The 72089-nt window shown below is 43.4% G+C and overlaps 1 protein-coding gene across 1 annotated transcript; it reads left to right on the forward strand.

The window, feature by feature from the left end:
- The first annotated feature begins 21398 nt into the window (after positions 1-21398).
- Positions 21399-44418, forward strand: LOC135708953 (ejaculatory bulb-specific protein 3-like). Its single transcript, XM_065231148.1, has 3 exons — positions 21399-22250; positions 35933-36212; positions 44005-44418. The coding sequence occupies exons 1-3, from the start codon at positions 22233-22235 to the stop codon at positions 44142-44144; spliced, it is 438 nt and encodes a 145-aa protein (XP_065087220.1). The 5' UTR covers positions 21399-22232; the 3' UTR covers positions 44145-44418.
- Positions 44419-72089: the final 27671 nt, after the last annotated feature.

Here is a 72089-nt window from a genome sequence, read left to right on the forward strand (position 1 = left end):
CTGGATCGGGGGGAAATCGAAAACCGGAAGCCGCTGAGACGACAAAGAGAGTTGCCGGTAGTTTCAAGCGAAACCCTAACCTCTCTCTCCGAGATGCCGCAAATAAGCTGGGTGTATCGTCTACAACCGTGCATCGAGCCAAAAAACGAGCCAAACTATCGACTTACAAGAAGGTAGTGACTCCAAATCGCGATGATAAACAAAATACGACGGCCAAAGCGCGATCCCGGAGGCTGTACACGACGATGCTGACGAAGTTTGACTGCGTGGTAATGGACGACGAAACCTACGTCAAAGCCGACTACAAGCAGCTTCCGGGACAGGAGTTTTATACGGCAAAAGGAAGGGGAAAGGTAGCAGATGTTTTCAAGCACATGAAACTGTCAAAGTTCGCAAAGAAATATCTGGTTTGGCAAGCCATCTGTACCTGTGGCTTGAAAAGCAGCATTTTCATAGCTTCCGGGACTGTCAACCAAGAAATTTACGTGAAAGAGTGTTTGAATAAACGTCTGCTGCCTTTCCTGAAGAAACACGGTTGTTCCGTACTGTTTTGGCCGGATTTGGCATCTTGCCATTACGGTAAAAAGGCCATGGAGTGGTACGCCGCCAACAACGTGCAGGTGGTTCCCAAGGACAAGAACCCTCCCAACACGCCAGAGCTCCGCCCAATTGAGAAATACTGGGCTATTGTCAAGCGGAACCTAAAGAAGACCAAAAAAAAAACTGCTAAGGGCGAGCAGCAGTTCAAGGCAAACTGGCTTTCTGCGGCGAAGAAGGTGGACAAGGTGGCTGTACAAAATCTGATGGCAGGGGTCAAGCGTAAGGCCCGGCAATTCGGATTTGGAAAAGCGGAAGCCTAACTGAATATTTTTCCTGAATTTTATACTAATGGAACTTGAAAAAGAAATTTAATTTGATTTTTTAAATAAACGATTTCACCGATTTACACGCGTTTTCCCTTGACCAAATTTTGACCGTATCACCCTTTAGCAAGACCTAAAATGTTAAAGATATATATCCATGCACAATTCTTAACATTCTGAATGTTAAAATTAAACAAGTTTTGATGAAAAATAGATACCTCTGATACAGATTGTAAGCATAAATTATTCGAATACAAATATTAATCAAAGTAAACGAAATAAGATCCATTGTCATACTTCTAAGATTTAGTTAAAATTCAACTCCTTTCTAGAGAGTCATTTCATAAAAAAATCTAGTATATGAATGTTAAAAACAAATGAAATAAGAGTTTCATTAATTATTATATGTTAAACCAAATCTAAAGTTTCATAAAAACTCCACAAAATAATTATGTCTAAAAAAGATCGACGAAATTTAGTTCAAATAAATTTTAGAGATTTGATTTCATAGGCTTAAACCAGCTTTGAATCTCCTGGACTTAATTCAAGATCTTATGAAACATACCTAGATTGTGAGACTTACGGCATTTTTCGAGAGGAAAATTCTTCGAGATAAGAAAGTAAGAAAAAATAGATTTAAATGTTTTGAAAATTATCATGAATCAGGTTATGATTTAATTTTATCAGGTTTAAAGATATCGGACTTCTAATATCATTAGCTGGAAAACTTTTGAATACTTCCAGAACAACCTACAGTCTTAAAACAAATATTTGAATGTTTTGACAGTTTGAGATGCTCAGAACTTGATCAACCTTGGAAAAATATCCAGAGAACTTAACAAACATCTTCGTCCATCTTCGAGATCTTTTGAATATTTCCAGCTGTCTAGGAAGGATATCCTGTAACTAATGCAACGATTCCTGAACATCCACACAACTCCCTCAAGTTTTACAAAATTTCCTCAATTTCTGCGAAGTTCCCTGAATTTATTCCGAATTCAATATTTTTTACATCTATCGTAATTCTACGAAGATCTCTGAACATCTTTGCATATCATCTGTAAATATTTTCAAATATCTGGAAAATTCATTGAAATTAAACGAATGTCCTAAAACCCCCTAAAAGTCGAGGGGGACGACTCTATCTACGATGCAAAAAAGATTGTATTTTGCTGTGGCTAGCTGCGCGCACGCTAAGTAGATAGAAAGAAGATTGATGGCGATTCTGAAGATTTCCTGCAAAAAGATGAAGAGCGATGCAAGTAGATGTGACAAATGAAAAAAGATTTTTCGAAGATTGATTCGCTAGTATGAGATTTGTTGAGCATCTAAACTTGAGATTTAGATGTGTCGCCCCCCTCGCTAAAAGTTCATGGAGCTTTGTTGAAGTAAGATCTCTGACAAACAGCAACGAAGTTCCCTAAACTGAAGTGTACTTCTTAGAAGTCCTTGAAGTTTTACAAAGTTCCCAGAAGTTGAAGAAAAATCCCTGGGTTCATGGCTAATTTGTAGAGACTGAAGACGTCTTATTATGCCATCGATTAATATAATTTCTCAAAATTGTTTCTTCTAGTCATACATAAGAAGAGTAGTCACCCTAAAGAACTTTGAAAAAATCGTTGTTTGTGGTTCAATGTTACTAATCGCTGCTAAATAGTAACATCGAACTTGACAAGCTTGACAAAATACCGGCAAGTCAAAAGAGCATGAGCATGAGCATGATTGACCGCCCACGGTTGCTACTCTGTTATTGCCAGACCAGCTGTAATTACACAGATAACCAGTAGACGATGTTTGGGACTAGTAATCATCCTCAATGTGTAAAAACTGATGATCTCAAACTAGGCAATACCAACGCCAGCCACACCCGAAAGCAGGTCAAGAAAGGAATGGGTACAAATGTGTTGACGTAACACTCGCTTTGATGGAAGCCGATAACACCTCTGCACTTCCACGAGGAATCACTGGGATATTGGGTAATAGGGATGGGTTTTCAGCAGGGTTCGTTTTGGTAAACGATAAGCTGAATTGATGTCCTAACGATCATATAACGCAAAGGAGCTTGGGATTAAACCCACGGTCTTCTGCTCAGTAAAAAAAAAAAGTTTGCCACTAGGCAGACGAGCTCCTATTTAATCATCGAGTTGCTGTTATTACCATGTAGTCATGTTAACAAATAAAACTATGGACGAATCTTGAGATTAGGCGCATGATGTTCTGCTCAGTAAGCAAAAACGGTTGCTCTTAGGCCACCGAGCCCCTCATATCACATTATACCGTTACTCAAGTTGTTATAGCTATTCAAACCCGACGCCGACGACAACGAAAAGTTTTACAAAATGCACGATACACAAGCGATCTTACCATACACTTTTAATTTGAAAGGATCAGGTATCGCGTTTTTCTGCTCAGTAAGCAATTATCTCTTAAATCCAAAAACTTAAAGCTATGAAAGAGTACTTAGGCCTTCATTAAGTTCCACTTTCACGTGACGTTCAATGTTTCGATTTGCTCTTTACGCATGGTTCAGGCAATCTTAACAAGCTATGACCGACGTGACCATTGTTTAAGTCTTGGTTAAACAAGTTATTGAAATGAAATTACGTTTTCAAATTTCACTTATATGTTGTGTAATGAACAACATAAACACGCGATAATTCATATAGTTTCAGCGGCTGATGGTTAATTTTAAATATACTAACCTACGACGACGACAACAGCGAATTTGTAACCAACCATTTGTCTAGGATATAAAACCTTTGCCCAGCATCTCCACTTGAGCCTCATGTCTGCTATCTGTCACTGTTTGCAAAAAATATCTAATAGCAATTACCTTTGTTGTAATACTTCCCATAACGAAAACAAATTTTCTTGCAGTGCCATGGTCATTGCAAATTTGCGTCTAGTGCTTTCCCTAGGAACCGTTCACGGCCACCAGTTACCGCCCATCCAGTCTTGGGCGTATCTAGCGAGGCATCCTTCGGCTTGCTCACAATCTCCGACACTGGCGACAAACCAGCAGACGAGCACTTTTGCAAGCCGTAAACTCGCTGATTAACGGCAACGTCACCCACCTAATCACCACTAAAACGCACGGCGAATACATTATCAGCACTTTCCCTGGCTAATTTACAACCGGACCGTGTTCAAACTCGCACTCGGTGACGAGACTATCGATAGAACTACACGCCGAAAGCGTGACATCCGAACACGGCGAACCGGCCTCCCGGTAGGAATGAAAATCACAAGCAAACTTACAAAAAAAACACCCGTGCAAAAAAACGGATCCAATAAACGTCACTCTCGCGAAAGCAAATAAAAGGGAACTAGTCTTCGAACGGCTAATAAAAGGAATTCGGTGAGCAATTTTGTGATACGGAATTTCCACTGAAAATCAACGGGGAATGCACGAATTTCAACACACCCAACTTCGAAACACGTTCAGAAGCACTTTTGATACACTTTCTGTATCAATTTCTTATCTAATCTAATCTAATCTAACACCAACACAGCCAGTTCTTGAAAGCATCCTAAAAAAATGATACATATACCTACATCATTTTTCTTGTCTATTTGATATATGTTTCACATCGAAGATGCGTCACACATATCAAAACGGCCAGGCCTACTGTGCAGCATTTAAGGGCCAAGATGATTCAGAAAACATCGATGCTTCAGAATCCAATAAATGGATGAAACGTGGACATCTCGTACCTTACGTTCCGATTTTGGAATTATATGATTGGTTGGTCGTTGGAAGCATCAAAGTTAGAGAGGTTAAGTGATGTTCCATGTGCATGAGCACTAACTCTTGTCCTAGCCTTTTATGGCTTATGGCTATAGCGCCATTACTCGCTTTCTGAAAAGAGAAGAGGGAAAGGAAAAGGAGAAGGACAAAGGGAAAAGGATTATGTGAAATCTATGAACGTAAACAATATTTTTGATTTGAAATATACAATATAGAAATGCATAACGGCGGTGGTCACTACCCGAGTCTTGTCACTATTATCAAGTCATAAAAAGTAACAAGGTCTAAAATGTGAACCTTTGATTACTGGAAAATCCTGATTCCCTAGACTGAAGTTGTCACGACTAGGGTTCGGTGGTAGATCTTATACGCACCACAAAAAGGTGATCTCCCTACGTTACTGGTTTGAAAAGATAAAAATTTACCAAATGGAACGAAGTCACCAAGTTTAGCCAATTGAACCTGAAGGCAGCTTGACATGTGTTGATATAGAAGTCCAAATGGTAGACGAAGCTTGACGAAGTTCAACATGAACTAGTCCGGTTTATGGTAGTTGCGCGGAATGTCTTCCTTCGATTTGAGATAAACAAATGTTCAGATGCATGTTAACGATTTTTGATGTGCATTGGCAAGCCTTTTCGTGGCCAATAGTCAGGTTCAACGCTGCGACTCAACGAATGATGGAACTAATGATGGGACGAATGATGGGACGAATGATGGGACGCCTCGTGGAGGTTCTAATGGCTTCGGAACAGAAAATAATAGGGACCTAGAATGAGGAACTAGAAATTGTCTCCTGGGGCTGGTTATGGCCAGATCAGCAACCGATTATAGATTTAAAAAAACTCCACCGAAAATAACGAAGCAACATCTACACCAACCGTGCCAAGCTCATTCACGCACCTTACAGTGCGTAAATAAACTGAATTTAAAAATCAACACTCAAATGTCTGGTCCGGGAGAAAAAATCAAATAACGCAGATAGCGACATCTCTTCTGATGCTTGCAAACATGATGAATCCTGATTACGTTCTCGATTCTAAAACTTCCCGAAAAGCGAGAAAACCACCAATCACACACGTATAACCGTCCGGGAGGCAGAGTGCCAGCGCTAATCAGGCATATACAGCCGAAAACTATGAAAGCAAACGCACGCACAAAAGAGAGATCAAACTTAAAACACAACCGTATTCGAAGGGGTTCGAAGCTGCACTCAAAATACCGGCAAGTCAAAAGAAAACACCGAAAATTTGGAGGGGGCCTGGCCCCCTTGGTACCCCCATTAGCTACGCCAATGGTGATATCTCGATTTTTCTGCAGATTCCCAATAAACGCCCACTAAAAGAAGGAGAACTCCAACACGCGGGCAAGACAACGTAAGCATTCCATAAGGAACACCTATGAATTTTAGCTATAATAAATGAGTGTGAATTTGATTTGCATTATGAAAAATAATGTTGATAAAAATTTTAAAAATCGGAGCGGACTGGAACCGGAAAATGGACGTCGACAACTCGTCTTTCAACGCCTGGGAAAATGAAATGGTTAAAGGCGTAAAAGAGCTACCTCATGTTACCCGAAAATCATTCATAAGTCACGCTTATCAAATTCATATATGTTGTTCATAAGTCGAGCCTTATGAAATTATTAGATCTATTTGCCTCAGTGCATAGTTTAATGCGAAATTTCCAATAACCATGCTTGGTCAGGAGCAATAAATCGTTGAAAATGATAAATAGACTAGTGGAAAGTAGCATTAACACAATTCCAAACGAAACTGCCACCCCTGACCTCAACTTTGAATCTTCAATGGATTGCTTAATCCAATAAGCAAACCCAAACGAAGGACCTCTTCAAAGTGTAATTTTGAGTCTCACACCCACCCCTCTCCCCAAAAATGACATATGCCCCTTTGTTTGAATATGTTTATAACTTTGTACGGGAAAGCTAACAAGATAACAATTACAAATTCGAGCCTATTTACCATTTGCCTTAAGGAGGAAGGGTGACTGTTTCACCATTGATCACAAAGCTTGCCCTTGCCTCTCTAATCTGGGTTGCTTCATTCGCCGGAAGTAAGCCCTCTTGGTCTTCGAAAGGAAAAGATAATATTTGCACTGTTCTATAGGGACCAGAGAAAGGCTGGAGAGAAATTGCTGACCGTGTAAGATGTGCCTTCTTAGAAGCTTGGTCTTCGCCCTCGGAGACAGACATCTTCCGCATGATGAGTTCTTTATCTCTAGCCGACGGCAACACGACGACGACGACGACGACCAAAGCAGCACCATCCCTGCGGCAGGCCAAACCACCAGAGGCGTAATGTGTAAGGTGTTGGCAAATGTTATTGCTCATGGGCGACCCAGAGTCGGATCTTGGGATTGGGATTTTGCATTATGGGTCATTTGTTAGTACAGCTTTAATCGGTTTTCCATGGACGACGATCGAAGACGACGACGAGGGCCAGATGTTGAATGCAATTAATCTCAAGTAGCAATTTAATTTGAAATGTACTTCGATAAATTTGTGCTTCCCCTGGTGTGGGCTTGCAGCTGGAATCCGGAGTGGAGCGGTGCGGATGGATCGTCTCTCGTTCGAAACCAGTGACAAAGTACCGTTTTTGTGTCTTTGTCACGCAGATGAGCTTGCTAAATGGTTTTCCATTTAATTACAATTTGATGGACTGGGTTGATCGCTTTTGAAGAGAGAGAGATGCTTTCGTTTGAAAAGGGATTGCGAATTTTAAGGATTCTGCTTCCCTTGTTTGGCATTCCAGTGATACATGTGGTTCTAGTTCTCTGCCGTGACAACTCGACAATACGATAATTATAAACTGCGCTTCCTTCTGCAACGCTGGGCAATAAATCTTAAACCACAGTTTGGTTTGATTGGACAATCCCTTTCGGCCATCGACGATAAATCATCACCCAACAAAACACGAAGGCAATTTCACGCTCGTCTGTCTCAATTGTATGATAAATGTCGATCAAATTGTTATACAATGTTCAGCCCATTTTGGGCTCATTGAAGCCGTTGCATGCGTATGTAGCGGGAAATTCCTCCATCCATTGTTGTCGCCGTTTTCCCTCGACGGTGACGACGGCTACGAGCATCATCTGCAGAGTCCCGAGGAGGACTGCACTGTCGACTGTCGTCATCTGCAGCAGGGTCGTATTATGATTATTTATGATATCAACAAAATCAAGTATCATTTTGCAGGCATTGTCCCCTTTCTCGTCTCCATGTATTGTGCATGTCCTAGCCCGTGACCATAGAATTATCACCCCGTTTTCTTTTGTTCGATTCCCGTCCCCGGTGCATACTTGGGATCCGTCATATGGTCCCATTCACGCTCCATCGTTTCGGGCTCGACTCGGGGGATAGCATCGAATCGGTGAGCAGGTGCAGTGGCCTATTCACATCTATGCGCCCCATAAAGCATACACTGACATCGGAGCGTAATTTATGATGCCTATGGCTCTCCAGTGCAAAAAGTTCCCAAAGGAGAATTTAAACTCTTCTTGAAGGTGTGTGGGAAATTGTGGAATGGTGCCATTAGTCTGAGTTTCAGTAGGGACTAAAGGGCAACGCATAATGCATCCGAATTCGGTAAGCTGCGGGAACATACATTGTCTAACCACCAGGGTTTCCTCAATGTATGAAATCCGGATTCTTCTCTCAAGTTACCTTGAAACTATCCATAATTTCACACAGAACTGCAAAGAGGAACTTGCTAGAAGTTGCGACTAAACATCCCAGTAGTGAAATCTGAAGATTCCTCTCTAGTTAGTTTTGTTCAGCTCCAGATAAAACGTAAGAAGAATTTGAGCATAAATCCAAGGGAATTCTGAGTACGATTCAAAAGAAATATTCAACAGAATTCTGAGCAGATGTGAAGTGACTTTGATACTTACTCGATGTTCCTTAAAAACTTCTAAAAAGGTGCTTTTGAATCTTCCAAGAAATTCCCTTTGAACATTTACAAATGTTCTCTCGAAACTTCCCATAACTTTCCTCGAATATTCCCATGAGTTTCATTGGAATTTCCCTGAAGTTCCTTCAAAAACTCCCCCAAGTAACCTTTAAACTGCCTACAATTTCCCTCGGATCTGCCCAGAAGTTTCTTTGGAGTTTATTCTACAGTGACTTTGAAACTTATCAGTGAACATCATTTCAAGTTCTCTTGAATCTCCCTAGAAATGTTCTCGTAATTTGCCAGAAGTTCTCACAAAACTTAGCAAATGTCCTCTCAAAACGTGTTTACTGTTCCTTTGGTACTTCCCAGAAGAACCCTCTTTAATTGAAATTTCCCAGAAATTCCACCAAACCTTCCCTCAAGCTACCTTTGAACTGCCCACCCAACAAACAATTTGAGTTGATTAACAGCCGAATAAGCCATTTTTTAGCTAAAGAAGCTTATTTTTGCCTGAATAAGCTCTTATTAACCATTCAATGTTCGTTGGGCAGTCCTTAATTCCCTTGTAAATTAATATAAGTTACTTCTACACATCTTAACTTACCAGGTGTTCCTTCAAACCTTCTAAAAAGTTGTCAAGAATGTTCCTAGAAATTCTGATGTATCATTAAATGTAAAAGGGCTTGATTGAACCCACAATCTTTTGAATGTTCCGTCAGCAAGCAAACACGGTCACTCTAAGGCCACCGATCCCCTTACATCACGAAAAATCCCGTTCAAGCCTCGAAACATGGAGATATGCTGAGCTGGAACGACCCATATTTGCCTTTCTTATGATCTCTTGAGTTACAGTTTAGAATATAAATTTGCCCGAACACGACACATTTCTTAGGTACCGTTCCCTTTATGAGACTGTACAGCTCTACAGGTGTGTATGTATGCTTGCAAAATACAGGTACTCCGTGTTCTGAAAGACACCACCAGCACAGCAAAAAAACTAAATTTTAATATTACTTCCAAGAGGATGCACTTGTGTTGCTAGATCCGAGTTATCCGCATCCCTCAGGGCCCGAGGAAAACAACCTATGAGACATCTTGGCGAGCCGAGATCTCGAATATTTTAATTTAATTTAAGTGTTTTTAAAAAGGGTCGATCTGAGGATTTAGTAGTTAGTGTCATCTTGTGTTCCCCCAAGTTGTTAGCTGCCCATCGGTGTACCCCCATGTTTGTCTTTTTCATCAGTTGGTCCCTTAGTTCGAGATAAAAAGCACATTGCTCTCCAAACCTTGTGTTCTCAATCCCTACCCTGCTATCCATTTGTTACAATTTGTTACCCCTAACCTCGAGATAGCCGCGAGTAATCGGCCCCGCTTTACTAACGTTAGTTTTAAGAAATTTTGTAATCTAAACAATGAATATCGGCTCCGCAAAGCTACGGCAAATAAGCCTAGAAAAATAAAAGCATTATAAAAAAAAATAAATAAACAAATGCAGCAAAAGTAACGTAATGTTAGTTTATGCACTGTATTAATGATAATTTTGACCTTTTTGGCAAGTAATATTAAACCATATGTTGCAACACCGCAGAGGTGAATCTGGCAACACTGCATAACGGTACTGCAGATTGAGTGCTGCCGTTAAATGTTGACAAATAGGAATGGAGATAAGTAAACAAGATGATAGTATGTAGTAGTAGTGGTAGTAGTAGTAATATAGATAATAGTGAGTGGTAAACATAATTCGCCATCGCAAATATAATCTCGATGTATTATTAGAATATAAACAATTCAGTTTCCGCGGTTAAAGTTTATTATTCGAAAATCTTATATGAATAGTGCTAGATTGGTCGCAGGAGGTACAAAAAACGTTCCTTATTTATCGCTAAATCCTGTAAGTAAACGAAAAGGAATAAAATTTAGTTAAGTTAGTGTATGAATGTAAATATTTACCCTCGTTTACTTACCTGCAGCGACGGTCGATCGTGGTGGATACCTGTAAAGGATACATTCACCCAAAAAGTATCTACCATTCCTCGTTGGATTTAGATTGTAAGTAAAATAAAGTATGATACACATATTCTTAGTAACTAGAATGTTTTTGATAGCACCTGCAAATAGGTCGAGCATATAGCACAACAACGTTAGGGTAGTTGGACCGAAGTTCGGATCAAGCGCAAATTATACAGCAAATCGTAAGTTTCGTAGCGTTAGTGATGAGTGATCGTTAATTAAAATTAATTAATTTAATAGGATCAACAGAGAGAGTGTAGGAGGAAGAAAAGGAAGCTTTATACAGTGGGAAAGGAAACCACTTTATTGTAAGTAAAATCTAATATTAATAAAAATTGTAAGCTAATGATAATAAATGTTTACAGTTTGAGCGTTGCTGAAAACTAGTCAGCTGCTGTTGAAAATTTGGTTTCCCTACGGGAACACCATATTTTCGACACTATTGAAGCATAGAGGTCCCGAAGAAACGTGCTCAACTTTTTGGCTCAGCTCTGATACTCTCTTCGGTCCCAAGCTAATCGATGCACCCCTCAAAACATAGGAAAATCCACGAACCCCTCATTGTATCTGTCAAACTTTCATAGCGAATCAAAACAAACATAGTGTAGTACTAGAATTTCAATTAGAATGGGGTACGTTAACCGATTTGCTTGGGATCAAGTAGTGAGCCAATTTAAAATCGTTAGTTTCCACCGGTTGATTGAAGTGCATCCACTTTGATGCTTGATGCTTTTTTGTTGCTTAAGTATAAGAAGTATTCCCGGAATGCGAGGTACAAATTCAATAAAGCGTTTTCAAATGTTCTAGACAAATGTTGCATGTGTCATTTTCTAAAAATGTGCTGGCACAGCAATAATGCCACATGCAAACAGGGGTGATATTTGTACCTACGGGTACGAATGTAGAATTTGTTCCTCGCTGACCGTTGATAACAGCAGATGAATTCGTACCTGTTCGGGAACGTGGAACGTTTGCTCCCTGTCGCTTAGAACGAGATTGTAGGATCGCTTTGCGAGTCTAGCATTCCCAAAAATTAGATTTGTGGTTTTCACCACAATTTGAACATTTAAATTTCTAAGGATCTTTCTTCATAGGACAATCGTCCTTTGCGTGAGAGGAATCACCAAAATTCATGCATGTTGCTGGCATGTAGCAATTTTTAGTTCCGTGACCCCATCCCTGGCACTTACGGCACTGGGTGAGGTTTTGGAAATTTCCTCTAGTTTTCCTGAAGTGTTCCCACTTCACTCGCACATGGAGCATAAGGCTAACTTTTTCTAAGGCCTTAAGGTTGCTTAGTTCACTAGACTTGTAGTCAATTTGATTATTTGGACTGGCACAACTCCAAGTAATTTTGCCAGTCATCTTTGATCTGATCCAGGGATTCACCAATGGGCAGTCCATTCATGACAACCTTGAACACACGTTCAGTTTTGGTGTTGTAAGTAAAAAAAATTGTACTGCTTCTCAGTAAGATACTTGAGAAGACATTTAAATCCGTTCAAGGTTTCAGCCAATACACGACGACATTCACTTTAATTTCATGAAGTTCAAAAGTTCCGTGCGAAGAGCATGGAAATTGGAAGTGGTTATCACAATGTGGGGGGGGGGGGGTTTCTTTCCTTCTTGGCATAGCCGGGAAGGTTAACTAGAATTTTTCCTGGATGATGGATCATTATCATAATCCGTGAGCAAATCAAATTGATTGCTCAAATTAATTTCATCAGAAGGGGGATCAAGATATTGCCCTTTTCTTTTGCGCTTAGGCGCCATGGTGGTAGTAATTTTTTTAATCAAATCGACTTCCTAGCAGATTACTATAAGAATCTGAAGGATGGAAGAGGAATTTTCCAAATCGATACCCAAGAAGGATTACCTCGGGTAGGGTCCAAACAAGGATCGAAAAGGAATAAGAGTCATACAAGGTAGAAAATTTGCAGGAAGATTGTGAACTGAAAAGTGCTGTTTAAATTTGTTGTAGCTTGATGAGATGAGGTGCCGTAATTAAAACTCATTATAACTAAACGAACGGGTGAAAATAGGATATAGCATGATGAAAGAAACTTGGGCTATTTTCAGCCTCCGGGCTAATACTTAACCATACCTCTATATTAACCTCATTGAGTGGAACCCACCAAGGTGAAAAGCCGAAACGAGTCCAGTTCTTTCTCTTCCCGTTTTCTTGAGTGGCGTGCTCTAAGAACAGAGGCAGAGTGTGTATTGGTGTTAGGGTGAGTTTATTTCTTGCTTCGTGACGCGAATGGAAAAGAGGGGAAGCTCGTAGATATGGAGTGGATTCGTGTAAGTGACATCTACCAGTATAAGATTATGGATTTGACTATATGCTTGAGAACTGAATTAACTGTGTGAGTGTGTTGAGATAGAAATTGGACGTGACGAGGGGATTGACTAGCAACGAACGGGATTGATTCGACGACTCTTGCTGCGAACGGACGCATGTGGATTACGATGGAGAGTTACCACAATGGCAACCAGCGATGAAGTGGAGTGAGGGAGGAGAGGATGTAAAATATGTGAAGATCGAACTAATTGGACCACAATTTGTTTAACAAAAAGAGTTATTGGACTGTTTCCTTCTTGGGTCCCGTTATAATACGAAACGCGACAAATGTATTTTTTTTTTGTAAAACAATTAGATTAACATCTGAGGTCCATCCTTTTTTACATATTCTGCACAAAATATATTTTCTGCTCGGCCCCATTCATAAAAAAAATGGTGGGAAATCCTGTCAGGGGCGGGGTTTGGAAAGTATTTTTTGTACAGAATATGTCAAAGGGAAGGGACTTCGGATGTTGATCTAAATGCATATATAGTGCAAAATAGAGAAATAACTCTATCTACTACTTGCAATTCACGCATTATTTCTCAGAAGTGCATGTTTGATAACGAAAAACTTCTTGGAAGTAAAATAAGCAATTATTGAGAAATTGTGGAACAGCGAATCACTGCTAGGTCTTGAGTGCAAAATACGTGCGTAATTAATCATTTTGTCAAGCTTCTGCATTCATGTTCCATCAGATGTCACTGCTGTTGTTTGCGGTGACATCTATCGGAAACTACACACAATCTGTTTTCCTATAATTGTTCACATAGGACACTGCAGTGCAAAACATGTCTGGTACCTCTATATATGCATTTAGATTATTATTCGAAGTCCCTCCTTTTTTACACCTTCTGCACACAACATAGCTCACCCTTCACAGAATTTCCCGCCGAATTTTATGTATGGGGCGGGGCATAAAGTATCTTTTGCGCAGAATGTGTAAAAAAGGAGGGACTTTAAATGTTAAAGCAAATGCATATATAGAGGTACCAGACATGTTTTGTAGTGTCAGGTACTCTATTTTGTAATTTGTGAAAGCGAAATCACAAATCAAGTGTTAACAAAATACATGGCATGTTGAGAGATTGAGTTCGTGAGAGAGAATTTCTTTCTCAAATTTGATTTTTTTTTTGGTTCTCTGGGGACTGTGGTAAAGCAGGTAAAATTGCATGGGGAAATATCATTTTTAAGAGTTGGTTGGATATGCTAACATGAAGCTTTAGTGTGATGATTTATTAGCTAGAGAATGATCTTTTAGAAGAGGGTAGGTGGATAGTTCCGTTAGAGTACGGCAGTATGAAAATTGAATAGAAGTTGAAAATGAGCGAAGGGCCATTAAAGCGACAGTTTTACAAGATAGACGCACATTTTTGCCTGTGGACTTGGAGACATACTTCAAGTCCCCGCGTACATCGTACGGGCTAGGCAAAAATGTGCGTCTAAAGGGTGATACGGTCAAAATTTGGTCAATATCAACTTGACGTATTTCTTTCAATTTTGCATTTAAAAAACCTGAACACCCCTCATTTTGAAGGTGTGTGTGTGTGTAGAATGTTGCTCCTATTTCGATTTTGGAATTCACTCTTCAGTTGTCAAAATGCCGTCCAAGCAAGAAGAGCAGCGTATCAAAATTTTACTCCCGCATCGCGAAAATCCGAGCTACTCGCACGCAAAGTTGGCAAAATCGCTAAAAGTTGCCAAATCAACCGTTACAAATGTAATTAAAGTGTTTGGGGAACGTTTGTCGACAGCCAGGAAGCCTGGATCGGGGGGAAATCGAAAACCGGAAGCCGCTGAGACGACAAAGAGAGTTGCCGGTAGTTTCAAGCGAAACCCTAACCTCTCTCTCCGAGATGCCGCAAATAAGCTGGGTGTATCGTCTACAACCGTGCATCGAGCCAAAAAACGAGCCGGACTATCGACTTACAAGAAGGTAGTGACTCCAAATCGCGATGATAAACAAAATACGACGGCCAAAGCGCGATCCCGGAGGCTGTACACGACGATGCTGACGAAGTTTGACTGCGTGGTAATGGACGACGAAACCTACATCAAAGCCGACTACAAGCAGCTTCCGGGACAGGAGTTTTATACGGCAAAAGGAAGGGGAAAGGTAGCAGATGTTTTCAAGCACATGAAACTGTCAAAGTTCGCAAAGAAATATCTGGTTTGGCAAGCCATCTGTATCTGTGGCTTGAAAAGCAGCATTTTCATAGCTTCCGGGACTGTCAACCAAGAAATTTACGTGAAAGAGTGTTTTAATAAACGTCTGCTGCCTTTCCTGAAGAAACACGGTTGTTCCGTACTGTTTTGGCCGGATTTGGCATCTTGCCATTACGGTAAAAAGGCCATGGAGTGGTACGCCGCCAACAACGTGCAGGTGGTTCCCAAGGACAAGAACCCTCCCAACACGCCAGAGCTCCGCCCAATTGAGAAATACTGGGCTATTGTCAAGCGGAACCTAAAGAAGACCAAAAAAACTGCTAAGGGCGAGCAGCAGTTCAAGGCAAACTGGCTTTCTGCGGCGAAGAAGGTGGACAAGGTGGCTGTACAAAATCTGATGGCAGGGGTCAAGCGTAAGGCCCGGCAATTCGGATTTGGAAAAGCGGAAGCCTAACTGAATATTTTTCCTGAATTTTATACTAATTGAACTTGAAAAAGAAATTTAATTTGATTTTTTAAATAAACGATTTCACCGATTTACACGCGTTTTCCCTTGACCAAATTTTGACCGTATCACCCTTTATCTTGTAAAACTGTCGCTTTAATGGCCCTTCGCTCATTTTCAACTTCTATTCAATTTTCATACTGCCGTACTCTAACGGAACTATCCACCTACCCTCTTCTAAAAGATCATTCTCTAGCTAATAAATCATCACACTAAAGCTTCATGTTAGCATTTCCAACCAACTCTGAAAATCGTTAACTTCGCGTATGAAGTAACATAAAAAAAAAAACACTTTGAATCATTTTTAATTAATTATAGCTTGTTTAACAATAATTTCCGGGAAAAAACTGAACGACAGTGTCCTTGATTAATTTCTTTAGGTCGTCGTTCACTTTTTTTTCACCTGAATATGCACCGAAAGCGAATTATTCCCACTTCACTCAATTTCTATATGGGGGTTTTTATCACTTCCTACCAGTGGAACAGCGCCATCTCTGTGGAAAATTGTCGAACAAAATGATTAATTACCGGAAGCGCGTGAAGGATCGTCAGGCAGACGTTTCTCCGGAACGAACCAAGACCACTGTATACCGTATTCGTGGTAGAGGTTTGGTTAAGAGATCCGCGGCCATCTCTTCCGTAGGGCAGTACTCATACTTGATAACACCTTTCGTCTTCAGGTCCTTGGAGTAGTGAAATTTTGTTGAAATGTGTTCGGTACGGTTACTGAACTTTTCGGAGTCAAGCATCTTCAAACAGCTTTGGTTGTCTTCGAATAATATTGCTTCTGTTTTCTCCCCTAGGTACTTCAATAGTCTCTGCAGCCAAACCGCTTCTTGGGATGCTTCGGAAAGAGCCACGAATTCCGCCTCTGCTGTAGATAGTGAACCGCAGGATTGCTTTCGTCATGCCCATGCAATGGTTCCTCCGCAGTATTTGAATACATATCCACTATTGGACTTCCTGTCGTCGCGACATTCTGCCCAATCGGCATCAGCGTAACCCACCAGACCAGATGAATCACCACTGCTACTCAGTCGAAGCTTCAGATCAATCGTCCCCTTCAGGTAGCGAACCATTCGCTTCAAGTCACGTTGGGTCACCTTACGACTCAAGATTGAGATTGCCGTTGCGATGTCAGTTCTGCTGTTGACTGCGATGTACAACAGCTGCCCAACTACCTTTTGATATTCTTGATTATTTGGAAGATTGCCATCGTTATCTTCCGTCTTGATGTACCCAGGATCAATTGGCACGGTTGACACTTTCGCATCCTGTAGACCAACAGAACAGATGACGTCTTCAATGTATTTCCGCTGGTTGATAAGAAAATCTCCAGCATGGTCTCGATCGACTTCGATCCCGAGGTAAAACTTGACATCACCGAGGCAGCTGATCTGGAAATTTCTTGCAAGCGTTCGCTTCAATGCGTCGATCATACGTTCATCCTCGCTCGCTACGATGAGATCATCCACATACACGAGAACATAGCACCAATTGCTACCAGCTCGCTTTCTGTACAGGCATTGATCTGCGTCACATCGCTCAAAACCATCCGCTTCCATCACCTCATGCAGTCACTGGTTCCAAGAACGAGCCGCTTGCTTGAGCCCGTACAAACTTTTCTTTAAATGGCATACCTTGTTTTCCATACCACTGACGACATACCCGGGAGGCTGCTTCATGTAGATTGCCTCCTCAAGGTTGCCGTTGAGGAACACCGTTTTTACGTCGAATTGCTTGACGATCATCTTCTTCTTGGCTGCCACAGACATCATGGTGCGGAACGTAACGTGTCGAACAACTGGCGCAAAAACTTCATCGTAGTCCGTCCCAAAACGTTGAGTGTAGCCCTGGGCTACCAGCCTGGCTTTGTACCGAACTACATTGCCATTTTCGTCTCGCTTCTGTTTATACACCCACTTACATTCAATCGACTATATCCCAGACGTCGTTTTCTTCGATGAATGCTAGCTCTTCCTTCATAGCCGTGCACCACTTGGCGCTGTTTGGATAACGCTTGCTTCAACGATTTTGGCTCCTCCTGAACCGAAGTTTCTGCTGTACAAGCATACCGCTCTGGAATAGCTCCAAGATTAGCTCTTGTTGATCTTCGAGGTGGATCGACATCTACACTGGACATGCTCCCGTCCACACGTACGGCATCGGACTGCACTTCGATTTCACGGAGAGTTGCTTCGTCCGGTTGTTCATCTGGATCATCCCAGACATCGTCGTCATCTGATTCAGTTGATCCTGGCTCACTCATTAGGTCCACTCGTTCGAAACAGATGGATGGTACAACCAGACTTTCTCCCACCGAACCTGGCATGGGCCCGCAAGAAGTAAGAAATTTAACATCACGGCTAACAGTTACCTTTCCATTCGTCTCGTCCACCAGGCGGTATGTCTTCGATACTTCACTGTATCCGACGAACCTGAGCTTGACAGCCTTCCGATCTAGCTTACCTCGCTTTTCATTTGGTACATGGCAGTACGCATCCACACCAAACCGCTGAATGTGTCCGAGATTGGGCTTCTTCCCAAACCACCGCTCATATGGTGTGCCACTGATCGACCGTGATGGCAGCCTATTCTGCATGTAGTTTGCAGTTACCACTGCTTCTCCCCAGAAACGCTTGTCCAGATGTCCGTCAATGAGCATGCACCTGGCCATTTCAACAAGGTAACGATTCTTTCGTTCTGCTACACCATTTTGCTGTGGGGTGTATGGTGCCGTGAGCTGATCGATGATACCGTTTTGCTTCAGGAATGCATTGAATGCCTTGCCAGTAAACTCACCACCCCTGTCCGAGCGGAGAATTTTGAGCTTCCTTCCAAACTGCGTCTTAACTAGCTCAACATATTCCTTCAGTTTCTGGAGCGCTTCAGAATTCTTCCGTAGCAAATAAACGACCGTGTACTTACTGTAGTCGTCGATGAATGTGATGAAATATCGTCTTCCGCCCAGAGTCGCCGTCCTCATTGGTCCACAGATATCAATGTGAACCAAATCCATCACCGCCGATGACACACTTTCTGACGTCTTCGGAAACGATGTCCTGTGCATCTTACCTTCAATGCACACTTCACATGCATCAGTGCAGCTGCATCTCTTCACCCTCACGCCGTTGATCAAGGTCTGCAATTTCAACACCGCTTCGCAGTCTCTGTGTCCAAATCGTCTGTGCTACGCATGCACGCAGTCATCGTTCGTCGTCACCATGGATACGTTTTCGGTTGATTGACGAATTATGAACAAGTTACCAACGGACTCCGCCATAGCACATATCTTTTCACCTTTCATGATTCTCGCTCCAGTTGCTTCGAATGTGACGACGAATCCTTTCTGCACCAGCCGCTTCACGGATAGCAAACTTGACTTCATTTCAGGAACATACAAAGCGCTTTCTATTGGAACTTCACGTAGTCGACCAGAACCATCTAGCACATTTATTCGCCCAGCACCTCGGCCTTTCGAACGTACCTTCGTCCCGTTGGCGGCCCAAACGTCCTCAGTAGCTGCATCATCCAAATCCTCGAACAGGTTCCGGTAATTTGCAATGTGGCAGGTTGCACCGGAATCCAAAATCCATTGGTCTTCCGTTTGACTAATGCATCCAGTGAGAAACGCGTAGCTATCATCATCATCTTGCTGCGATACGTGGTTGGCTTTCTGTTGCTTGGATACTGCCTTTCGGTGCTTGGATACAGCTCCGTTTCCTTTCTCCACCTTCCATACTCTGAACTTTTCGCAATTTGCCTTCTGGTGACCTAACTTTTTGCAGAAGAAGCACCGGTCTTTTTCGGCCTTTGAACTTGCATAGAGAACAGCTTCAGGATTATCGCTATCATCGTTGCACTGCTTCTTTTTCTGCCATTCATCGATGAGCTTGCCCTTCACCATATCCAGGGTCAAATCATTCTCTGGTCGAGCTTCAAGGGCGGTTACCAACGTCTCGTACTCCTCCGGCAGACTGCTGAACAAAATCGCGACCAACCATTGGTCGTCAAGGATCTTTTCCGGCTGTAAATTGTTGAGCTTCTCGAACAATTCCGACAACTTCGATACGTGCGCTTCCATATGTCCATGTTTTTCCAGGCGTTGACTACAAATTTTCCGCATCACAGAGACCTTCGTCGTTAACGTTTTCTTGACATGGAATTTTTCTAGAGCTTTCCACGCCTCCGCCGCCGATTTGGCCTTCCTTATGTGGATTAATTGGTTATCCTCCACGGCCAATCCAATCGATGCCAGCGCTTGATCATCCTTGGTCTTCCACGCACTTGTAACCGCTTCTGACCTTGCGTCCGCTATGGTCATCCAATTTCCTTCCTTGGTCAGCAACAGCTTCATCCGCCAACTCCAGTTATCGTAATTGGATCCATTGAGCCTTGAAAACGACATCAGCCTGTCCGCCATCTCGTTACGAATTCAAATTCTATCATCACCAGTTCCGATTGCACTGCCTGGGCCCATAACCTATCGGCAGAAGTGGGAACAATCGGACTGGACTCGAAATACTATTCGAACTACAATTGAAAGGAACGTCTTTATTTGTCAGTAGTATAATTTGAAAGGAAGAAAATGAAGTTATGCTTTGAAATCAAGGCATACTGCGTTGTATATACTCAACAACTTCTACTGTATTTCAAATCAATATCGAGAAAAAATGCACGAGAATTTCACTACACAGCTTAACGTAGTCAACCCTGCGGTCGTGTCTTGTACACAACCCCACCATTTTTTTACCCATAGCTGGGTCAGCAAGAGCGTCACTACTCAATGCGAGACTAAACAAAATAAGGCAATCAAACAAACGAAGCGAGCGAGAGAAAATTGAAATTTAGACCTTAATTAAGAAGATAAAGGCCAATTAGCCAAAGGCCAATCATAAAATATCACAAAATCAAGAAATCAAGAACACTGATAACAAATGTTCTTCAACTGGAACAAACTCACCAAATCCAACGATGGTCGTTATCCAATGGTGCGGATCCATACATTATGAATTCAAATTGCACTTCATTCAGACATGGCAGAAAACGACCCGAAACTCGTCCAATATATTGAAAATGTATACATTCTGCATATGGCAGACGGGCCCGAATCATTCTCCAAGATATTCACCGAAAAACTGACATGCATGACCATCATTCCGCACACATCCTCCTTCAGCGAATTCAACCACACAATCTTTATCAAACCGCCCTTACAGTTCAGCTTTATAACTTCGCTTAACACATCCAAACCACCGATATGCTCAGAATTGGGTTTTCGCAACATTAGTCACATTTTCATTTATGGGCAGCCCAGCACTGATGCATACTCTGAAAATGATGCAAGGTACAACTCTGATTGTATGGAATTTCCGAAATAAATTCAGGCCTACTTGATTAGGTGAAACAAATAGAGTGTCATGGTATGACCTTCATTGAGCGTCATTTAAATCACGTCATCATTAATGAAATATCCCCAAGGACCAAGGCAGCTCCTAAAACAGACACAGTACATACATTCATACAGCCAGGGTCATGAATCGTTTATGTCTTCAAAATAACACACTTATACCCTGTGGCATACAGAAAGCAAAGCAGCGAGCGAAATAGTGAGCATTACGAAAAAAAATATAAATAAAAACAAATGCCAAGGTGCAATAAAAATCAGACGATCATTTCGAGGAAGACGGAGAGAGAGAGAGCGAGACAAAGCAAGCAAGTAAGTACCTACCTAAGTAAAGTAGTGAGTAGCCGCCATCCACCCCGAACAGGTAAGTATGAACCGAGCAAGCAGTTAAGTACCCCACCCTCCTGTTCTCGCTGTCTGTGTCTGTGCCTTTCCTTCGCTGAACTCTGAGCATTCGGGCGGCCGGGTAGACCCAGACCAGACACAAAATGCTCACCACCTAGTCTCCAGCTTTAAGTCAACCAAAGTGCGTCGTCGACGTCTCGTTCCACGTCTGCTGCAATCGCGGTTTCGATCTTTCGGACAAGTGCAAATTTGCTTCCACCACCACCAGCAGCAGCACGGGCAGTGGGTTTCAAAGTTTCAAGCAAGTTTTGTGTCCTGCTAAAAGTCAGTTTCCAATCTGTTCTGCCAAGTGGAAGAAGGATCGCATCTAGCGCTAGTTTCGAAGTCGTTGAAGTGTGAGTGCTTGTCAGGGAATTTTTTTGTTCCTGGTGCAAAAAAAAACAAAGTAGGGAAGAACTTTCCGTCCGAGTGGAAATTTCATTACCACGACGAGCTGCTTTTCTCCGCGTGTTATCAGCTGCTGCAAGAAGGTCGCATCCAAAAGTGCATCCATAGTAGAGTAACTGCGGATAAGAAGAAGAAGAAGTTGTTAAATTGAGTGCACACGATTTCGCAGGTTGGGTGAAGAAATACGCCCGCGCGGAATTTCTCAAGAGTGTTCAGCAACGTGGTGTGCTACTAGGAGTAGTGGCTGCTTGTCCGTCGCTTGAAAGGCGCGTCCATTATTAGATAATACCGGAGAAAATCTCGTTTTAAACCGGGACGAGCGTTCGTGAGTGTGAGGAAAGAAGCAGCGAGCCGAGTGAAAAAAAGAAGCAAACAACGTCTTTTGTGAAGGCAACCATCGTCACGTGCGTCGTTCGGATCGTTATTGCTCTCTGAGACTTAAGGCCTCCGGATTCGGAACGGGGCGAAGAATACAAAATAAGCAGTATGAAAATGTTTTCAAAAGTGAGTAATAACCGTTACATAATATTTAATGTAGGGGGATAAGTCATAAGCTTTAACCGCAATAGCAGCGGTAGTCGTGCTTAATTTCGTGGAAGAGCTGCACTAAAAGTCATGATTGGTGGATTATCTCGGAATCGATCTGCTGGATCATCGCGACAGGTGACTTGGCTACAACGTTTATACTTAGTTCCCGATAAATCTGACATTATACATACAGCATTCCTTCCATATATGTGGCTCACCGCTATTTCACGGCTGTTCATCAATCAATTGAGCTGATTTTCTGTAGATAACCAGTTTATGGTTGACACTAATCACATACAATCAGCGTAATTGGTTCAAGGACAGCCGAGAAACAGCGGTTGGTAGACGATACCACCCACCGCATATACGGAGGAGTCACTGTAGATGCAAGGAGATTACAACCTCCTACAGTTCTAGCAGATCTAAAGTGCTCATGTTGATTTTTGTTCATTTGATCCTAATAACTTTGTTATTTGTAGTGATAGAATGTTGGTGTCTTCTGACAAAATACATTTTTTAAATCTCCTTTCGATCTTTAAAATTTTAATAAGCGATGATGCTATTTTTATCGTTGAATATTTATCATTTTGACGTAGGATTACGTCTGTGATTTCTATATAGAGGTACACTTTGTGAAAATCAAAAATGGTACATGAAACGAAATAATGAAAGATTTTGAACGTTAACAACTCAGCTGCCCCTGGACCGATTTCAATAATTTTATCACCAATTGATCAGAAACATTTCTACGCATCAATAGCAATGTTTCCGACTGTTGATTTTCAACAAGAAACTGTTGAAAAAGTGGTAAATGTCAAGTTTTGTCCTAAAGCGTCGAAAAAACTAACAAATTTTGTTTCCCCAACACGGTCATCAGAGAGTCGTTAGTAGACGAAACAAGTCGAAGTGGCATTCGCCTCCTATCTTCGGGCGTGTGCGAATAGGGAGGATGTAATTGCGTAACATTTGGAACACTCAGCGCCATATTCAGAACCAGACGCCCTCAAGGACCACACAAAATGCTCTCCAGAGTTGTAATCTTGCAACCATAATGATTTTGATCGATTCTCTTCATCGACTTTCTGTTTCGTTAATAACTCGACACATTCATTGATACGTTTGTTTTTCTGGATGATAGCAGAGCATAGCAGAAAAAGTAAGAAATAGGCTAGTGACACCATGGCCCCTCTGTTTCTAACCTCCTTAATTCAGTCGTCGTCATAGCAATGAAAACTAGCATTACACAGCTTTTGGCTATTGGGTTACACTTGCTGGTTGCAATTCTGCTGTTCGACATTTTCGAAGGACTACCAAAAAACATGAAATTACACTTTATTCTAGGGATGCCTAAAAGTCCCATTATCCGATTAACGATTAATGGTTAAGATTTTTCCAGCTATTAGATTAAATATTTAAAATAACTTAAGCGCGTAACCGACATCCTTTCTTATTCCTACTGGTTTGATTTAGTGCAGTAGAGATTTTTTTTACTTTAAATTTATTTTTATTCAGTTGTTTTGTTTTACCATAGTTTTACATTGTAAGTGATCAACATTAGTTATTCATACTGCAAGCCATTAGCTAAATTTTGCTAATTGGTATTTATCGTTTCACAGTGTGAACATTTGTTCTATTTTTTTTTTTTTTTTTTTTTTTTTTTTTTTTTTAATAAAACAGCAAAAAAGGTTATCTTCCATTTAATTCCACTTAATTAATTTTGGTATCCATGACAGATACGTATTTCGACTACAATGTGCAGTCTTCATCAGTGTCATTCCCACTAAAGAACTTATCAAAATCTAACCCCCTTAAGTACTCATCCCCTAGGTAAAAAAGTCAAGATCATAGGTATAAAAATGAAACTACAATGTGTTGAATCGGAACCTACCTAACTAATAAAAACCAAAGATTTAAGTAAGCTAAAGGAGAAAAATCTATACAACTCTCTAATAAGGAAAATCCCCAAAGGCTTGGTAGCCATCATAATGAAGTAATGAAATTTGGGTTGTTAGTGGAATGCTAAATAAAACAGCAAAAAAGGTTATCTTCCATTTAATTCCACTTAATTAATTTTGGTATCCATGACAGATACGTATTTCGACTACAATGTGCAGTCTTCATCAGTGTCATTCCCACTAAAGAACTTATCAAAATCTAACCCCCTTAAGTACTCATCCCCAGATTTTGATAAGTTCTTTAGTGGGAATGACACTGATGAAGACTGCACATTGTAGTCGAAATACGTATCTGTCATGGATACCAAAATTAATTAAGTGGAATTAAATGGAAGATAACCTTTTTTGCTGTTTTATTTAGCATTCCACTAACAACCCAAATTTCATTACTTCATTTTTTTTTTTTTTTTTTTTTATGGTTACTTTAACACTCTTGGGTCATTCGTGACTTGTCCGGGGGTGAGATTTGAACTCGTGACTTTGGCGTCAGAGGTATGGATGTTAACCACTACGCTGGGGTCGCCCCCACATTTGTTCTATTTTAAATGTTTAAATTTGAAATTTCCTATCCAACTACATTAAATCCTAACTGAACCTACTATTAACAAAAGCATGGGTAAAGATTTCTAATTTTTTCGTACTCTAGTCCTAGTTTGGTGCCAACTGGCTAGTGCAGTCATTCTATCACGTCACGTCGGCTATCCGTGTGCGCGGAGGCAGATTCAGAATCATCTTCAGGGACTTGTTCTACCTGTAGACAGCCAGCTTGTTGACGGTGGATGCATTCGAGCGACGGTTGATGATCGAATACAGACGTTTCAGCATGATGGTGCCTTTTTTTTTGACTTGGTCTTCCCCGAACGACCGGAAGAGGAGCTGTCAAGAATCTGGCCAAGATAGCGTACCTCGGATGACCACTCAGTTTCAGCGTTCAGAACCTTTATCTTTAATGACGGTTTGAGCCGGTCGGTTTTGCGATGCGGAAACACAATGGTTTGCGTTTTGGCCGCGTTTACACATCCAATTCCTTTTTGGAGCTTCGAAACGAGAGTGCGCATTACTCGTCCCTTGAAGCTGATTGCCGAATCGTCAGCAAACAGCGGCATTGTCGGTATGTCCGATGTATACAGATTGCACAATATGGGTCCCAGGATGCTTCCTTGAGGGACTCCGGTGGGTACATCAAACTGTTCCGAGAGAGCACTGCCTACGCATACTTGAGACGTCCTGCCGTCGAGGTAGTCCTAGATGATCTTCACCAGGTAGCTGGGGAAACGAAATTGCAGAAGCTTGTGCACCAAGCCGTCATGCCTTTTCGATGTCCAGTATCACCATGACCGTTGTCTTCAAGACCGACTTCGCCTGATTGATGAGGTTTGAGACCAGCTTGAGTTGGTCCACCGTCGAGTGACCTCGTCGGAATCCAAATTGCTCGTCCAGCAGGATATCGTTTGTCTCGGTGAACTCGAGGAGTCTGGCGTAAATGAGTTTTTCAAACAACTTGCTAAGCGAGGAAAGCAAACTGATCGGACGGTAGCTTGACGGGTTGGTAGGATCCTTTCCCGGTACCACCATGGACCGTTTCCGGGAAGCTGGGAAGTGTCCGAGCTCCAGGCAGTGATTGAAGACGTTCACCAGAAGAACCCCGGTGCTTTCATGTTCTTCGTCGACTTGATGGTGTTCACCAGCTCATCAAGTGTGATTTTCCGGTCCGCCGGAAGCTCGCTAGGCTCAGTAGCTAGCTGGTAGACCCTCCATCGGGCTGACAATATCTCGACCCAGATTATGCGAAGCCATAAAATGTTGAGAAATGGAGTTCGCTTTTTCGACGGCCTGAACCTCATTATCAACTCTAAGATTTGTGATTAAGCACTGTTGTTAAACGCCAGAAGGGCTTAGAGTAATTTGGTAAACTACTAAGGTCTTTTGCAAACTGCCTGTTCCTAAGTTTTTCCACTCTAATCGCAATAATTTTGTTTAATTTGTTATACATAACTTTCCTACTAACGTTTTGCGTTCTTTGCAACTGCCTCCTAAGAAATATTATACGCTTGGTCTCATCATCAAGGTTGGTAAACTTACATGTCAACGGGGTTGTCAGGATGAACCGTTGTCCCGCTTTGCCTATGTCATCGGAGAGTGCTTGCAGCACGCCGTCGATTTCTTCCGTCTTCGTTAACGCAGGATTTTCGATCACTCGATCCTCCATAAACCGCTGGAGTTAAGGCCAATTCGCTCGATAATAGTTTCGCCTACGATGCTGCTGACGTTGGTTGATGGTTTGATATTGTTGTTGGCCGCATTTAGAGCAACGCGATTTCATATGGCAGTTGCGCGTGCCATGTCCGAAATTCAAGCAGCTGGTACACCGACTTGTACCGCTCCCACTCGACGACGACACTGAGCAGCGTTCGGATGCTTTGAAGCTACATCATGTTTGTGGATCCGTCAACCAAATGCATCAGGTACAGCTGGTCGCGATACTTGATCGCCTCGTTGTGGCGTTTGATCATGAAAACCTTCCAGCTCGTGCATCCCGCATAGAATGACCTTGAAGGGCTTCGTCGACGGCACGTCGTGGGTGAAATATTCCACATTCGCGCAAATCTCCCAGATTGGCATCCTGTATTCTATTACGGGAAGGATGATTTGTTTGTAGACAGCAAGCTTATTTTTCAGGGATAGAGTAGACCTCCTGTTGATGAGTGGATACAGTGATCTTATCAAGATGTTGCACTTCGTTTTGGTTTTGTCAACGTGCTCCCTGAAAGTCAGTTTGCTGTCTAGTGTTAGCCCGAGGTACACGACCTCTTTGGACCATTCCACCACTGTGCCGTTCAGGCAGATTTTGTTATTCTCCGACGGAACAAGTTTGGGAGATTTAGAGTGTGGAAAGATAATGACCTGGGTCTTTGACGCGTTGATACGGATCTTCCAGCTGTTGAAATATTCAGACAGGACGTCCAGGCTTCTCTGAAGTTTGGCAGTCAGAGCTCCGATGACCCTACCCCTGTTGACGATGGATGTGTCATCTGCGAAGAGAGACAACGATCCATCATCAGGGAGAGCCGGCATATTGGAGGTGAACAGGTTAAATTGAATGGGGCCAAGGATGCTTCCTTGTAGGACCCCAGCACCGATGTTGAAAGCATCCGATGTGATGCTATTCAGACAGAACGTCCTGTTCAATATATAGTTATTTATTATCTTCACTTGGAAGATTGGAAGACCGTACTGCTGCAATTTGAACACCAGGCTAGAATGTTTGTTACTCGAGTCAGTTGGTGGACGGTCGAACGACCTTTCCGAAAATCAAACTGTTCCTCGAGTAACAAGTTGTTTTCTTCGGCAGATGTTAGGAGCCGGTGGTACAGTGCTCTTTCGAACAGTTTTGATAACCCTGAGAGAAGGCTGATTGGTCGATAACTTGAAGGAGAGGACGGATCCTTCCCAGGTTTCCGGATGGGTATGACTTAAGCTGACTTCCAGCACGAGGAGAAGTAGGCAAGTCTGAGGCACTGATTGAAAATCAGTGCCAGATGGTTGTAGAATCTGGAACTCAAGTGTTTGAGTTCCAGATTCAGGATATTGTCGAAACCTGGGGCCTTCATGTTTTTAGATGATTTGATATAGGGCAACAGTTCGCAGCAAAAATCTCGGATTCCTCGCGAAAAATGTTGAGAATCTGATGGAGGTTGGTTGTGTTTTCAGCAATCTCAGCTTCGTGAGGGCTGACGATGTTTTGTCCGAGATTATGGTAGCTGACGAAGTGTGACCTTTCGCGGCAGCCTTCTCTTCAGGAGTTATCAGATGAACCACTGGGTTGCCGGGACAGTCCAGTGGTGTCAGTGGTGGAATGGGTCTTGGCTTATTTTTAAGGATTTTCGTTGGTTTCCAGAAGGGCTTTGCACAACCTGGGAGAAAGCGGATCTTGATAGCAAAATCCTGATTTCTAAGGTCCACCATCCTGGCTAGGGTGGTTTTTGCTAGGCGATTTCAGTGGGTTTTAAGGACAGGCAGACCAGAGCATTGGTACTGCCTTTGAATGGTGTTACGGAGTCTTATAAGGTCTTTGGTAGATCCTGTCTGGATACAAGCACGTGTTGTTCCCTGGTCCGGTATATCGCCTTCTCGATGGAATGCTGACACCGGTCAACGTCTTTCGGCGTCTCCGGAAGGACACCGTAGTCGACAGTGGAGTCGACACAGTGTTGGAACTGATCCCAGCTGACACGATGGTAGTTGCGTCAGGAAGCTTGGAGTCGGTTGAAGGATGAGCCCACATCGGCCACCACCGGATAGTGGTCCGAACTCAGTTCCTGGTGGGTCACAGGTTGTGAGATGTTGTCTCCCATGTTACTGACGAAGATGTCGATGGTGGAGTGAACGCCAGACCGGCTCAAGCAGGTGGGAGAGACCGGCCCTATTATAGTGTAGTGAGCCTCTTGCAGGTCGTCGTTCAGGATTGTGCCGTTTTGATTGCGTCGACTGTTGCCCCAAGCCTGGTGTTTGGCGTTCAGGTCGCCAGCGATGATGTACTTCTCACGCCGTCGAGTTAGTCTGATGATGTCTCTCCGCAGATCTGCTGCCGACCCGTCCCTGTTGGTGACTTGTTTGAGGCAGTAGGCCGCAATGATGGTAATAGGGCCGACAGGAGTGGAGACTTCCACACCCACCGCTTCGAGCATCTTCAGCTGGAAACTCGGTAGCAGTTGACAGCCACTCCTCCTCCGCAGGAGTTGGTCCGGTCTAGCCTTACGAGCCGAAAATCGAGGAGGTGAACATTTATCTCCGGCTTCAGGTGTGTTTCGGTGACGACGGCGATGTCAATGCTATGTTCATTGAGAAAATCAACGAACTCAATTATTTTGCTCTTGAGCGAGCAAGCGTTGACTATTTTGATGGTAGTGTCTTGGTGGTGCGCAAGATTATGATCACCTAAGTCACGAGGATCACTAGTTCGTCGCTTGTGAGTGGAGAATTTTATTCTGACTCACTTGACATAACACGGTCGTAAGATAATCCCGAGGCAGTTGAACCATGGCTCGGCTGGGCCGCAGCGGCAGTGAAGCGATGCTGAACTGAACGGTTACTGGGACCCGCTTGATCTGATGTTGGATTCGTAACGGTGGGGCGCGCTGGTTTAGTGGAAGCGATGCTAGGTTCGGGACCATACGATGAGCCGGAAGTACAGGAAACGTATCCTTGTTGACAATAGGAGCACGATTATTGCGGTTGGTTACTCGTGGAAGCCTGTTGTCGGATCTGGAAGAAGGCCGCTCGCTTGGGACATCTCCTATCGCTGTGGTGGTTGGAATCACAGTTCACGCACTTGGGTTCAGCTTCTTCTTCCTTCTCGCAAGGCAGTAGTATTGTGAACTCCACCACATTTGCCACAACGAGCCTTCATGTGATAATTCTTCGTACCGTGCCCAAATGCCAGACAATTAGTGCACTGTGTCACGTCACGGTGCCGAGGGCGATACTGCTTCCACTGAATCACGATGTTCAACAGCGCGCAAATCTGCCGCAGAGCAACCAAACTGGTGGAGTCCTTTTCGAAGTGCACCAGGTACAACTGGTCCAGAAATGCACTGGTTACATCACGTCTCGCAATGGGAAAAATGTTGATTGGTTGCAGATGAAGGTGCTCCAATTCCGCTCTAATCTCCGGAGGGAGATCTGGAAGACCACGGATCACCATTTTCAGTGGTTTGCGTCCAGGGACGTCGTGAGTGTAGAACTCCAACCGGTTCAGCTGAAAAAAAAAGTGCCACAGCGTTGTAGTCCGCCAGCGGTGAGAACAAGATGTTGATCCCCGTGCAGCACAGCTTGAACAGCGGATGGATTTGATTTTTAGCCAGCTTATTCCTGAGCAACGCGAGCGCCTTCGTCGAGGTGAACAGTGGGAGCACTTTTTCTCGTTTCTTAACTGGATCTATATCTGCGTCTTCGGGGAGTGCCGAGAATGGATTACTCTGAAGCAACCTTTCCGTGTGGTTGCTGGCACCAGCTTTCTTGCGAGGCCTTTTCGGGGCATCTTGAACGGATGCGGATGCATCCAAACTTTGGCGACCCACCACCTTTTGTTTTTTCAACGGTGAGTGGAGGTATTGTTCAATTGTTGCTCCACTACCGCCAATTAAGTGAGTGCCACAAGAGAGACTAGCCAAAACTAAAACTCGGGACGGGTACCTCGATCAAACGACCGACTTAAAACACCGAACAACTCGAGAGAGAGAGAGCGAAAAGAAAATCGGACATAATCATCTAATATGCCCTTAATTAATCATTTCATCCGGCCATTTTCCACAGAGATGGCACTGTTCCACTGCTAGGAAGTGATAAAAATCTCCATAAAGAAATTGAGAGAAGTGGGAATAATTTGATTTCGGTACATATTCAGGTCAAACAAAGTGAACGACAACCTAAAGAAATTAATCATGGAACTTGTCGTTCACTAATTTCCTGTGAATTATTATTAAACAACCTAAAATTTAAAAAAAAAAAATATTTTAACCCATACAGTTTTACCTGCTCTACTACCAGTCCCCAGAGAGCCAATAAATTCAAATTTGAGAGAGGAAATTCTCTATCACGAGCTCAATCTCTCAACATGCCATGTATTTTGATGACACTCGATTTGTGATTTCCCTTTCACAGATTACAAAATGGAGTACCTGTCACCACAAAACATGTCTGATACCTCTATATATGCATTTAGTATAACATCAAATATATTATATTAACAATATGATCCACTCATTCGCTTAGCTGGCGAACCAAATTTTTAGCGATGAAAGCACCTCTGTGGCCAAAAAGGCTACCAATGTATTTGTTTATCGTCAATGAAAATTTGTTTAATATTTCAAATGGATGTAATTCAGCATATTATTTTATTTGATGACAACAGTGACATGTCAGACAAATTTTAAAGTAATATACACAAGGTAATTAATGAAAATAATGTGACTCTTACATTTGTAATAAGTGCTATATTCGCACCCAGTGCTGTAAATTTTCATATCATTCGATTGAAGATAAACCACTACAGCCATTCAATCAATTCTGTGTAAACGAATTCTCACATGACCATAATTTGAAGAGCCCCTTTCTCATTCGAAGCTCATTGTCACTGTCAATTGAGTCACTCAGTATCATTTGATATACGACAGTGGAGTATGGAAGAAATCCAGGAAAATGGTCCCGAACAGACAAGTCGACCCGATGTCGGATCAATGTAAGGCTAATTTAAGGTCGATGTCGACCCAATGTCGTGTTAATGTCGGGTCAATTTTGGGTTTATGTCGGGTCAATGTCGGGTCAACATCGGGTTGGGGTTTGATAGAAGTCAGGTTGGTGTCGGGTTGGCTTAGCTTTTTCGCCGGAATGTCGACCAGAGCTCCGTTTGTGTGTAGGTTACACTCAATCGAATGATATATACCGTTTCTCAAATGAGAATGATCCATGCCTTCGTCAAATGACTAAGCAACTGATATCACCCATTCGGAGGAGATCCCCTTTGATAGCGAATAGCTACTTTTCTCATTTTCATCAAAAATGTTCAAATGATTTTGAGAATTTACAGCACTGTTCGCACCCCTCGATTGTAATTGAATGATTGTTGCTGACCTTTTTCAACGCTAGATGGTGCGTGAAGCAATATTTTGCGGGTCGCCATTGCAATATTTGGAAAAGGCATGAATGGATCATATTGTTAATATGATATATTTGATAACATTTGAAGTCCCTCCTTTAATCCGAATATAAATCTAAATGCATATATAGAGGTACCAGAAATGTTTTGCACTACACTGTCCTCGGTGAACAATTAACGGAAAACAGATTGTCTGTAGTTTCCAATAGATGTCACCGCAAACAACAGCACATCTGATGGAACATGAATGCAGAAGCTTGACAAAATGATTATTTCCTTTGTAAACAATGACTTCTCTCGGTGATTTCTCGGAAACGGAAAGTTTGACACAAGTCACAAATTACATCAAGAAGCCTAACAGATGTCAATTTGGTTATAACTAGTTTTCAATCCGACAAGTAGGCTTACTCATATCGGGCTTTTCCGCTGCCGCTGCCGTTCCGCTTCCGCTGTCATTGCGCTTGGGCCTTAACATAGCAACCTGTTTCTGTTTATTCCCCAACTGTCAAACAAAAAGTCGTTCAACGGTGATAAATGTTTCTAAGTTCTAGATAGAGCTGGAATTAGGGCGTAACAGCCTTTGTAAACAATGACTTCTCTCGATAATTTCTAGGAATTCAAGGCACGCCTACACAAATCAACATATCTATCGAGTAGGAGAAGTCTTCCTCTACTCAATGATGATATCGATTTGCCAGGTCAATTGAAGTAATTGTTTTCAAAAGCTGTTACGCCCTAATTCGAGCTCTATGTAGAATTTTTGCTTTCGTCCATACAGCAGCTGACCAAAGCTCCTCCCATTTAGTAGCGTCGTTAGCATGTAGTGTTTCGTTCGATGTCCAGTGCCGTATTATGTATTGAATCGCATCACAGGCTTTCACTGCATCTCTCAGGTGAATCACATTTCATCTTCACCTATTCCTACACAAAACACAAGCTCCTGCTGCACTTAGAAAATAACAAATGTTATATAAGGCCACGTAGTCCTACGTCACAATTGCGTACAACGCCATAGTGCTGTCCCTTGTAGTTTATTTTTCTGAAAAACATGAAAACCAGCAACCGAATCAATACAAGGATTATTTTTCTAGTATAGACTTCTCTGAATGCCCAGCCCAAGTATTAGTGTAGAACTATGAAGTTGCTGCCTCAAAGTTTTGCCCTAATTATTAAGCATTCAGACAAAAGTCAGAGAATACTATTACAAAGCAGCAATCGTAACTTTAACGCCTCTCTAAGATTCAAACTGGTTAAATTGACAACCAAACATGTACTTCAGCAAATTGCTCATATTTTGAATCTGCAAATGCCATGGTCAACGTCGACTGATAACAGGCTGCACTAGATTCGGATGAAAACGACTTACAAAGAATCCTGATCAATGTGGGCGTCTTAGTGGAATAGCCAACTCGGGGGCAACATGACAGCTCCTGTGTATTGCCAGTGTCCCCCGATTTTTTGGAACAAATGAGAATTGATCAAGGATGCTTTCGGTGCTTTCGATGCTATTGGTATTATCGTCGATGATGAACAAAGAAGAATGGTTTTGCAGCGAGTAAGAGCGTACTAATTATACGCAGCTAGTACTGCAAAATGTATAATTTGAGGTACAAGCTTAAAAGAGTACAACCAACCAGTGGAAGCTAACGATTTTAAATTGGCTCACTACTTGACTAGCCTATTGGTCCCAAGCAAATCGATTAACGTACCCCATTCTAGTCGAAATTCTAGCACTACACTATGTTTGTTTTGATTCGCTATGAAAGTTTGACAGATAAAATGAGGGGTTCGTGGATTTTCCTATGTTTCGAGGGGTGCATCGATTAGCTTGGAACCGAAGATAGTACCAGAAATAGAAGACAGAAAAGTATTCTCATTGCCATTTGATTATGTAAGAAAATGAACCGCCATCAATCTGTTTTAATTCGTTTGGATTTATTTCATTTCACCACGAAAATCATAAATTCGCTTTTTTCATATAGCATTCTTGCCTGTTGTTTGTCATCCACACATGGTGAAACAAAAAGTTGGTTTCCCATAGAGAAATACGATTGCAGTGGCGAAGGACAGTCCCTTTGTTTACGTTGTGTGGCGACATCTACTATTTGCAAGTGGGTACGCTAAATTATCTGTCACCTTGCCGGGGACTTGGGAATACCTGTATAAAGAGAAGGATTAGTAATTTCCTTTGTAAGGCTTACAAAGGATTGGCACGAAGAAGTAGGAAGGTTATGGGATCGATAATAGGAAGCAGCAGAATTAGGAATATTTATCACAGTTGAACGACTTTGTTTGACAGTTGGGGAATAAACACAAACAGGTTGCTGTGTTAAGGCCCAAGCGCAATGACAGCGGCAGCGAAAAAGCCCGATCTGAGTAAGCCTACTTGTCGGATTGAAAACTAGTTAGAACCAAATTGACATCTGTTAGGCTTCTTGATGTAATCTGTGACAGCTGTCAAACTTTCCGTTTCCGTTCCGCTTCCGTCCACATTGCGTTTGGGCCTTTACCGTGCATATCATGCTGAGCAACTCGAGTTACCCAGAGTTGCTCAAAATTAACTCAAATATTACTCATGATCAAAAAATGTTTTGCCCCCTGGAATGGGACTGTTATGTCGAAAAGGGTAATGGAATGAATTAGTTTAATATTGATGCAAAATTTCTTTTATTTATTTTAGTTGAAAGATGGTTTTCAAATGGTTTTCAATGCGATCGTTAGGCAATCTTTTTGCTGTATATCAATCTTGAAGTACTGCATAAATGTGCCTTTCAGAACTTTCGCCAAGAAGGACCAACTAGGTAGATTTGGAGAAATGAGGTTCTGAAGGAAGCAATAATGGCAAAGTTACTTTGCGCAGGACTGTAGCATATGTACTGTTTTCTAAAAGTGGAATTTTCTTTAAACAAAGTAAACATTTTAAAAATATATATTAAAATATTCCGCCGAACAGCTTCCACCCCCAACAGTATTTTCAAGGTTGCTATATCATCATTAAGAAATATATCACCAGTCTTTTTAAGCGTAGGTGAAACTGTGTCATCGACACTAAATACAATAATGACCCGATATTTTCCGCCCCTCTTTGAAAATATAATTTAATGTTCTACGAAATGCAAACGCTTTTTCAATTGTCCTTCAACATCCATCTTGGAGTTGAATGTGAATGATTCGGGATTACGGTTTGGTGAAAATATTGGTAAAAGTTAGATGCGCGAAAGGGTTGATAAAATCGGGTGATTACTGTATCACTGTTCATTGCTTTAAGCATACATCTGAATCTAATCTTAAGTCCTTTGTAGATTTCCTAGACGTCATCTTGCCAACTTGCCGTTGGCATAAATTGTTTCACGATAAGATCGAAAGTTATCTGGCATCGAATTTATCCTTGAAATGATCTATTTGGATTTCAAACTGTGTCCCTGATGTTTTTGATGGTATCCAGTGAATTTTCACATTGAGTCTTTTAAGCTTGCCGTATAGCTTCTCTGATTAATTGGTTGTTAAAGGTCCCTCGATGCTTAGGAACACCTTCTGTGATTATTCTGACTTGCCTCCGTTGCCTTAACTTGCCCCTCGTGGAACTGTGAATTGATAATTTCGCAAACAAATGATATATCTTACATTTCATCACAAACGCTGGCTGGCAAACATACACGTTCTACTGTGCTTCTACTGAGCAATAAACGAACATTCATACCGGCCACAGAGAGTGCTGCTGCAACACGTTCCAAGTATCCATGTACCGATTAAAGTGCTGCTCACCTTAGCTCTTTTTCGTCGTTCTCCAGCTTCCAACGTGCGGCTCCGAGCGGTAAAAACAAAATCAACTCTCCGAATGGTGTCCCAACGCAATTGACGGGGGTTAAATTTCATCACATACATACTTTGCCGCTACAGTTACCAGTAATGCGCTTTTCTCGAACGAGAAAAAAAAACATCTATTTCGTTACCTTTTTCTGCACTTCTCCATCACTTAAGACCCATCCCAACTGTGCACTAAAAGTTTCATGTTTCTATTTTTCTTCTTCTTTTTTTTTTCGCAGTTTACCGCACTGTCAAACCGTGGAACCGTCGCCACGTTCACTGTGATAGCGCTACTGGTGTGTGTACTTGCGATCGCACACGTAGATGCCCAGACACCGGCCGTCAGTAGTAGCAGCAGCAGCAGCAGCAGCACCGGCACCAGCACCGGCACCGTCAACAAGTCACAGGTTTCCGACGAAGCACTGGACAAGGCACTGAGTGACAAGCGATACCTTATGCGGCAGCTCAAGTGCGCCCTCGGTGAGGTGCCGTGCGATCCCGTCGGAAAGCGGTTGAAGAGTGAGTTTCGATTGCATTGATTTTGTTTGGCTGTGATTCATCCATTCGGGGTAGGGAAACTGTTAAACAAATGAAAATTACATTTGGAACAATTAACATTTTATTCAACATGCTCAGCAGCATCAAGTCAGCTGCGTCTAATTAACGAAATTAAATTAGGAATCCCCAATGTCACAGTGATAGTCGACACACGCACGAGGTCACGATCGCATACACTTAATTATGTGCAAAAAGGAAAAAGTTATTTCAATTCAATTTACGGGTGTACCTCGATTTTACGTACTTCGATTTCATGCCCATTATATCTCGATTTTGTTATTATTTTTTTTCCTTAATGAAATTTCTCAAAATATTGACTGTATTACCTTTGTTACTACCGTAACATAGGTATTAAAATCGTATTTTACACGTCTTGCCGTCTGTGACCGATAACCATCCACACAAGCTATCTCACCTGTATAAAACATTCCCAATCAATAGAACTCTGCTCGATCTGGCTCGACAGTTTGATTACGACATCGTAGAATCAAATTGAATATGAAAAATAGACCCGGCAAGATTAAATTTGCTGATGTCTGTATGAGCGTCTGTGGACGAGTTTCATCTAGGCAAGCTTTTTGTTCGATATGGCTTATCTGATCAATATGGTTGATATATCGTTTGAAAGGCTCCATTGCGTCATTATTCGCCATTGAAATTGTTCTTGACATGACTCCCGGTTCCGGAGATATACAGGGCAGAATGATTTCAGATAATGATTTTTCAAAAATCAACGGTACACTCCATCCGCATGAAATTTTTAACAGTGGAAAGATTTCAACAATATCTACCTGTACCTGTACCGTTTTTTTTAAAGGGGAAGGCATTATGTTAAGTTTGGGCAATATGATTTGAAGAAGAAATCGTGCGCCTTTGTACCTTTGTACTGTGTCGACACCAAGAGTTTTCTATCTTTCTAATGTTTTCTATCTTTCTAATGTTTTCCAATAAGACCAGTTGGATGTTGTCCCTTTGAATTTGCTGCACGGCCAATGAACTCAACCCAAATTTAAGTTCAGTTTATTCTTGAATGCAAAAAGTACAAGAACTCCACGTGTTTTTATGTGGAAAACCCAAGGGGTTGGTCACTCACCACAGTGTGCCAAAACACAGTAGGGCACACCATGGCTCACTCATTTGGCACCCATGGTACATATTTTTTGTGATCTCTAAAGTAACTGGCATCACTGCATTATTTTTGCGCATGCACAGTGAGGATGTGTCAACATTTGATTGTTGACACCAGGGGTTGAAACAGTTGACGTTTTTTACTACACTCGCTTCGTTGTCGTGCGCGACAGTCTGTTTGTATTCGAACACTCATGCTCTACCGTCGCGTCGTCTCTCTCACACAACACGAGCGGTAGAATAACATTCGAGCTAAAAGAAAATTATCAAAATAGCTATCATATGACATGTGTGATTTTGTAGTAATTCCTAAATTTGGTGTAAATCAAACCATTTCTGATCAGAAATATTATTACTAGGACATCATTGTTTGCTATTTTCAGAATTCACACAAGCACACCATCAGCAGCTCTTATTATGATAACAACTAAAATACATACATTCGTGACGGTCTTCGGCGACAGTGTCGTATACAGCCTGTCATATGACATTTTAGTTTGGTACTGTACTATGGAAGCTTGTTTTGCAAGTGTCGGAGGCAAAGGCAGTCAATTATCACAGAAAATGTGTCGACTACCGTGACCGCTTACAAGACTGGTTGACACAAACAATTTTCGGTATCCGCAACAAGTAATTTCGCAAGGGCCTCCAACTCACCCTTACTGATATGATCCGCAACCGGAGCAACGGAAGATGCCGACATCACGACGATAACCGAGTGGATTTAATATGAATCTTTGAAATCCAACACATGAGTGCAGAAACTGCCACGGAATTGATGTTTCACGGATTTTGAAGCAAAACACTAACATTGCCTGTTGTAGAGCTCCAGACATTGATACGCGACGTGGACAGTCCCGTCTGGCTGGAGTAGATCTTTGCATCTCTTTGCAGCACGGATTGATTTCGTAACGATTTTGGGAAAATTGAACTGTGACGAATTGATTTCCTGCGTCATCCGTTCCGCCTCCAGTGTTTTCTGGATGGTGATCCGAGTTTTGGGATTCTTGTCAACGGATTTCCTCAAGTCCACGAATGGGTTCTCGAAAAACAACAACACGTACAGTGTCACACAGAGAGTCCACATTTCCAGTTCAGGACAGGAGTAGCGGTTGCCTGCCAACACTTCCGGACTGCAGTACTCGGTCGTGCAATAGAAGGTAGAAAAAAGTTGCCCTTCCTGTACGAACGTCGCCGAACCGAAGTCAATCAGTTTGATATGGAAATGGTGATCGATGATAACGTCTTCATCATTGATGTCCCGGTGCAGAATATTCAATAAGTGCATTCCCTATGTTCCTCACCAGCGTGTAATGTTTGCTGTACTCTTCGTGGATCAAATCTTCATCGCACAGTGACATACGGGAGACGGAACTGGGCCCATCAGAGTTCCAACAGTAGCGGTGATAGTATACATCCTTGTCTCACACCAGCGACTACCCGGATAGGGTCGGACAAGGCTCCGTTATGCAGAACTCTGCACGTGAAAGCCTCATACTGCGCTTCGATGAGGTTGACGATTTTATCCGGGACTCCCTTGCGTCTCAGGGCGCCCCACAGATTCTCGTGATTGAGACGGTCGAAAGCTTTTTCGTAGTCAATGAATACCAAATAAAGAAACTCTTTGAATTAATTGACCTGCTCCAGGATGATGAGGAGCATGACAATATGGTCCACACAAGATCTTCCGGCACGGAATCCTGCCTGCTGCCGTCGGAGAGTCGCGTCGATCTTCTCCTGTATCCGATTCAGGATAACTTTGCACAGAACTTTGAGAACAATACACAGTAACATGATGCCTCGCCAATTTTTGCACACAGTCAGATACCCCTTCTTTGGGACCTTCACTAAGATGCCCTGCATCCAGTCGGGCGGAAAAGTCGTGGTGTCCCAGATATTACAGAATAGTTGATGCAACATTTGTGCGGATAGCATGGGGTCAGCTTTGAGCATCTCTGCTGATATGCGATCGACCCCTGGAGTCTTGTTGGATTTCATGCTTCGGATAGCTGCTTCAATCTCCTGCAGTGATGGGGCCTCGGAATTGACGCAAGTGATGCGCCGCACCCTAGGCGGATCATGTCGGGATGTTGATGGCTGGTTGGCCGTCGAAACTTGAAGAAGTTGTTCGAAGTGCTCAAACTGGTCAGCGTCAGCTGGTCAGTGGCTTCGGTAAGCAATTGTCCAGTCGTGCCCTTCACTGGCATCCTCGGGTTCATCCTTGCTCCACTCAGGCGTCGTGAGATATCGTAGAGGAGGCGTATATCTCCAGTGTTTGCGGCTTTCTCCCCTTCGTCACCCACGCTCGCTTGTCCCGTCTTCAAGAGCGCTTGACTTCCTTCTCTAGAGCCGAGTACCGTTGACGGGGTTCGTTCTTGGCTCCTCTGGTTCTCGCCCGCTCTATCACGGCTTTTGCTTCTCTACGATCCTCAATCTTCCGCCAGGTTTCATCTGTGATCCACTCTTTCCTCTGGGTGCGCAGCTCATCCAAGTTGTTCTCGCTTGTTTCTTTAAAGGCATTCTTGATGGCCGTCCATTGTTATTATACGCTGCCACCTTCTGGAACGTCCGCAGCTCGAGTCTCAAGTTCTTCAACAAAAGACCTTTTTTACCGCTGGATCTTCAAGTCGGCGTGTGTTGAACCGCCGCCCGAGTCTCTCCTCCCGTCGCTGGATCCGCGCCTTGCGTAGGCGGATTTCACCGATTAGAAGGTGATGGTCAGATGCGATGTCGGCACTGCATTTATTCCGGACATCAAGAAGGCTCCGTCTCCATTTTCGGCTGATGCAGATGTGGTCGATCTGATTCTCGGTATGTCCATCACGGGAAACCCACGTGACTTTGTGCACTGGGCGATGGGGGAAGAGCGAGCCCCCGATCACCATGTCGTTATTGCCACAAAATTCTGGAAACAGCTCACCGTTCTCGCTCATTTCGCCGAGACCATGGCGTCCCATGACTCATAGTCCGTGTTGTCGGAGCCGATCTTTGCATTGAAGTCGCCAGTGTAGATCTTGATGTCACCCTTTGGAACCTTATCCACGACGGCATTCAGTTGACTGTAAAAATTCTCCTTGCCCTGTAGCTCGGCCGCATCGGTTGGCGCATAACATTGGATTATGGTAAGGTTACGAACCCGTGTTCTAAATCTGGCAACGATTATCCTCTCATCATAATATCCATCTAACAGTTATCCATATCGCTTTGATTTTAAACATTTTAAACATAACTGTGTTTGTAGGAAATATTCTCAGCAACAACTTTGTTAAAAACTACTTATCAATAGGATGTAAGCATCAAAAGTTATTAATGATTCAAGCCACTGATGTCTTATGATTATCCTCAAACAACTGTTCAGCAGGCAACAATGGTGTTTTTGGTGCGTAGTATAACGTTTGCTTTAAAAAATGGACTTTTGTTTTGGGATGGTGATAAAAAAAAATCTAAGACAGATAATTTATTTTGATAAATTTCCCATGGAAGGTAATTATTTAAAATAACTTGCAAAAAATTCTACGCCCTGGCGAGCGGCCTTCCGGCAGTTAACCGGAACATTCGCCATGGCGGACGAAAACATGCGTGTAGGCATGTTTTTGAGTTCTTTCTTCGTTTTATTTATCAATTGCTCCTCAGTTTTTGCGACAAAATTGTTGACGTAGATCTTACGCTTCAGGTTGGCCCAGAAATTCTCCATGGGACGCAGCTGGGGGACGTTGGGCGGGTTCGCCGACTTGGGTACCACATCGATATTCAGCCGCTCCATCTCCTCCAATGATCGCTTCGAGTAGTGGGCTGACGCCAGATTCGGCCAGAATACCGCGTCTTCGCCCTTATGGTATTTCTTGATGAACGACGCAACTTCCGGCGGGCATTTCGTACTATAAATTTTCCCGTTCATGGCCAGTCCGGAGCGAAAGAAGAGCGGCTTTGACATCCCCTTTTCGCTGATTTGTAGCAACAGTAGCACCTCGGAGCTCACTTCCTTCTTGGGGGAAGTAAAATACGAATTGCCCTGCCAGTCGTTGCCATCCAGGGTGAGATAGGTATTGTCGTCCATCACCACCGCCACGTCGCGATTCGCCGGGAAAAACGAGTTGACCATCTTATTCAGCCGCTGCCGCTGCGTCATTGCCTGCAGCTCCGAAACCAGTGGACGGCCAAGCGCACGAAGCGATGTAGCCACTTTTCCCTCGGTCTTCCTCTTCAACATCCTTTGGAGCTTCTTGTCGCTCAGGGCCGTCCGGAACCGGGCTTTCTTTCGATGTTCTGATTGTTGTCTAATAGTTGCCACGATGTTGTAGACGCCGGAACGGACGTATCCGGCGTCCACAAAGTGCCGCACGATGTCCGTTTTCGACGCGGCGGGGTGCCGTTCTTTGAACGCGCAGACTTCTGAACGGAGTTGCTTCACTGTTTTTGCCATCACGATAAGAGTTCGACTGATAGAGCTGTCAAATTTTGTCTGCTGACTCATGGGTTACTATGATTGATGCTGCATGGGTAGTTTCGTCAGTGCGGGTGAAGGTAAACCCATGAAAAATCGGAAATTTTTGTGCATTTTTTTAAATGCAAACGTTAGAACACACAAATCATGGCTACTATGTCATACTGCAGAAAACAGTGTTGCCTACAAAACAGCAACGTGATCATGACATAAGATTATCAATCTCTTAAACGATTAAAATCTAGGGGCAAGACAGCTTTTGATGATGAGCTAGAACGGAGTTAATTTTGAGTTACTCCGAGTAACTCGAATTGCTCAAAACTCAATACAAGCAGACTCAGTAACCATGTTTTTATCCTTTTATGTTGTTCTCTTTCCCGAGTTGTCAAACAACAATATCATCTAACCGCGTTTCATACCGGAACATCATCCTCAAATTACGTAACTGTTCGTCCTCCAAAATGTAGTCTAGTGATCTAGCCCATCGCCTATCGATTCTAATCGTTTCATAGTTTCATACCTTTTTCAGATTAAAAATAAGTTGGACATCTATGAACATTTACTAGAAGACATCTGGTTTGCCTAGACTTCCACTGATTCTCAAAATATTCCAATGATGTTTACTGGGGCAGTGATAGAATTCAATGCAGCAATGCAGTTTCAGACTTACAGGTTATATTTAATATTTTATTATTATTGCAACTGCACATTGTACTTTATGCATTAAATAAATTTCAATAAGAAATTTCCTGTTGTTGATATTTACAAAATGCAAGCATTCGCTGGACAAGAACCCTCCCAACACGCCAGAGCTCCGCCCAATTGAGAAATACAGGGCTATTGTCAAGCGGAACCTAAAGAAGACCAAAAAAACTGCTAAGGGCGAGCAGCAGTTCAAGGCAAACTGGCTTTCTGCGGCGAAGAAGGTGGACAAGGTGGCTGTACAAAATCTGATGGCAGGGGTCAAGCGTAAGGCCCGGCAATTCGGATTTGGAAAAGCGGAAGCCTAACTGAATATTTTTCCTGAATTTTATACTAATTGAACTTGAAAAAGAAATTTAATTTGATTTTTTAAATAAACGATTTCACCGATTTACACGCGTTTTCCCTTGACCAAATTTTGACCGTATCACCCTTTACGCAGTCGTATCACCATTTACCTGATACGATTGGCACAGTATCATCCACCGTCATCGTAATCGAGTCTGGAACCGACTCCAGAATCTCATCACAAGCTTTCGGACGGTTTGATTAATTCAGCACACATGAAACGATTCACTTCTGATTCCAGGCCCACGACGACATCATTCAGCTCACTATATCTCGAACGAATATGTTAGAGATAAATGTTTGTTCTACGTCAAGTCTAGGTCAAAAAAATATACTCAGCCAAGGTGTCCCGCCCCCTGGAATCAACGACAGAGGAAAGTTAAAAGAAAACAAAAGGAAGGGATTGTAGAATTTGGTAATGCACAATTCGTTGCATTAGTTTGAATTTGAGTGAATTTGCAACATCTAGTTTTACCACGAACTCTATTAGTTAATTTCAATTCAATGTACGTCCGATATTTTTTAGTGCGTTGGCCATTTACAGGCTTTGATTCTACGCACAGTTCAATTATGCGTACATTTCATACAATTCCAGAAAATGTTCGCAAAATCGAGGCATTCCTATAATTGGCAGAAGTGTGCACATTGGCATGCTATGACCGATCGATTGATATACCTACTATGCTACCAGGGCCATCTCCTATAATGGCACGATGACAGCTAGCAGCTCTGAATGGCAGCAACCAGCAGTGGTGTGTCGCTCGATCGCGCTTGCAGACAGCAGGAGGGCCAGGGGTGCGAAACACGCTGCGAAAATAGATTTCAAATTAATGCGCCCATAAATTGTACCTTCAATGGTGGTGTCCGCCATGGATTTTGCGAGGTGACAACAGCGTTCAAGCCGAGTGCGGCGGCGGCAGGTGTATTGGCTTTTCAACACGACGCCAACGACGACGACGGGTGACAAATTTGTTACCTGCGGTCAGGGGGTTGGATTTTGAATAGAATGGAGGAGATTTACGGATGGATTTTCTGGCAAATTTATTGCCTCATGGGGTCGAGAAATCATTTTCGGACTAGGTATGCGAATTCCCAAATAATCTCACGCTTTTCCTTTCTCCGCATTTACAGGCTTGGCACCGTTCGTGCTGCGTGGAGCATGCCCCCAGTGTAGCCCGGCGGAGATGACTCAGATTAAGAAAACCTTGGCCCATCTACAGAGGAATTTCCCCGCCGAGTGGAACAAACTGGTGCAAACGTATGCGGGTTAGTCTACAACAAGCGACCGGGAATGGGAAGCCAACTGTACAAAGAAGAAGCGCGGGAAAATTATCCCTGCCGGGCTTGGAGCGAGGGATGATGGAAGGGGAAACATTAAAACAAAACAGAAAACTTTTTTTTAACGACAGAACCAGCAGCAGCTGATAAAACATTTAAAATAGGGAAATTTCAAGCATGGAAATGTTCCAGCGATAAGGAGTAAAGCAAAGTGATAATAAATTATTGCGCTCAGCTGAGCGGAACAGCTTGGGCGAATCTCGTAAAGCTCGGATTCAATTCTATCACAAGCCCTTTACTGACTGTTGAGACTTCGATTCGCTGGGTCATTTGAATTAAAATAAAAACTGCATGACTCCCAAACTGCAAGCTAAAAGACCATTAGGACTCATCCTTTCATGATTCACCAGTCCATTTCACCGATACAAATAACGAACGCAAGCACAACTTCAAATTAACAGCTCCTCGGACGGCTAACCTACATCCACGAATGGCTCATTATTTCACACTAGAAATGGTTATGGTCCGATCGCTTTCCGATTTCACAACTGCCGCGGTCCGGAAGCAAAGAACGATTTTCCAAGATCCGTGAAAAGCATATCAACCGTTATTAACAATTTACAAATCGCACCCCTTTTCGTCGTTTTATAAATTGCTCGCTTCTACTTCTGGACGATGGAAAAGAAAAAGAAACGTCACGAAAAACTTCGAAAGAACTCAATTTTCCCCCACCATTGTTCCATCTTCTTCTTCGCTGTGGAACGATTAGTTTTCCGATTCTTCTGTTTTCCAACTCGCGGCTTCCCATTGCAACCAGGCTGGGCAGGTTGGCTGGCTGGCGATTGTTCCCGAAGAAGAGAGCAAAAGCAGGATCCTTCATTAAAAATTCATTTCACAGCATTCGGAACATCCAACCCGACTGCCTTGAGGAATGCGAAGGGTTGGGAACGAACTACTATAACAGTGAATAGCAGATGAGCCAACCGTCAGTCAAGTGAACACCTGTAAAAGATGTTCCGTTTGCCATTTCAGCGTTGCCGTCGTTGGTCGGAGAGAGAGCCTGCGCTCGCGTTTGGTTTCAGTTTTCAGATTTGTGCAGGTGTTTTTTTTTATGTTTTTCACTCCACAATGGCAAACTAAAGAATAGTGCTGGATAGACGTTCCGTTTTACGATAGGTTTGAGGCCAACGAGTTATGACAATGGTGCCGGGGGTGGTGCCGAAGGGCGCATCGATTTGTAATGTTTTGCATTAGTTATTTTAAAATTTCGATTTAAAACTGGTAACTGTTCGTTTGTCTCGGCAAGTTCAGTAGCAAGAGACTCTTCGAGCTGGGTCTCACGATCGACTTACTACATGGTAATCACGAGGAGCTTTGGTACGTAATACATATGCTCAAAATATAAAAAGGCGACAAGCTAGAATGTGAGAACCATGGACCCAAAGGTCAGGACCAATAGCGTGGAAGGAATTTATCGAAAAATCATGGTTCTCGGTAATAGAATGGAAGTGCACGCAGTAGTAGGTTTTTTATATTTGTGGGTAGTTATATTTTTGAGTGCATGGGGGAATGCTGTCAACAATGCTGTCGGTTTGTTTACCAACAATAGCTGACGTTTTGTTTTAACCTAACTTTTTTCCTAACCTGAACTTCAGAGCTAAGATTAATGTCATTGTTGATGTTGATCAAAATGGAATCAGTTTTATCACTTAATTGTTGGGGGTCCAACTAGAAATCATGCAAGGTGGACCCAGGTACGATCCTTGTGTAGCGAGGACCGAATGGACCAGATCCCGCCAGTCAGATGATTGTCCGCGGGAAGATTGTTCAAAGGAGGATTGTCCGCATGAGGATTGTTTGAAGGAGAATTGTCTGCTACCGACGAGTCAAGGAGTACGTGGAGGAAAAAGATTATCCGGAACTCTGAAGCTCTTTATATGTTCCAGGGGGAACGATACATTCGGATGCATCCTGTATCCCCATCAAATTTATCCATAAAATTCTGCTTATATATCCAGAACATCAGCCAGAACTTTTTTTCTCCAGACATCCTTATTCGATTTTTTGTCTATTTTTCAGTATATCCTGAATATCCCTGTTGATCCTTCTGTCTATTCCGTAAATTCTTTCAATTCCGCTCGCATGCCGTCACAGTGTTGCCATATCTTTTTTGAAGCAACATGCATCAGGATGAGTGTCGTTCCCCAACGTTTTCCTTGAACGTCATTGATTGTCTCTGAAGATCTTTCCTGGAACTATCTTCCTGCGGACAATCGTCCAGTGGACAATCTTCCTCTTATCAATCTTCCTGCGGACCAGTGTTGAAAAAGTTCGCGATATTTCACGAAGTTCACCAAGGGAAAAGTTTGCGAGTCATAGGGAACTTTGATGAACTTTCCAATAACTGCTGCGGACAATTCTCTTCCTCCAAATAATCTTCGTGCGGACAATCCTCTTTCGAACAATCCTTCTGCGGACAACCCTCTTTCGAACAATCTTCCTGTGGACAATCCACCTACGGACAATCCTCTTCCAAACTATCTTCCTGCGGACAATCGTCCTGTGGACAATCTTCTTCTGAACTATCTTCCTGCGGACAATCCTCCTTCGAACAATCCTCCTGCGGACAATCCTCCTCCAAATAATCTTCCTGTCGACAATCTTCCTGCGGACAATTCTCCTGCGGACAATCCTTCTTCGAACAATCCTCTTTCGAACAATCCTCCCGCGGACAATCCTCTTCCTTCAGATAATCTTTCTCCTCGACTCGTCGGTAGCGGACAATATTCCTGCGGACAATCCTGCTGATAATCCTCCTTCGAACAATCCTCCTAGGAACAATCTTCCTGCGGACAATTCTCCTTCGTACAATCTTCTCCCGAACAATCTTCCTGCGGACAATCCTCCTCCGAACAATCCTTCGAACAACCTTCTCCCGAGCAAACTTCCTGTGGACAATCCTCCTTTGAACAATCTTCCTGCGGACAATCCTTATTCGAACAATCTTCCTGGGTACAATCGTTCTTCGAACAATCCTCCTGCGGACAATCCTCCTGGGGACAATCCAAATATATGATGTTCAAGGGCCCTGGAGCTAATGAACTATTAGATTAGATAATTAACTATTTTAACTAGTTCCGGTTTTTTTTTTGTTAGCATCCATGCCTCTTACGCCAACGTCACGAATTCAAATCTCAAAATGGCGAAACAAAAAGAAACGTGCTAAGGGATAAAGGGTGATACGGTCAAAATTTGGTCAAGGGAAAACGCGTGTAAATCGGTGAAATCGTTTATTTAAAAAATCAAATTAAATTTCTTTTTCAAGTTCAATTAGTAAAAAATTCAGGAAAAATATTCAGTTAGGCTTCCGCTTTTCCAAATCCGAATTGCCGGGCCTTACGCTTGACCCCTGCCATCAGATTTTGTACAGCCACCTTGTCCACCTTCTTCGCCGCAGAAAGCCAGTTTGCCTTGAACTGCTCCTCGCCCTTAGCAGTTTTTTTGGTCTTCTTTAGGTTCCGCTTGACAATAGCCCAGTATTTCTCAATTGGGCGGAGCTCTGGCGTGTTGGGAGGGTTCTTGTCCTTGGGAACCACCTGCACGTTGTTGGCGGCGTACCACTCCATGGCCTTTTTACCGTAATGGCAAGATGCCAAATCCGGCCAAAACAGTACGGAACAACCGTGTTTCTTCAGGAAAGGCAGCAGACGTTTATTCAAACACTCTTTCACGTAAATTTCTTGGTTGACAGTCCCGGAAGCTATGAAAATGCTGCTTTTCAAGCCACAGGTACAGATGGCTTGCCAAACCAGATATTTATTTGCGAACTTTGACAGTTTCATGTGCTTGAAAACATCTGCTACCTTTCCCCTTCCTTTTGCCGTATAAAACTCCTGTCCCGGAAGCTGCTTGTAGTCGGCTTTGACGTAGGTTTCGTCGTCCATTACCACGCAGTCAAACTTCGTCAGCCTCCGGGATCGCGCTTTGGCCGTCGTATTTTGTTTATCATCGCGATTTGGAGTCACTACCTTCTTGTAAGTCGATAGTCCGGCTCGTTTTTTGGCTCGATGCACGGTTGTAGACGATACACCCAGCTTATTTGCGGCATCTCGGAGAGAGAGGTTAGGGTTTCGCTTGAAACTACCGGCAACTCTCTTTGTCGTCTCAGCGGCTTCCGGTTTTCGATTTCCCCCCGATCCAGACTTCCTGGCTGTCGACAAACGTTCCCCAAACACTTTAATTACATTTGTAACGGTTGATTTGGCAACTTTTAGCGATTTTGCCAACTTTGCGTGCGAGTAGCTCGGATTTTCGCGATGCGCGAGCAAAATTTTGATACGCTGCTCTTCTTGCTTGGACGGCATTTTGACAACTGAAGAGTGAATTCCAAAATCAAAATAGGAGCAACATTCTACACACACACACCTTCAAAATGAGGGGTGTTCAGGTTTTTTAAATGCAAAATTTAAAGAAATACGTCAAGTTGATATTGACCAAATTTTGACAGTATCACCCTTTATGACACACCTCAATCTGACTGCCACGGCAGCGGGTACCGCGCTTTTTTTGCTGGCGCTTTTGCTGGCAGTTGTGCTGTCTGTGTCACTTTTGACACCTGTTCTGGTACAAATTGCTGTCTTTTGCTGTAGTACCGGGTGCACCAGGTACCCTAAGAAAAAACAGCTAGGTGAACCAAAAAAAAAATCGCGTGAAGGAGGTCCTTAGCCTTTGGGTCCATGGTGAGAACTACCGAGCGATCACTATTCTCAACGCGGCCTACAAAGTGCTTTCCCAGATCTTCTTTCGCGGTCTATCGCCGTTAGCAAGTAGATTTGTGGGAAGTAATCAAGCAGACACCGATTTCGTCCAGCGCGTCAAACCTTCCACAAGCAGCATTCGTGATTTTCGAATTCCACCCGATGATCCTGCTCTCCAGATCAACGAAGCTCTTACATTCCGGGAGCTTCAATTTGCCCTCGGCAGCAGTAGTGGTAAATCTGCCGGGCCGGACGAGATTGAATACCCGGTGTTAAAAAACCTCTCCTTCGACGGAAAAACGAGGCTCCTCGCCCTCTTGAACGATCTATGTCTCACTGACTCGTATTCGGACCTCTGGAAACAAAGCTTGGTTGTGCCCATTCCGAAGAACAATCCGGCGAGTGAAGAAGCCTCCTCCTTTAGGCCGATTGCGCTCACTTGCTGCGCGGCAAAAGTGATGGAAAGAATGGTAAATCGTCGTCTTAAGCAGTTCTTGGAGTCAAACGGCCTCCTTGACGAACGGCAGCATGCGTTTCGGCAAGAACATGGCTCCTCCACTTACTTTGCAGCCCTCAGGAAAGTACTTAGCAAGCCCAGAACAACGGTCACCATGCGGAGTTTGTCTCCCTTGATATTTCAAAAGCGTTCAACAGGACATGGACACCTGGTGTCATCAGGCAGCTCATTGGCTGGGGCCTGGAAGGTCACATCACACATTTTGTACGGAATTTCGCTCTGATCCGTTCCCCGAGGAAACTGGAGTGCCCCAGAGATCCGTCATAGCGGTAACGCTATTCCTGGTGGCAATGAACGGGGTATTCAGCCGATTGCCCAAGAACGTGCACGTAATCGTTTATGCCGACGACATACTCATCGTCGTAACGGGACGAACGACTAAGCGGACCAGGAACATAGCTCAAGCAGCAGGTGGGCGCTTTCGGTTGGTTTCCAGCTCTCCGCACCGCAGAGTGTACGGTGCCATATCTGTCACTCGGGTCATCTGATTCGAGGACCACCGATCACCATCCAAGATCATCCGATTCCGCTCAAGAAAACAGTACGTGTTCTGGGGGTAGTACTGGATCGCACCCTAAGGTTCAACCAGCACTTCAGGATGGTGACTTTTCTACGGCCTCGAAACAACCTGCTTAGCCACCGAGAAGCTCAACCACATCCTCGCTCCGGTATACAATACCTACGTACGCATCGTATCCGGCCTTCTCCCTTCCACGCCTGCAGACGCCGCATGTGTGGAAATCGGAATCGTCCTTTTCCGCTATCGATCTGCTGCAGCCATTGCTACGAAAGCTGCTGCCCTCGCTGCTAAGACATCCGGGAACGAGGGGAACAGAGCCCTCTGCACTACAGCCAACCGTGACCTCCCCCGGTGGCCAGGGTCCACTGGCATGGAGAGAAGAGTTGGCGATCAAACGTAGTCAAAATAGATAAGCGGATTAAGAGTGGATTCCAAGCCGGAGATAACTCTGTAGCTTTGAGACGTTCTGTTGCAGAGCTTCTTGGGTCGGTTTATCCGGGGCACGTTCATCGCTTTACGGATAGATAGGACCGAACACTGCAACGAGTCAAAGTCTACCGGAGGAGTGTTCCGCCTTTTCCACCTCATGTTAACTGACTCACACAGCGTCATCCAAGCGCTGGAAGCCGAAGCCCCGAGCCACCCCTGGATACAAGCCATTACTCGGTACGCCCCACCTTCAACCGTCTTTACGTGGATCCCCGGACACTGCGGTGTTCCCGGAAACGAGGCTGCGGACAGACTGGCGGGATCTGGTGCATCCCGTCCCCGCTACACCAGGTACGTACCCCTCCTAGACGTCAGGCGTTGGATTGTGAATACTATTATGGAAGCCAGGCAGCAGGAATGGTTCCAGGCGCGGACGACTTTCCTGAGGAAGATCAAGGAAACCGTACGCTCCTGGCTGGACAGCCAAAAGTACAAGGACCAGCGGATCATCTAAGACTCCGGATCGGCCATGCGAGGATTTCCTGTAATTTCGGTGGGACACCTTTCCGCAAGGTCTGTTCAATTTGCAGCATCCCCGCCTCGGTGGGATACGTGCTGTGTGTCTGCCCGGAGTTCCAGAAGCTACTTTCAAGTAGTATAGTAGAAAATGGATCAGGAACAGGATGAACAGTTTATCCTTCTCTTTCATCCCTTTCTGAAGGAAACCCACTTGTATGATCAAATCTAGCCCCCTCGTCGGTGGCTGCACTGATCGTGTGTTCCTCACGTTTCTATTTTTTCTGCCATCCACTACGGTGGAGCTCTACCTTAATCGCGCACCCAGTCCCCACCACAGTCCCGATCTAATCCTCATTTTACATTAAGTTTTTAAAATGGTGTCTGTCTCATTCGTTGCATAATCAGAGCCAGTTATACGTCACGTTAATGTCAAATTGAAACCAACTTTTTTTTAGGCAGGATCTAGCCTGACAATCTGCTATATAGCGCGATGAACTAGCCTACGGCTAAAAATCACAGTAATAAAGAAAAAGAAAAAAAAAGCCGGTTTTGTGGACGGGCGATCGACAACGGACCGAATATATACGTTGCGGCAGATCCTCCAAAAGTGTCGTGAATATCAAGTCCCTGCGCAGTACTTATTCATCGATGGAAGAGCTATGAAAGATTATGGACGAGATCGGTTTTCCCGGGAAGCTGACTAGACTGATCAGGGCTACGATGGATGGTGTACAGTGCTGCGTGAAGATATCGGGGTACGTTATCGGACTCGTTTGAAACTCGCAAAATACTTCGACAAGGCGATGGTCTTGCCTGCCTCCTGTTCAACATTGCGCTAGAAGGTGTGCAAGGCTTTAACATGCAGGGCACGATCTTCAATAAGTCCAGTCAGTTCATCTGCTTCGCTGACGACGTGGACATTATCGGAAGAACGTTTCGGGTCGTGGCGGAACAATGCATCAGGCTGAAACGTGAAGAAGAGAAGGTTGGATTAAAGATGAATATGTCGAAGACAAAGTATCTGTCTGGATTATTGCTGGAATTCGTGCTTATTACGGACTCTACAAGACCCTGAGGTCGGGTAAACTTCACCTCCGTACTAAATGTATCATGTACAAGACGCAAATAAGACCGGCAGTTCTCTTCGGGCACGAGACGATCCTGCAAGCACTGGGTGTTTTCGTACGACGAGTTCTTAGGACCATCTTTGGCGGGGTACGTGAGAACGATGTATGGAGGAGAAGGATGAACCATGAGCTGGTGCAACTCTATGGCGATCCCAGTATAAGAAAGTCGCGAAAGCTATACGGCAACGATGGATGGGACACGGTTTAAGACTGCCGGTACAAGACGCAGCACAGCGAGCAAGGTGGTTAGACAAAGTGGAGCAAGATCTAGGAAGTGTGGGACAATCAAGAAATTGGAGACAAGCAGCCGCGAACCGATTTAGTTGGCGTAACATTGTGACGCAGGTGCGACGTCATCCAGACGGTAGAGGTGGTCCACCGGAAACGAAGGGGCATTCGTTACTGCGCGGTGGTAACTCTAGACGTGAAAAACGCGTTCAACAGCGCGTGCTGGGGGCGATAGCCCGCTCGCTACACCAGCTCCGAATTCCCAGAGGGCTGTACAAGATTCTGGAAAGCTACTTCCAGAATCGTGTGTTGAAGTACGACACAGAAGATGGCGAAAAATGCGTTAGAGTCACCGTAGGAGTGCCACAAGGCTCCATCCTGGGCCCGGTGTTATGGAACGTCATGTGCGATGGAGTGTTGAGGATAAGATTCCCAGTAGGCGTGAAAATTGTAGGTTTTGCCGATGATGTCACGCTGGTAGTCTACGGGGAATCCCTCGAGGAGGTAGAGCTGACAGCGGCTCACTCCGTCAAGCTTGTGGAGGAATGGTTGAGATCCAGCGGAAACCATCACAAGACGGAAGTTTTCGTAGTCAAAAATCGCATGTCGGTGCAGCATACCACGTCTGTGTGCTCTCTGAAACTCTTGAGGGTTATGCTCGATGATAAGCTCAGCTTCGGCTGCCACGTCGAGTACGCCTGCAAGAGAGCGTCTACGGCTGTGGGGGCATTATCCCGTATGATGTCAAACAGCTCGGCAGTGAATGCCAGTAAGCGCAGGCTCCTCGCTGGGGTCGTAGTATCTATCCTCAAATACGGTGGCCCTGCGTGGGCTGCGGTACTGGATATTGACTGTCACAGGCGGAAATTAGAGAGTACACACAGGCTAATGTGCTTGAGGGTGGCCAGTGCATACCGCACCATCTCGAGGGAGGCCGTCTGTGTCATAGCAGGGATGATGTCAATCGGCCTCATCATTAAGGAGGACGTGGTGTGCTATGACGCGAGGACCGTTCGAGGGGTGCGCAACAACGTGCGAGCGGTGTCGATTGCGAGATGGCAGTCGGAGTGGGAAAACTCCACAAAGAGGAGGTGGACCTACCGCTTGATACCTTCCGTATCAAGCTGGGTCAATAGGCGCCATGGGGAAGTAAACTTCCACCTGACACAGTTTCTGTCAGGCCGTCTAGGTGATAATAGCAATGTCGACCTCCTTGGTGTTGAGGAAAGCCAGCGTTACTAGTTCTTCCGATGTGAAAGGAGATTCGTCAACTAAATCGCTTGAGGCAACACGGGCATACAATAGTCCAGGCGCCGAGGCAGAAACATGATCTGGCAGGGCCGCTGCGGCAGTGAGGCGATGCTGAGCTGAGGGAGCGGCTCGTTGATTGTTGATGGGTAGCGGTGGGAGATTTGCGACCAGGCGATGAGGCTGGATTGCCGGGTATTGTTCATCCGTGATTTGTTGTTGTAGTTGTTCTTTATTAGTGACATTTTACATCCTGCGGATGCATTCATGTCAGTTGAATTGGTTTTTGTGTAAACAGTGTGTGGGTGTGTTCAGAGTGATGTGAGGGTGAGTGTTAGTTTTTACGATACAATTAAAAATTCACTTAGCTTTCTTATCGTTTGCTCGTTTCCTGGTTCATCGTCTGCATGCTCATCTCATGTTTTACACTTCTTCTCGATAAATTTCTTCTTTACTTCTTCTTTATATATATTCACCATCTTCATTCTTCATGATCTTCCATATATCTTTTCCACATTATTTTTCGATTTCTCCGTTCCTTCCTTGCGCTTCATCTTTATCTTCATTCTTCTGTCCGACATCTTCTTCCGTTCAGACCTCGTTTTTTCTTCTGCATCGCTTGCTTTTTCTTCATCCTCCGCTCCGTTTTCTTCCTACATTCTGCACTTTCCTTTCAATTCTATCTTCGCCCTTCAAAGCTTCCGATAAAGTTTGCTTTCTTGCAGAAACTTCAGCAACCGCTTCTCAGAATCATCGTCGTTGCGTAACGCCTCTGCTGACGAGCCCGATACCGTAGATAAGTCGCGACGTGACGATTGCTGATCCGATACACAACAGAGAATCGCGTTGCCCTCGCGGAAGTTTAGCCCCGATCATCTTCAAGATCCGCAGTCTAGAGTCGCACGTGGTTTTGACTACCTTGTAATGGTGTTTGAAGGACAGCGACCGGTCAAGGTTGACGCCAACAACTTTCAGTTGATTCGTCCTCGGTACAGCTGTACGGTCGATGAATATATCGTTGCTGGGTTCTCGACGGGCGTTGGAACTGCCGTAGAAAATTCTTGATTTTGTCGCAGAAATTGTGAAGCCGACGCTTTTCGCCCATTTGTCGACAGCTATCAATGCAGCCTGTAGATCTCTATACAGAGGACGCTCCTTACTCCTCCGTACCACCAGCAAAATATCGTCCGCATAGAGAACCACGGCAACAGTATGTGGCACCACTCTGAAAATCAGCTGCATCGCTATAAGGAATAACGTGACAGACAACACTGACCCTTGGGGGACTCCGTTCTCCAATGGAATTTCACCCGATAAATGTTCTTCCACGTTCACCCGGAAAGATCTGTCGGTGAGGAAACTGTTCAGTACATTGAACATGCGCCCATGTTGTGCTGCCGGGTGATATTTTTCGGACAAAGTCCTCCCACGAATGTTCCTAAGAAGGTAGTGACAAATGCAGCTAAGAAGGTAGTGATAGCTTTCTTCACTACCTTCTTAGCCGCTGCCTTTGCTTCCTAGAACTGCTTCAAAACATCCACTGTGTCCGGTCCTGCTGCTCTGCTGCGCTTCAGTGCTCTCAGAAGTTTTCGACGCCGCTTAATCGCCGTTTGCAATTCCGGGCACCACCACGGTACCGATTTGGAACCAATTCGTCCTGATGTTTGTTATCCGATTGACGAACTGATCAACCCCAATCTCGTCATCCGGTTTGATACTGCTGGAAGTCAGTTGTTCGAACGATGTCCAATCTGCTTGGGCGTAGAGCCATCTTCTCCGCTTCGTGGTGATCTGTGAGCATTCAGGTGAAGATACGGTGATTGGAAAGTGGTCGCTGCTGTGGGTATCCGGAAGTGTTCGCCAGATAAATCTGGGAGCTAGCACCTACGAACAGATCGAGAGATCTATGACAGAAGATGAACCATTTGCTGGATCCACCCGCGTGTGTGATCCGTCATTCAGGATTATCAGCTGCTCCGTCAGTGTCTTTTCAGCGATGTAGCGGCCAAGCGCATTTGATGCCGTAGAACCCCAGGCGGGATGGTGCGCATTGAAGTCACCAAGTACCAACATTGGCGCGCGCAGACGCTCCAAGAAATCTTTTAGTTGTGTTTGGCATTGTTGCTGGGAATTCGGAGAGATGTAGATCGACACTACCGTCATTAGCGTCGGGAGATGGATGCGAACTGCAATGGCTTGAATATCACAATCGATATCGAAGCGCTCGAATGGAATCCCCTCATGGATGGCAAGGCCCACTCCTTACTGCCAGTATCGGCGACTACCGTTTGTTTCGATGTCGGCCTGGCTGGTTGCTAGTTGCCACCTTCTTCCTGATGTTGATGAATTCCGTTCGCTTGGGGCAGTCCGGAGTAGTGGCACTGTGAGTACCACCGCAATTTGCGCACTTTGGCTCGGTGTCATCAGCTTGAACACAGGCCGCTGTCGAGTGGGCCATAGCACACTTGTCGCAGCGTGGTTTCATATGACAGTTCTTCGTGCCCTGGCCGAAGGAGAGGCAGCTTGTGCATTGAGTCACATCACGGTGTTACGGTTTGTATAATTCCCAGTCGATAATGACCTGAAACAGGTCACGTATGTTGCTATTCAGCGCAGCAAGGGTGGTGGAGCCCTTCATGAAGTGGACCAGAAACAGTTGGTCACGATAGTTGGTATTGGGCATAGGCCGTCGATTCATTGGGTGGACTGTCTCTGGTTTTAATGCGAGCCTCACCAGTTCATCTTTTACGGCAGCCGCTTCGTACGACGGCAGTCCTCGTAAAACAACCTTCATTGGTTACAGCGAAGGTAAATCGTGGGTGTAAAACTCCACTGTGCTGTTCTTCAGCAGGTCACCGACCGACTTGTACTGCTGGTAGGCTGGAGCACATGATCTTTGTTCCAACGCGACAGATCTTGAATCGCGGGAACAATTTGCGTTTTGCCAGCTCATCCCTAAGCTGGGCGACGTCCTTCATCGGGGTAAACAGCGGGGGAATTCGCTCTTTTTTTGACAATTTCAGCGGCGTCACCACCGCCATTTTCTACTTCGAGCACCGAGAATTTGTTGCTCTGTAGCAGCCGATTTGCTGCGTCATCCGAAGCAGCGATGGCATCCGTTTGGGCCTTCTTACTAGGGCCTTCCAATGCAGGAGCAGTAAAGGGTGATACGGTCAAAATTTGGTCAATATCAACTTGACGTATTTCTTTCAATTTTGCATTTAAAAAACCTGAACACCCCTAATTTTGAAGGTGTGTGTGTGTAGAATGTTGCTCCTATTTTGATTTTGGAATTCACTCTTCAGTTGTCAAAATGCCGTCCAAGCAAGAAGAGCAGCGTATCAAAATTTTGCTCGCGCATCGCGAAAATCCGAGCTACTCGCACGCAAAGTTGGCAAAATTGCTAAAAGTTGCCAAATCAACCGTTACAAATGTAATTAAAGTGTTTGGGGAACGTTTGTCGACAGCCAGGAAGTCTGGATCGGGGGGAAATCGAAAACTGGAAGCCGCTGAGACGACAAAGAGAGTTGCCGGTAGTTTCAAGCGAAACCCTAACCTCTCTCTCCGAGATGCCGCAAATAAGCTGGGTGTATCGTCTACAACCGTGCATCGAGCCAAAAAACGAGACGGACTATCGACTTACAAGAAGGTAGTGACTCCAAATCGCGATGATAAACAAAATACGACGGCCAAAGCGCGATCCCGGAGGCTGTACACGACGATGCTGACGAAGTTTGACTGCGTGGTAATGGACGACGAAACCTACGTCAAAGCCGACTACAAGCAGCTTCCGGGACAGGAGTTTTATACGGCAAAAGGAAGGGGAAAGGTAGCAGATGTTTTCAAGCACATGAAACTGTCAAAGTTCGCAAAGAAATATCTGGTTTGGCAAGCCATCTGTACCTGTGGCTTGAAAAGCAGCATTTTCATAGCTTCCGGGACTGTCAACCAAGAAATTTACGTGAAAGAGTGTTTGAATAAACGTCTGCTGCCTTTCCTGAAGAAACACGGTTGTTCCGTACTGTTTTGGCCGGATTTGGCATCTTGCCATTACGGTAAAAAGGCCATGGAGTGGTACGCCACCAACAACGTGCAGGTGGTTCCCAAGGACAAGAACCCTCCCAACACGCCAGAGCTCCGCCCAATTGAGAAATACTGGGCTATTGTCAAGCGGAACCTAAAGAAGACCAAAAAAACTGCTAAGGGCGAGCAGCAGTTCAAGGCAAACTGGCTTTCTGCGGCGAAGAAGGTGGACAAGGTGGCTGTACAAAATCTGATGGCAGGGGTCAAGCGTAAGGCCCGGCAATTCGGATTTTGAAAAGCGGAAGCCTAACTGAATATTTTTCCTGAATTTTATACTAATTGAACTTGAAAAAGAAATTTAATTTGATTTTTTAAATAAACGATTTCACCGATTTACACGCGTTTTCCCTTGACCAAATTTTGACCGTATCACCCTTTAGTACGCTTGCGTACCATGCTTTGTGTGGTGGCAAGTGCAATTAGACTAGCCAATGCGCCTGTCGATGACGGCTCTTCCACGACGCGAACGTAGCGATGAAACGAAATAGAAGAAAAAAACTCGATAGCGAAGCGAACGAACGAACGAATTATACTGCTAGACGGTCTAGCAACGAATGATGATGAGCAGAAGCACGACCTGGCAGACTGTTTTATATCTTTTTAGGTTCAAGCTGAACGATGAGCAACCAAATGGTACTCGATTATGATGACTGGGTTTGGGGAAATCGTTTATTCGATGAAAACAGTGGAATCATTTTCACATTTTTCAAAAGTTTTTTTTATGGAAAATTAGAAAAATTTATATTTCAGCAGATTCGTAACGTAATATCCTATCGATTGGCGTATTTTTATTTTTATTTCATCTATAAATGATAAAGTTACAATCGATCAAAACCTAACACTATTTAACCATACATATTTTTAGATTTGCACCCCAGTATAGTCGACAAAGACGTAGTTCCACGCCAAAAAAAAATACTTTTAGAAAACAAGGTAATCTTACATATCACGAATGCATCAAAGTTAGAGAAATATTGTTTTCTTAGAGCTGCTTTAAATGTGGGTATCGTGTTTAGTTGTTTATGGGGTGTTTACATCTGTGCGGATTTGCTAGCGCTAGTGTACTAGCCAACTAGCACGAATTTCAGTTGATCCTGAAATCTCATTCTGGTAGACGCTGATGCCCTGTTTACATTATGCTGGTGGGCTTTTTAGCTAGCAGCTGGCTCATTAGCGCTAGTGAAATAGCATAAGTGTAAACATCCTATTAGTCGACAGAGGGAGTTGGTTCCAGCTGATGGCCTCTGCTATTATGCTCTGAGCTAGTGTGTCGAGGTATGCTGAATGAACGTGCTCGTTCCTGGCAGCCCGTCTGGAGATGTTGCTGTAGATAGTCGGGCAGATTCCCAATAAATCCTTGCCGCACGAAGCAGCATGTCTTCTGGCGATAGTTTGTTTTCAGGTCATGTCCTAGTATTGTATTCACTACAGCAGCTGTTGACTCCCTGCGCCCGATGTTGTAGACAATTCGAACTGCTGATTTGAAACAGCGTTCCAGCTGATCTTTCAACAGCGTAGACAGTCCCGGATAGTAAACAGCGTCGGAATAGGTGAAGAACGGTACAATCACAGATTGTACTAGTTTTCTTCTGGTTGGGGAGGACAAGACTGGTGAAATCTTCAGAGAGTATGCGGCGTACTGTAGACTTACTCACCTAATTAGACAATTGAGGCACCTATCGATCCGTAGTCAGTTGGTTAGGTAAAAAAAAAACGTTTACGCATTAGGTTGCTTCCATCTATAAAAAGTATTTCTAACAGTCGGCCACAGTCCAGTTTGACTCATAAGCTCAAAATTTGAGCAAGTGCAGAAAATTGTTAAGATTGATGAAGGTTTAGAGGTGTGCGGTTTTAAATTTGTTGGCCCTAACATTTTTTTATCAAAATGAACCACCCATTGGTTATAGATAGGATTTTTCCCGTTTTAATTCCGAGATCATCATCTAAGAACCCCCTGTCTTCGACGGGAAAACTCCAACAAGAAGTCAGGTAATTGTTTTCTGACAGCACGGGGGAAGAAAAAAAAAACTATCAACTGAAAACAACACAACAAACTACAACAATGGCAGACGAAAAGGATACTACCGAAGAAGGTGAATAGTAGAACTCCCACCGGCAATGTAAACACAACAAAAAACAACAACATTCAACACTATGAGCCCGCATCGTTGCCAAGCCGTGAGTTTTCCGAGCTGCGAAACAATAGCCAAGAATGCGCCCTGGGGTTGAAAGTAATTTAACTTTTGCTTCTTGAGTTTTTGTATTTATATCCCACTCACAAACACACACTGTCAACATGTGTTCCCGTCATTAGGGCTTTGACGGGGATGACAAGGGCAAGCCACAGACGAAAAACCCTCATACAATGAACGCGAATTTGGCAGGCGGTGGTAATGCGCCTGGCACCCTCTTAGCGCGTGAATACGAACCTGGAGGCATGGTTTTAGCTTCATCGTTTGCAAAATGCAACCGAATCCAAACAAAACCGAATTCGCGCAAAAAAAAGTATCCTCTAGTCTAGCACAAAAACCGTGCATTCAGCGGAGATGCCATTCAACAGTCAGCGTTGGGTTTTTGGGGGCTGGATGCTTGGGGTTGTAACAAATCCGACGCGGGCGGCTCGCCTGCTACGATGCGGCAAGCAAGCCAACAAACAGGGTGGAGACCAGAAAGACACACTCACTCTTTTGTCCGGGGATTTTCATTGTGCATAACCTGTGTGTGAAACTGTGAAGTAGGTGCACGCGTTGCACACATGTGGAAACATGGTTTTGTGTTTTTGCAATGTTTGGTTGTTCTTTGTTTCTTTTTGTGTTGCGGGTTTTTGTGTGTCACAGCACCATCATCAGCAAGCATGGCTCCACGGCTCAGTGTTCGTGTGGTGGAAGCTGTTGTCTCCCATGTGGGATCTATAATTTATGGAGCAAGTTTCGAATAGAGCCACAGTATTTGTGCTGCCAAACAATGAACCGAATGCGGATGAGACAAAACGTTATTCAATTTTGCGACGGGAGCTATAGTTTGTTGCACTCCGGGGGAGTGAACAAGAGATAATGAAGTGATTCTTAGTTACTGTAATGTGTAAATAAGCTCCAACTGCAATGAAATGGCGTGAAAATTAAAGTGCAGCGATTTCACCGAGACAGCTTGAGTGTGCTTTCAGAATGTCACTCGCAGCAAGCTTCTACTTTTACGAAACCGCAGCGTCAGCCGTCTGTTTTCCCTGACAACGCTAAGTATGTAACGAATCGCGTTCCATCCATAAACATTACCGCAGCATTATTTAACCCTGTGTCTCGTTGCTCTCCGGCAGCAGCCTTCCCATGTTGTTGCTGCTATTTTGCGCTCGGTCACTAGGTTGCTCCAAGCATGCGAAGCACTTGCAGCATCAGCGACCTCTTGCAGCTCAAATTGACACCTTCCTCCCACAAGAGCGTCCTATCTTCTAGCAAACCGCACAACTCGAGATCATTATGTGTATAAACAGTAATAATGCTAAACAATTTATTCATGAAAAGATCCTGAAATATGCTCTAGGAATAATTTATGGCGTCCTTTGGTCCTACAGGGCGGCACATTCAATGTGAGCGTTCTTCTTGAAACTGGGAAAAACAATTCCATCAATCTTCTCCGAAGGTAACTAACAAGCGTTTCACGGAAAACCGCTCCAAAGTAGGCTGCGTTGTATATAGGAAACGTCAACAATCCAAGTAGTCTACTGCACGGTGATTACCGGGTGAATTTAGGAACTACCAGGAGGTATTCCGGTGAGAAAATAGCAGTGCAATGTCCCACTGTCATCCGTGGCGAAGCGAGAAAACCCAGTTGTACCGTCGCATCATTTTTCATCATTAGATATTCCGCCCGTTTCGCGGTAGCTTATTAATAGATCCTCGGTCCTTAGCGCGCAGTTTGTTCCAACGACGACGGTGAGACGTGATGGTCGATTCATTTGCATAATATTCTACTCGGAACCAGCGCGGCAGCTTTCCTAGTGTGCAAGAGCAGAGAAGATTTTCCGCACGACGACGATGACGAGGACGGTGAAGAACCTGATGAGGATCGTAAAATTTGTCAGCAAACACGGCAAAATGAAGTCCTCATGCGACGTCGCACGCTGAATGTGGAAATTGTTTTGACAAATATACGTTCCCACCTGGGGTGAGCAAAATATCAATCATTGAGGGGCGAAGGGGAACATAAAAAAAAAGTTCAACGCAATAAGTTGTGTCTTCAACAGAGTTGGAAAATGAAAGCAGCGCTACTTGAGAATATTAAATTATGGTAAGTGATCGATGAATGCTATTAGTTAAACGGAAATAATACTACTTAAGTTTTTAGGAAACGAGTTTGTTCTTTGACAAAAGATTACGCCTTTCGGCACCATAATGAAGAGTGCTATTTCAAAAAACCAAAAATCGACCGCGTTACGAAAAGTGGTCAGGTTTTGACCACTTCTAACTCTGTCAATAACGGATGGATTTTAATTCTAAACTAGCCAATCGATTGGAAATTTTTCTACAAATCTGCTAAATTGAACGCTTTATCAATTTTTAAAAAGGTCACTATTGAAAATAACACAAACGCCCAACTGTTGCCTAACAGAAAGTGGTTTCCCTAATACAGTCGCCGATAATTGATACCGAGCACGTAATCAAATATATTATATTAACAATATGATCCACTCTTTCGCTTAGCTGGTGTACCGAATTTAAAGCGATGAAACACCTCGGTGGCCAAAAAGGCTACCAATATATTTGTTTATTTTCACGAGGGATAAACCAAATGCAAATTAGTATAATATTTTAGATGTACAGTCAAGATTCCTATACTGCCGATTCGTTCTTGCCGGATTCCTATAGTACTGACGCCACTGGATTCCTATAGTACGGTCGATCCGGCATTAACGCATACACGTACCATATGGGGTTTGAACTAATTGTAAGGCAATTTGAAGAGATAACTTCCTGATGCTTTTAAAGAAGTTGTTAAGCAGCCACCTTTTGGGAAGAATCAATTTCCGGCAGGACAAAATGCTGGTCCTGTGGAAGATCCAGAACATCCGTAAAAGTGGCCAATTCATGAAATTGATCCTAGAGCTCCACGGTTTTTTTCGAAGCCACTCATAGACGTCTTATTACAATTAACTCGGAGTTATGACCAGCAAATGGACGTTGGGGACGACGGTATGGTCCATTCAAAGATCAGGAACATTTGTAAAAGTGGTCAATTCATGAAACTGATCCCAGAGCTCTGCGGTTTTTAGAAACCACTTATAGACGTCTTATTACAATTAATTCGGAGTTTTCACTGGAATTTGGACTCTGGGGACTACAGGATGGTCAACCGGAAGATCCAGAACATCCGTAAAAGTGGATCTGAGATTGATCCTAGAGCTCCGTGGTTTTTTAGAAACCACTCATAGACGTCTTATCAGAATTAATTCGGAGTTGTGTTCGGAATATGGAATCTGGAAACTACGGAATGGTCCGCCGGAAGATCCGAAACATCCATAAAAGTGGTCAATTCATGAAATTGATCCTAGAGCTCCGTGTTTTTTTAGAAACCACTAATAGACGTCTTATCATAATGAATTCTGAGCTATGACCAGGGCTGGCAAATGTAATTTTCAATGAAAGATCTCACGCGATATTTACAGAGATACTTCTGTCACTATCATTGGATGAGAAAACGATGATAGAGATTTTCTTCAAAATCTCATCGAATTTTTTGTCATGACAGAACGTGACAGTGTTGCGATCATCGTAATTACTAGCTCATTTAATGCTATTAAAGTTATTTGTACCGAGGAAATCTTAATAATATATTCACTCTACCGATTACATGCGGTTGTTTGCTTAAATTCATCTAAATCAGTTAGAAATATTGATGTCAAAACCGCATAAGAATAATTCTCATGAGTGCTTGATAATTGAAAAATGACAAGAAAGTTAATGATAGGTAGTTTCGTCTCGTGATAGTGAGAGGACCTGTTTTCTCATCGTCACATGACGGCCGTGATATTTACCAGCTCTGGCTATGACCCAGGGGGTGGTCACTCTACACACTTATTTTGCGCCAACATTTTTTTCAGTGTACCTCAGTGTGCCGCAGCTGTACGGGAAGTGCCAAGAAGTCATTGAACTTACTTTTATTTGCTTGTGAATAATGCCTTGCTTGGCAACCCGGTATTTTAACAACTCTTGTTTTTGTTTTGTTTTTCAATGATGTCAAAAACGACACGGACTCCCGGTGGGACTATACACTGGATGCATCGGTCTCGAAGGATGCCTGCAACGGACGAGCTCCGTTGCTACACGATCCTTCCATCTTCGGCGGAAGGCCGACCCCGCACAACGAACGTCAATCATTAGTCAAACAACCCTTCTGGGAGCCGGCGGAGGAAACGGATTTGCACCACCCGAGTATCATCCGTCGGAAAACTGGAAACCAACACCGGCCGGAACACACGTTGGACTGATGAAGGACGCACCGCTGACCCGAAACGGACCAGTCAACTTCATTCAACCGGCACAGCAACAGGGTGCAGTGATGATGGTCTACGGACTCGATAACAACACAGCCAACACCGATAAGCTATTCAATTTGTTCTGCCTGTATGGAAATCTTGTCAGGATCTCGATCAGGATAAAGTTCCTGAAGATCAACGAGGGTACCGCCATGGTCCAGATGGGAGATGCCATCGTAGTTGAACCAGTCGAACGCAGCATCCAGCACTTGAACAACATCGAATGAATGGAAATGATGGTAGCAAAATTCAAATTACATTTTCCAAGCAGAACTACTCGTCAGAGTCCACCACCCTACCGGATAATTCGATCAGCTTCAAGGTCTACAGCGCCTCCAAGAACAATCGCTTCCCAGGCCAGCAAAAATCGCATTCTCCACTTCTTCAATACCCCACCCGTATGCCGTCCGAGGATCTGCTGCTGACTTTATTCACCACCAAGGACTGCCATCCGTCGCAAGTACGAATGTTTCCGCTGAAATCGGAAAGTTCCTCCACCGGATTGGTCGAGTTCTCAAGCAACCCTGGCGAACGCCAAACAAATGCACAAAATTCCCGTTCATTACGAAGTTGTGCTTCTCCTCGTTAGCTTTGAAAGAGCGGAAGTTTGTTTTTCTGAGAAAAGAAAGGATTTTCCTTTTTCTGTGTAGTTAATTTTATGATTCGTAATTATAGGTAATTTCTTATTGTGTTAGTTGGAAGTGTGAAAAGTCAAGACAGTAAAAATAATTTGTTGAACTATTTGAGATTTTGCCACGACGGTCCTCCAACATTATACGTTGAACGATGGAATGGTTGGTGTAGCAGCCACCGCCATGGATGTATTCGAGCAGTTCGAATGGTTGGATGGTATAATTTTTGTTTGGTTGTTGACGCTTGTCGAGACCGGACCGAGGTTTCCAGCGTCGACCACGGCTACACGAATTAGCGATGCAACTCCCGTTGCTGCTTCCAATGCTGCTGCTGCTGCTGCTGCTGATCCTTTTGCTGGTCCGTCTCCTCTAAAATTTGCCAAAAAAGACGGACCAGCAGCAGCATTGAAAGCAGCCGCAGCCGTGGGAGCTGCATCGCTAGTTCGTGTAGCCATGACCGGAAACCTCGGTCAGGTCAAGATACCGATGACAGCTGTTCTTCGTCTGGGAGGAAATGTGGATGCAACTGCCGTCACGGGTGTAACGATTTTGAGAATCCATGGCGAGACTTGGTAGAGACTCACGGTTGTTTTGAAAATAATTAGATTATATTGTGGCAACATCAATAACAAATTTTGACACATGCACACCGCGCAGAACAAGTTCAGTGTTGCCAGTAACTTTACTGCCGTTCTACGCATAACTGTCCCATGTTCTATGCAATCCTTATGTACCGTGGGACTCTTATGCGTATAACGGCAGTTTAAAGATCATAAAAATTGTAACCATGGGTGCCAAACAGCACAATGACTTCGCCCGGGTGTGCCCAAGTTTGATTTTGGCACACTGTGTAGAGTGACCAACCCCTTGCTATGACCAGAAAATTTATACTGGGGACCACGGGTTGCACAGATAAAAATTCTGAATTTTAATAGTGATGTGAACATTCATTCACGTAAACTTGTATTTAATTTCACGCAACCGAGTAAGTTGTAAACCATGTTGTTTACAACAATGGGCTTTTGTATTATCGTTTCAGTAGAAAACCGGAAAATCCCACACGCGCCAATTGAATTTACTCTCGTTCTGTACGTTAAACATAACGTCGGACATAGTGCGCTGTATTCACACAATGATGCGCTATTCAGCGCACTATGTCCGACGTTATGTTTAACATACAGAACGAGGGTAAAATCGAATGTCGCGTGTGGGATTTTCCGATGTCCAACTTGAACGACAATATACAATATTTGCTACTTTGCATGAAATGTCTCAGAACTTTACATTATGTATAATGTAAACTTATATGATATGTGACGCTCCATTTATGTGCATCATACTGAACAGAAATTAACACTACTTTTTCGATCTGTGTGGTTCTCTAAAAGATCCGAAACATCCGTAAAAGTGGTAAATTCATGAAACTGATCCTAAAGCTCTGTGGTTTTTTAGAAACCACTCATAGATATCTTATCAGAATGAATTCAGAGCTGTGTTCGGAATGTGGAATCTAGAGACTGCGGGATGGTTCACCGGAAGATCCGAAACATCCGTAAAAGTGGTCAATTCATGAAATTCGTTCCATTCGGTTAGAAACCACTCATAGACGTCTAATCACAATAAATTTGGAGTTGTAACCAGAATATTTACACTGAGGACCACGGGATGGTCTACTAAAAGATCCGGAACATCCGTAGAAGTGGTCATTTAATTAAACTGATCGTAGAGCTCCGTGGTTTTTTCGAAACCACTAATAGACGTCTTTTCACGATAAATTCAGAGTTTTGACCAGACAATGGATGCTGGGAAACACGGGATAGTCCACTTATAGATCTGTAACATCAGTAAAAGTGGTCTATTCATGAAACTGATCCTAGAGCCCCACAGTTTTTTTTTTCGAAACCACTCATAAATATGAATAATAACTCAATAAGACGATATTTTTTAATGGCTTATTGATTAAATTTTGATGTGATGAATTAAAACTATAAACATTAAAGATAGACTCTCGTTAATGCGTAGCTCCAAAGAAAGATCTTCAGGAAGTCAATAGAAAGAAGTCCAGGAAATTCAAGGACTAATATTTAAAAATAATCCATGATCCAAGTCATTAAATACTTAAATACTATCATCCATGATAATCAATAGAAAAATTATGTCTATGAGCAGTTCTAAAACAACCACAGAGCTCTGAGATCAGTTTTCTAAAACTATTCACTTCAACGGATGTTCCGGATATTCCTAAGCACTATTCAATGGATCCCGTGGTCTGATTTCCAGTCACAACTCCGAGTTCATTCTGATGAGACGTCTATGATTTTCCAGAGGAACATTCATGGTCTTAATTTCCGATCATAACTCCGAATGCATAATTATAAGACGTCTATGAATTGACCACTTTTACGGATGTTCCGGATGTTTTAGTGGACCACCTCGTGGTTTCCAGTGACCGAATTCCGGTCATAACTTTACATTTACATTTATTATGATAATACTTTTAAGAGAGGTTTCGCTTAAACCGCGGATGTACCCAGGTAACAAATTGATGCTTAACAAGTGTTCTTTCAACGATTTTTATTCAGGCTTAGTTTGAATAATTGTTGTACATAGACCACTTTAACCTTTTTTCAGCTTTTAAACATCTAAATCAGGTGATTTTAATCAGCCCAAAGCTTAACAACAATCTAAATTATAAACTTTTCAATGCATTAACCAACAGTCTTTTCCAACCCTTGTTCAGCCTTATTTTTTTATTAAAAAAAATATAATGGAAGACCGCTCCATATCTTATATTTTTTATGAGACTGCTTTAGAATGTTGCTGACTAATTGGATTTACATATTTATATTGTTATTATATGTCTAAAAATTACCTTTACATTTCGGGATTCGAACCAGCAGTCGCTGATTCACAGGCGTCAACTATACCCACTCGACCACATAAGCACATTTGAAGCAGAAGGATCATTAACATGAAGCACGTCAGAATTAAGTTGAATAATAGCAACCGGAAGATTATTATACAGCAATGCCTAATTATAAACAATAAATTGTGACAGTAAAACATTCCTCTAATTTCAAGTGCAGTAAACACAATGTGGACACAAGTGCGCAATGTACTTCGATGCTATTTTAGTGCAATTATTGAATTCTATTTTTGAAATGCGGCTTCCTTGTCAATTATCTCTACTGCTGGTGCTGCTTGGGATTAGAAAGGTAGACAGTGAATTTAGAATAACTAAAATGTCGGAAATGCAACTGACGACATTTAACAATATTGTGCAATAAAATCATATTATTCTATCAGGCTATCAGAACATTTGTAGCGCATTGCTGGTTTGTGGAGTAGTATTAAGCTTAAATAAGTCTTGTTCAGTCTTTATATCAGCTAACTTACTGAGGTTGAATTATGGGGATACAATTCGCTTCATGCACTACTAATCAATTGTATATTCAGCCTGGTGTTAATCAGCTTCGTACACCTTAAATCAACCAATAATCAACTTTTGTTCTTACAATTCAGCTTGAATTGTTACTTGGGTAGGATCAGTTTCATGAATTGGCCACTTTTACGGATGTTCCGGATCTACCGGTAAACCATCCTGTGGTCCTAGGTTTCCATATTCCAGTCACAACTTCGAATTAATTCTGACAAGACGTCTATGAGTGGTTTCAACAAATCCGCAGAGCTATGGGATCAGTTTCATGAAATGGCCAATTTTAAGAATTTTTTCTGATTTTTCGGTCAATCAGTAAGTGGTCCTCAGGGTCTATATTGCGATCACAACTCCGAATTATTTCTGATACAACGTTTATGGGTTGTTTTGAATTGAATTGACCACTTTTACGGGTGTTCCGGATCTTTCGGTGGACCATCCTGTAGTCCCCAGAGTCCAAATTAAGGTCATAGCTCCGAATAAATTGTGATAAGACGTCTATAAGTGGTTTTGAAAAAAAAAACACTCTACGGTGGATGCAATTCGGACAGTGGTCGAGAGAGCCGAGAAGGCGTCCAAACAGAAGCGGAGAGGAGATCGATATTGCGCCGTGATAACGACCGACGTCAAGAATGTATTCAACAGCGCCAGCTGGGAGGCCATTGCCGAAGCGCTGCATAGAATAAGGGTCCCAGACTACCTGTGCAGGATCCTGAGGAGTTATATCCAGAACCGGGTTCTGGTCTACGAAACAGACAGGGGACAGAGATCGATTAGGATCACAGCGAGAGTTCTACAAGGCTCCAGTCTTGGTCCAACGTTCTGGAACGGGATGTACAACGGCGTGCTAATGCTGAAGCTGCCCAAAGGAGTTGAGATCGTTAGCTTTGCGGACGACGTCGCCTTGACGGTAACAGGCTAGACGCTGGAAGAGGTGGAAGTACTGGCAACCGAGGCGATCGACATGATTGGTAACTGGATGCAAGGAGCGATAAAAATGGAAGCGCTATTGGTCAGTTCTCCTGGAGTTCTCCTCTGAATTCTTCTGATAATTCGATTGGAACTCCCCTTAGAATTATCTTTAAATTCTTTTCGAGATGCCCTTGAAATTATCCTTGGAATTTGGGATTTTACTCTCAAAATTCGAGTCCCTTGGTATTTTTCACGGATCCGGGAATCGTCTTCACAATCGACATGCATTTTTCCAACAGAGGTACTTAAAAACATCACTTTGAAACCACATAATTGACTTGGAGTTTTCGTCAAAACTCTCTTAGAGTTCAACTCTAGAATTCATTCTAAAATCTGATCAAAGCTATTTTGGAATAGTTCTTCAGTGACTGTATCCTGAAAATCAAGTCCAGTCTTGAAAAATTCTATTTTACTTGAGGAAGGGACGAAGTACGTTTCTTCCCGATTTGTCATCGAATTTCACTGGTTTTTTTTTTTTCGGTGACTTAAATTTCCCGGCTTTTTCCCGATTTCCCACCTCACTGGTCATCCTGAGTAATGCCTCCTAGTTTCGACCAGCTCGAAACTATCTGGCTGAACAAGTGGAAGCGATTTGACAGTATGAATGAAGATTTCCGTTACTCTTCCTCTCCATCTGTTAAGTGTTATCACCGAGCTCCGACTTGCTCCACTATCGGGCAGCTACTGATGGTGGACGTTATCCACTGCATCAATCAGATCGACCTTTTGCCAGAAAGCGCTGTGGAAGGCAAATTTGCCCACGAGCTGGATATTAATGTCCTGTTCTTCTAATTAGATCGTGAAATATTCCATTTTTCTGAATTGTTTTAGTATTTTCACTATCTTTTCTATAAACAAAAAAAAAAATATGGATAAATTCTCCGTGCAATGACATGTTGCATGGCATATTTTCTATTGATGGTTTAAAGAAAAATGCGTTTGAAAACTTCCCCCATTTTCGTTACATGCCTCATTTTCGATTTCGTAATGTGATCCTCAGTGTTAACGCAAACCCTCAAAAAATTCATGTTAACTCAGATGTTCTGAGACTGACATATACGAGCGTCAATTTTGACATAAAATTGAGTCATAATAGACGTCAAATTTAGCTTAATGAAACGTACTTTTCGTCGAGTACCAAACTTTTCAGTCTCGGAGCACTTAATTTTACATGACATGTTTGTTTACGTCTCACCCTTTATGTCAAAGATGGATTCCATCACGTGTAAAATTAGGTATTTCTAAGTGTGTATATTGATCTCACTCAATCACTTGCGATCTATACCGAGAATGTACCCTTCCTTATCATTAGCCTTCGGATAACGAGAGAAGAGAATTTTGAATAGGCTTTTTGCTCTCTTATCAATCTTCTGAAGTTGGATATACTACTATACACGAACCAGAATTGTATTAGTCGAAAATAAACCTACCAAACTGCCTAATCCGATCGTCTCGAAAGTGCCTGCGCCAACATTTTTGGTCCTTCGATCCAGATCAACCGTGAGAAATGCGATAAATCGATAAATGTTCGGTACTACAAAGTACGGACCATAGTGCAATTATTGAAGCAACAATGTTCGCGAGCGTGTTTTCAAGTGCTACTGTATAAAGCCTGTGGATCAATAAGTGCGAAAAGAATAATAAGTGCGCGGAAGATCACCTAATCAAACGTCTACGAGGGAGAAAGCTCCAGGAAAGCAGACGGACATCGCGTGGGGACGCTATCGTGGCTTGGTCCAAAGAGGTGACGTTGAACTGACGCCGTCTTGGGTAAAGCTGAGCAACCTTGAGGTTGCATAGTGTGCTCTAGTGGTTCAGGTTGGTCACCTGTGTCGTATTGTTGTGCGAAATATTGTTCGCTGGTTGAAGAATGATTTCATTCCGTCTCTTTCGCTGAGCCGGTCAAGTCGCATCGGTCTCGTTGTAAGACACTAGTATTTGAGTTTTTGAGTTTTTCCCCACGCGAGGTTTTTTCTCGCCAAAGTTAGTTGGCATAGTGTTAAGACAACTAGTGCGCGAGTGAGGAAGCCGTTAATCATACGCCGAGCGCTTTGATTACGGTCCAGCTTTAACATCAACATCTGTAAAATCATGACCACTATCGGCCGATTGATAGCAACAACGAAAGCACGTTAAATTGCCTACCGAGGCGACCGAGGCATACCAGCTGCAAGGTTATAGACCCAACAGCCGTTGGGGCAAACAATAGCATCGCACCAGTCACCTGCCGCCTCAGTGCAATAGGTATACCGTGTCGCTTTGTTTTCACCAGTATCGCATCTCCCCGCATGGTCCAATATTAGATTAGGTTGGGTCATAATTAGGGTGATCCAAAATTTTGTAAATAGTATATATCTATAATTTTTTTCTTGATTTTTTTTCCTCGTACAATTTTTAAGTAGAGCATAGTTAGGGTGATCCAAAAATTTTGTTTTTAGTATATATTTTTTTTTCTTTTTCTTGTTTTTTTTTCTTTCGTATTACTCTTTAGTAGAGTAAAACTATGTATATCAATTTTTTTTTAATTTTTTATTTTTTTTTGCATTTTTTTTTGATACTATTTGAAATTACTGTAATTATTTGTAAAATATTAACTAAAAACACCATTGCGGCGATATTTAACCGCAATGGATGAAAATGATAAAGGCGGGGGATGGTCGCTTTCCATCTCAGACGATGAAACTCTTAATTCCACCTCACACGAAAGTCTCGAGGAAGTTGTGGAAATGGAAACCCTTGACGTTGACTCGCTCTCCAGCAAAAATACTGGAGCATATCCCAAGAAAAGGTATCGCTCACAACCCTCTCCCCCACCATCTCCTCCTCGTCCACCTGCACCCCCCACACCATTGCCCCCGAAAACCTCTGCGCTCCCCCGCCTAAAGGCTTACCCAGAAGCCTCGAAAGGCCCATGGGTTGTTTTTTTCCGGCCCAAACAAAA

The sequence above is a fragment of the Ochlerotatus camptorhynchus genome, unplaced genomic scaffold, assembly GCF_037179485.1.
Source record: "Ochlerotatus camptorhynchus isolate MF236.1 unplaced genomic scaffold, CSIRO-AGI_Acam_v1.1 ptg000343l, whole genome shotgun sequence".
Taxonomy (NCBI): Eukaryota; Metazoa; Arthropoda; class Insecta; order Diptera; family Culicidae; genus Ochlerotatus; species Ochlerotatus camptorhynchus.

What these genes read in the sequence shown, in the direction of transcription:
- LOC135708953 (XM_065231148.1), top strand. An exon ending in CGTCGGAAAGCGGTTGAAGA is followed by an intron (nt 36,213 to 44,004) that starts GTGAGTTTCGAT and finishes CCGCATTTACAG; the next exon opens with GCTTGGCACCGTTCGTGCTG.